Source organism: Sinohyriopsis cumingii, chromosome 5 (genome assembly GCF_028554795.1).
Source record: "Sinohyriopsis cumingii isolate HCF-2022 chromosome 5, ASM2855479v2, whole genome shotgun sequence".
Lineage (NCBI taxonomy): Eukaryota > Metazoa > Mollusca > Bivalvia > Unionida > Unionidae > Sinohyriopsis > Sinohyriopsis cumingii.
Genome location: NC_142965.1, coordinates 58,175,995 through 58,248,083, shown reverse-complemented (window position 1 = coordinate 58,248,083; position 72,089 = coordinate 58,175,995). Strand labels below are relative to the sequence as shown.

Below are 72,089 nucleotides of genomic sequence, written 5' to 3'. Positions count from 1 at the left end.
ACGATCGGTAACATGTTGAGCTAAGAAATGTATTGTCTCCGTAAGCATTGGCGTTAAAGTGTCAACACATCCCGTGTTACGGAGACAATATGTTCGCCACAAAAATACAGCACACGACTGCGGTAACATCATATAGGGATTGTTATCTCTAATTCAAATTATCACGATTGATCCGCATGCGTACGCAATTTGGATGATTCGTACCAGAGGTTGCGTCGTATTCGACCACCTCATTCTTTACATTGATCAAGACAGCTACCCTTACGAACACAGTCAGCATGTATCCAGCATTATTCATTTACACACTGACAATGCTGCCCGTCTTGATTTGCATGTCACCATGAAAAGACGCGCACATTGATTTTTCTCTCTCAATAATATGCAACATTAAAGAATAACCGATAAGAAGAAAAGTACAACACAATGGGTTGAATGGTTCACGAAATGTAATATTTACGGAAAGTTCTGTAATTGTTTTATGATATGATTAAATGTAAAATGTTGAAATTCTTTTTTATAAACCGAATATGCCATTTTAATTGAATGATCCGTCACCATGTACATTTTTATCTTGTGACTGTGCTATATCATAAATTGTCTTAAAGAAACCGTTATCATGCCTGCCAATGAAAATGTTTCTACCATGGGAACTTTGTAATGACAAGAACTATATTAATTTTGGGAAAATATGCTTAAATCTGTACTAGAATGTCGAATTGCCTCATCAGTGGTGTCATATTTCATCCTTACCTATTACGTCTGCTGTGATCAATATAAAATGAAAAATATAAAGGCTTTCGAAAATTGTTCTCCAGCAGTAATAGTTATATGAATTCTACACATTTTTCTAAGCCTTAGGCTGCGTCCATTCTTTTAAATTTATTAAACAATGAAGCAAAAGCGGAAAAATCCCCTCTTTCAATATGCTTTGTCTGCCTCTTATCGATAAATCGCATCATATGCTGGAGGCGCACTTTGAATATGATCAAGGTCAGAAAGATGTAGTTCTGACGATTCTGTCATTTCCATTTCGTTTTCAGAGTTTCTATAGACACAGAGCATATTATAAATATCCTGCAAGCATGTTCATTATTTCCTTACGGGGATGGGCCCTTCCACTGGCTATTAATTCGTTTTTGCCACTTCGTTAATAACAACTGAGGTGTATGTCTTGCTAGTTGTAGCCCAATTATGGCTGTGTATTGATCGACTTCATCTAGGATAAGCTTGAACTCTTATGGGGTTGTCGCTTAGCGCCTTAGATATGTGGTCTGCGATTGTGTTGAGCTTTGTTTCGCCCTGTCCAAGATTTCATCGATTTCCTTGGATTTCATAGATAGTTGCCAGAAAGAAAGAACAAAGCTCAGCACCGTGACCTCAAGGGTGATCGCTATGAGGACAGCAATATTTATTGACATTATTCCGATTCTAAGCTATGCTAAGACACAACCATCAATGTGGTGCTAACTCCACCACCACGATTATTACACGCTAGTATTTTTTGTACAGAGTGCCGCTGATCAGCCTCTGTCAGTAATAGGGTTTCAACAGTATGAGACAGTAAGCAATTTCAAATAGTACTCAACACCCTCACAAATCTTCGTGTCAGAGTACAGAAGACCAGAGTCATTAAAAGAATGGTACAGAGGTATTTTGGAACACGTGATATAGAACAAATGAAAATGATTATTTACCAAAGTCATGTTAAACTGTCTGTGTGGAAAACTGGCGCAAAAGCCAATATTACAGAAATACAAAACACTTTGCAGATCCAAGTTGTCACTCTCAACTGGTGAACGACAAGTGAAAACTCATGAAACACGTGGAGATCGTTTATAAAAATGTGATTCTGGTCAATTACGAGAAAGCATGAGTTAGCACATCCCGACGAATTTGAAGTCATCATTAAAATGTCATGTTAAACTGTGTGGAAAACGGGCGCAGAGACTACTATTACATTAATAGAACACTTCTCAAATCCATGTTGTTACTTTCAACTGGCGGACGACAAGGGAAAAGTTATGAAAAAGGTGGAGATCGTCGTCGAAAAAGTGATTTTGGTCAATTCCGATGAATCAACAGAGAATAACCTGACAAATTTGACATGTCTTCATCGCAACTTATAGGACAGCCAATGTACATTTACAATTATATGTTGGGTAAGAACTTTCAGGAGGTCGAGTCTTTTAGTATTACTTTGATAGCACGTCAGTTATTGCAAAGGAACATTTACAATTAGATTATCCAAGAATCGATGCAGAAACAAAAGCCTTTGTGAAACCTGGTGAAAGTTGTTCTTTTGGAGGCACCATTATTCGTTCCCATTTAAAATAGGTTCTTAATATCGAATCAATAACAAATAGAAAGGAAAAATCCCTCAAAGACTTGAGCAGACACATAAAAAGAGAAGAGAAACCACAAGTCCACAAGTTCACACAAGAAAAAGAAAATCCGAAAGAGACAGAAGAAATGGGGTGTTACCCCAACTAATGTCATGTCCGCAGGGAATCGACGTAATTTAGAAAAACCAAGAGGTTTTAAAGGGAATTCATGGAAAAAGGGGCATTATTAAGCTAACATGACAGGAGGAGGGAAAAGAACTAAAGCACCGGAATACAGGAGGGTACTGAGCCTATGTTTAAGCATGTAGTCTTAATCAAGACAACGTGGAATGAAATGGGAGCAGAGATGCGAGGCTCGCGAAAGCACCGGAATACAGGAGGGTACTGAGCCTATGTTCAAGCATGTAGTCTTAATCAAGACAACGTGGAATGAAATGGGAGCAGAGATGCGAGGCTCGCGATGCTAAGCCATGGAAGTGTAGTAACTTAGGGAGAAGTGTATCTGAAAAGGTCCATTTCATGACCATCTAGATCTCTAGAAAAGACAGATGCTAATCTCGTTTGCCAAATGAATTATATCTTTATGTATGGTTTGTGTATGCCTATGGAGTTAGCAGCTAACACTTCAGAATCCCATTCTTCCATATTCTCTTTAGATAGTATGTGGTCATATGCAACGGTAAAGTAGCTTCTCTATAAACACTACAACCTTGTTTTTACCACTCAAACACTTTTGACCTTATAAAACCTTTCAATAAACAAGTACCCTCCCCAGGTCAAATCTATGGTGCTATATAATTATTATATAGCCCAGAAGCACCATTCCCATTTTCGCCTATTGCGCGATATATTTATGATATGACCAACATCACACAAAGTTAACTACTACCATTCCACTTGTTAGACATATGGACCACTTTTGCATATCATTTACCGCCTGGCTCTCTATCACCCATACAACCTAATGCTAATTCCCGTATGGTTCTCAGTAACTCTTATAACTACCTGTAGATTACATGGGTTAAGTACTCATCAAACCATATCTGGGATTGTATTAGTTTCTTGGTAGTTGTTGCAAATGACGAGATACATGGGTTGACAGTGAAGATCTAGAAACCAACAAGCCAGAAGTAGCAACAAATGCAACGAAGTCAATTCACACTGCCGTAACCGCACCCGACTAATCAGCACTGGTACATCAACGCTATTGTATGTCAGAGTTGGCGTCCTCTGAGCAGAGAAAGAATGCATAGGTGGACCCCATTATCTTTGCGGACATTATGGCGATGAGCGGAGCAAAGGTAGCGAAGACCTATGCCACACAATATGCTAAACTGGATTCCGAGAAGATAACTTCTCTTTGGTCGTCTATGATCGAACTGTACAATACAGTGGCAAGTCACCGTCAGCCTATAGATAACCGGGAATGTATTGCGAGTGATTTGGAAAAACAATAATCTAATCATCCAGACATCTTTGTCGAACATCAGCAACCACCTTTGTCGAACGCCAGCAGCCACCTTTGTCGAACACCAGCAACCACCTTTACATCAGGTTCAGTGCGGTATTAACTCTCACTGCAGCTGTCAAGGCTACATATAAACCTGTCTATTGTAAAATTAAATAAATGCAACCACGGATACGTCAGTTTTAGTACCTCTAAATATACATGAATAATGGCGGTTGTAGTGCTGAATGGCTAAGATAGTCTAATCTGGCTTTCGACTATCACCCGACAGTTGTTCGTGCGGCTATAAGTCCAAACGGCTGAATACATCCATCACTGGCGACAGCTGCGTTTCTTTTTGTTCTGTTTGTTGTGATGCCGTAAAAGGTGGCCTATGTTCTTTTTCTACTCATTAATACCCTTTTTCTAAGCTTCGGTCAGGCAGTTTAGCAAGTAAACAGGAGGACGTCAATTGGATAATGCCATCTAAGGTGATACTTAAAAATACACAGCGGGGAAAGGCCTATTTTCCTGCCTAAGGTCATAACTGCATTAGTTTTGTTACAGCACAGGCCCATGGTAATGACACTAACCTTCACTGAACTAAGTTTTTAGATCAGCACGTTCACTAAGTTTCTTATTGCATACTGCTTGCATACTAAGAACCACACCATCTAAACGCATAGGTGTCTGGTTCAAGCCGGTGATGTTTGGAAGTACAAGTACATAGCGTTTTTATGGGTGGTAATTTGCAAAGACCTTTTTTAATCTTAACCTGGCTGCCCAATGCTTCTCATAAAGAATCTCGTCTATCAAATCGCCAAAATCATCTGTGGAAATCGTCCGTTTCAGCTATTTAGAAGTTGTAAGCGGTCGCGAAACTTGCACTGGCAGCCTATGAACCCAAAATGGCAGTGTTGCTTGGGCTGCTTGATGAGCTTGATTAACAAAGTCAATATGCATCATACTCGCGAATAGTGTGTTATGTATATCTGTGTTATGTGTGTAATGTTTGTCCGTAATTTAATTTAGGCAATACCTACCGGGTTTGTCCGGATCATAAGTAGCAAATAAGCTGTTTACTTGAATTTGTGTTCAAAGCCTGACATTGTTTATGAGTTCATGGAGATTTCCGTTGGATTTGGAGATATATAGGCTTCTTACATAAACTCATTTATTGTGGAATCATCTGTACTGTGTTCAGATGAATTTGATATGAATTATTTATCTAAGTTGAAATTACAAAATGCTGTCTGAGATTTGGACCATTAAAATGCTATCTGAGATTTGGACCAACTCATTACGTTGAGATTATTGTGGACATTTTCATGACTATTGCTACATTAAGACAATTAAGACTAATGATAATTAGTAGAGTAAATAAGACCATACAATACAGATGTACATGTGTTCATCTCTAGAGCAACCATAAATGTAGGCCACATCGTTACGAAACTCTTTATCGATACATATCGAACACAGACTTAACACTGGACAAGGAAGACTTTCAAAAACATATCTATATCAATGAGAATACAACACTTTGTATTTTGATAAAATGCTCATAAAGTTCTATAATTAACAGCAAATATTCACATGTTTGAATAGACCACAGTACAGCTTCTTGAGCCCCAATTACGTTTCAGACTCAACCGTTTTGTAATTACTAAGGGGTTCAAAGAAACGTAGTTGCTTTATTAGACTTTTATGCAAGAGAGATAACACTTGCTATAATATCAATGGCAATAAAACGTAAACACGGATACCTATTTTTCACTAAATAATTTCAGCTTAAAAAAACTCATAGTAAAGGAAACAATCGTAAACAATTAGAGAGAGAGAGAGAGAGAGAGTGGAGGGAAAAAACAGTCACACATTACATATTTTGAAAATGTATTTGCGTTTGCAGACTATGTTAGACAATTTGGTGAGAGAATTAGAATCCACACGTCATAGGAAACATAAGACTTTATTATAGTTACAAACGAATAAACATACAATGGAAAATAAGAAATGATTAAACTAGTAGATTCTCACAAACGTGAGATGTTATTTTTAATCTGCACAATTGTTGCTTCATTTATATTTGCAAACAAAGGTTAAATATAGGGACTTCTGTTACAAAAGCATTTGTAATATAGCCTAATAAAATCATATCCTATTTAGCTGAAAACCACGCGATTATTCTAATGTTAGATGCATATAATATTTTCCTTTATAACTTTATAATTTATGTTATCAAAAGCTTTAAGTAGGTAAATATTTCCAGCTAATTTCAGGTCATAAATATATTTTATCTCTGATCATGCCAGTTATTTCAAGGTTCGAAGGAATGATTTGGCCAGATGCAAAACTGACAGGCTTTAGTCAAATTATTTGCTGATAAATAGTAGAAAACAAAACATTAAAGCAGGTCTTTCTGTAAATTTGCTACTAACAGTTATACTAGATAAAGGTCTATAATTCTTGACACTCGATTGTTCTCTTGATTTAAAAAGGGAGGTAACACTAGTTTTTGGTCTATCGTCTACACCAATATTTCTTTTTCACCTAATATATTCAATCTCAATGGTTCAAGAGTCAAGTTCAATGAGACACTAAGATTGTCAGCAAACAACAAGCCATCAAAAGTAGTAGCATTTGGGTTGTACAGTTTTGTTAATAACTTGCTTACGTACAATAATCCTCAGTGATATCTGACGGGAAGTCTTATCCTCGGTGATATCTGACAGTACCTCTCATTCTCAGTGATATCTGACAGGAAGTCTTATCCTCGGTATTATCTGACAGTAACTCTCATTCTCAGTAATATCTGACGGGAAGTCTCATTCTCAGCGACATCTGACAGGAGTCTTATCCTCAGTGATATCTGACAATAACTCATTCTCAGTAATATATGACAGGAAGTCTTATCCTCAGTATTATCTGACAGTAACTCTCATTCTCAGTGATACCTGACAGGAAGTCTTATCCTCAGTGATATCTGACAGTAACTCTCATTCTCAGTGATATCTGACAGGAAGTCTTATCCTCCGTGATATCTGACAGTAACTCTCATTCTCAGTGATATCTGACAGGAAGTCTTATCCTCAGTGATATCTGACAATAACTCTCATTCTCAGTAATATCTGACACTAACTCTCATTCTCAGTATTATCTGACAATAACTCTCATTCTCAGTGATATCTGACAGGAAGTCTCATTCTCAGTAATACCTGACAGGAAGTCTTATCCTCAGTATTATCTGACAGTAACTTTCATTCTCAGTAATATCTGACAGGAAGTATCATCCTCAGTATTATCTGACAGGAAGTCTTATCCTCAGTATTATCTGACAGTAACTCTCATTCTTAGAAATATCTGACAATAAGTATCATTCTCAGTGATATCTGACAGGAAGTATCATCCTCAGTATTATCTGACAGTAACTCTCATTCTCAGTAATATCTGACAGGAAGTCTCATTCTCAGTGATATCTGACAATAACTCTCATTCTCAGTTATATCTGACAGGAAGTCTTATCCTCAGTGATATCTGACAATAACTCTCATTCTCAGTAATATCTGACACTAACTCTCATTCTCAGTATTATCTGACAATAACTCTCATTCTCAGTGATATCTGACAGGAAGTCTTATCCTCAGTAGTATCTGACAGTAACTTTCATTCTCAGTGATATCTGACAGGAAGTCTTATCCTCCGTGATATCTGACAGTAACTCTCATTCTCAGTGATATCTGACAGGAAGTCTTATCCTCAGTGATATCTGACAATAACTCTCATTCTCAGTAATATCTGACAGGAAGTATCATCCTCAGACAGTAACTCTCATTCTCAGTGATATCTGACAGTAACTCTCATTCTCAGTAATATCTGACAGGAAGTCTCATTCTCAGTGATATCTGACAGGAAGTCTTATCCTCAGTATTATCTGACAGTAACTCTCATTCTTAGAAATATCTGACAATAAGTATCATTCTCAGTGATATCTGACAGGAAGTATCATCCTCAGTATTATCTGACAGTAACTCTCATTCTCAGTAATATCTGACAGGAAGTCTCATTCTCAGTGATATCTGACAGTAACTCTCATTCTCAGTGATATCTGACAGGAAGTCTCATTCTCAGTGATATCTGACAATAACTCTCATTCTCAGTAATATCTGACAGGAAGTCTTATCCTCAGTGATATCTGACAGTAACTCTCATTCTCAGTGATATCTGACAGGAAGTATCATCCTCAGTATTATCTGACAGTAACTCTCATTATCAGTGATATCTGACAGTAACTCTCATTCTCAGTGATATCTGACAGGGAGTCTTAACCTCAGTATTATCTGACAGTAACTCTCATTCTCAGAAATATCTGACAGGAAGTATCATTCTCAGTAATATTTGACAAGAAGTCTCATTCTCAGTAATATCTGACAGGAAGTCTTATCCTCAGTATTATCTGACAGTAACTCTCATTCTCAGTGATGTCTGACAGGAAGTATCATTCTCAGTAATATCTGACAGGAAGTATCATTCTCAGTAATATCTGACAGGAAGTATCATTCTCAGTAATATCTGACAGGAAGTCGTATCCTCAATGACATCTGACAGGAAGTCTCATTTAACAAACGTTCACTTACTAGTATTTCCGGATCAAAATTTTTACTAATATGTCATGTAGGTGAAGGCAGTAAAGGTTTTAAAGTGCGTTCATTTTCTTTTTTATTTTGTGAAGACTGTCATTAGTTAAATTGGTATGGTGAATGCTTATCAGACTTGTTTATCTTACTGAATTTTTCTTTGAAAATATGAACGCGTTTTCCTGAACGATGCTGCACGACTTTAGGAGGGAGGAATATTATAGCTCAGAGATAAACGAGTTCGTGTTTTCCTATATAAATATAGTAACGTTTTCATTATAAACTCATTTTCTTTTCAACTTAAGGCTGAATAATACAACAAAGACACTACCAGATACATATTAAACTGAATTTCTGCTAGATTCCAAAATAACTTCAAACCGAAGTTATAGAAATACACAATAAAATTATTCATGGGCACACAACACCTTTTTGAACCTGGTAGCGTATAAAAACAAAGAAATGAACACAAATACGTCTACATCAAGAAAGAGGTAAATCAACCTATTAAATAGATGAAAACTACAAATAAATATGAAGAAAAATTACTAAGCATAACCATGATGTATTATTAGGTAACTGTACGGAAAAAAAAAGAAATATATATATATATATATATATATATATATATATATATATATATATATATATATATATATATATATATATATATATATATATATATATATATATATATATATATATATATATATATATATATATATAAAGTAAAAAAATATTGTTAAAGAAATATTGTCGGTAGCAAGTACTCATCGATGCATTTGCAGAATATCTCAAAGCTGAAACAAAGTGTTGATAGTTCCCCCATACCTTCGAAGTCACTTTTCTGATAGTAATAAACAAGAGAAAATTACTGTGGAGAATTGGACATTACGTCTTTAGAACTATATTTTGGTTCAAAGAAGAAACATGAGGAAGATCGTTTTAAATGTTTATATTAAAATAGGTTATTTAGTTAAGTTTATTTGTTGATATGGGCTTAACGCCATTGTCAGCAATGGTAGGCTATACATGGTGGCCAGTATATCTGGTGGAGGATAAACCCGAGCAGCAGAGGAGGCTAACATACCACTTGTTGGAAGGTCCATTTTTGAAAACTAAGGCTTCCTACGAAAAATAAATAAAAGGGTGTGTGTGTGTGTGTGAAGATATCACTGCCAGAAGGTCTATTTTTGAACTCTAAGCCTTCCTACGAAAACGATAACAGGTCAATAACGTCAAACTGTTCCTTTTTTTAATTTGGTTTACCCATCGGGACACTTATTTGAGGTCGCGCCTCCTCTGCTGCTATAATTATCAACCAAATGTTTTATCAAGACCTACACGATATCTTGTTCTGGGTTCGTGAAAGTTTATTTTTATAAATCCGTGTGTGGTAATTTGTGCTTTTGAAAAGAAATTTCTAAATCTGATTATTTCATATCTCCGCTGCACCAAGTCTGATAAATATTTCTCAGAGTGTGTGTATCACCTCCGTTAAATACAACTAAAATGTTACAGTTATCTCTGATCACTTTTGGTGACATAAATTATATCTGTATTTGTATGCCTGCCTCTGGAAAATATTCTAGCGGGATTTGATTGTTTATCCAGCATCACATCATCGTATACTACTAGATTATTAATAAATCCATCTAATTCATCTACGGACGGTGCTATATTAATATCAGTTATAAAATTAATAATGTCGTCACCATCTAAATTTAACAATTTTGCATTTTCATTAAAATCTTTAAGTACATCATAGCATCTCCGATCATAGACTGATGGTGCAATTAAATACAACTTGTCCCACTTTAACCATCTCATTATACGATTAGGCAGCAATTGAGTTTTACCAGACCCAGATGGACCTATTATAATCATTCTGATAGAAGTTGGTAATTCTGAAATATGTTTTACGGCTCTTGCTTTCGTGTCGCTGCGAAATCAGTTACATCCATATTATAAATATACATGAATATATATTGTTTACGTTGTAGAGTTAAAATTCCAACCTGGAGAAGTTTGCAGATGACTGATCCCTCAACTCCAGCACGGAGGCAGGCATGCAACAGAGCATGGACTTTTTTCCACAGCGTGCTCCAACTTCGGACTTACCATCTCTATCAGCAAGACCGAGGTTCTGCATCAGCCAGCTCCTGGAGAAGATTACCTGGAACCATCCATCACTGTCAATGGCCATAAGCTCAAAAATGTAGACAGGTTCACATACCTCGGCAGCACCCTCTCACAAGCAGTCCACATAGACGATGAGGTCAACACTAGGATTGCCAAAGCCAGCATAGCATTTGGCAGACTCCGCTCAAATGTCTGGGATAGGAGAGGCATCAAGCTTGCCACCAAAGTCAGAGTCTACGCAGTGGTTATTCTCCACACCCTCCTTTATGCTTCCGAGACATGGACTGTGTATAGCCGCCATGTTAAAAAGCAACCACTTCCATATGAGCTCCCTGAGGAAACAACTGAAAATCAAATGGCAGAACAAGGTACCAAACACAGAGGTGCTCACTAAGGCCGGCATGACAAGCGTCCACACCATGCCGTGCAAGGCACAACTCAGATGGGCTGGCCATATTGACCCCATGCCGGTAGAACGCCTACCTAAGAAGGTTTTCTATGGAGAACTACAACAAGGCAAAATATCTCACGGTGGTCAAAAAAGAAGTACAAGAACACCCTCAAGGCTTCGCTGAAAAACCTAGGCATTGATCCTGACAGCTGGGAGAATGTCACTGCTAACCGATATGCTTGGCGCAGTCAAGTCAACGCTGGTGCGGAAGCCTTTGAGCAGAACAGGCTGGTGCACGCGGATGAAAAACGTGATCTGAGTAAATCCAGGAACAGCAGTTCCGCAACTCCCGGTCAGCAACCTGCACATCCACGTCCCCACTGCAACATACTCTTCCGGGCCCGGATCGGACTGATCAGCCATCTCCGGACCCACCCCCAGTGAATTGATGACATTAAATGGTCCTCATTGACACCGATAGACAGACATCATCATCAAAACGCCAACCACTGATTTAGTCACGGTTACAACGAAACATAGAAAAATAGCATATGGTGAAAAATGTGCAATATGAAACAGAATTTGTTTTTTCGTTTTAACCCAGAATTCAACGTAAAGAGGGTGGTGATATTGCTTCGTTAATGTCACAATTTCCAGGAACTCTATCGGCTAAATACTCAGGAGCAAAACATCTCCCTAGATATAATTAATGTGGTCCTGGAACCCGACTTTATATCCGACTTGATAACCAAGATCAACGAAGACCTGGAGAGAATCCAATAAATGCTATTGATCAGGCATGCCACGTTCATGATGTAGCTTATAAAAGTAATGATTTACAACAGCGACATATTGCAGATGTGAAGTTGATTCATTCCTTAAATTCCATAAAAAATAAATATTTCAGTGAATCATTAGCTAATTGTTTGGTAAGATCTGCGATGAAAGGTAAGCTAGTATTAGGAGCCGGTAATTAATCAACCGATTATTAAAATAATGGAATAGATTTATTATAGCCGAAGATGATATTGGAGGGGTAGAGCAGCGATTAGTAAACTCGCTGACGCAGCAAATGTCATACGTTATGTTGCTGCAATTGGTTAGCACGACAGGCGATATGGCACATTTATCCTCCACCACCTAAAACAATTCTGCATCCACATTTTGATGACAGCACTTCTAATGGAGTTCATCAAGCAGATATGTTGTTTTTACGACATGATACTATCAAAATTGGAAGACGTCAATCACTACATACAAATACGCGTTGACTGTCGTTGATGTTGCAAGTAGATATAAAGAAGCAGAGCCACTACCAACTAAAACAGCTGCTGAAGTCGTATCTGCTATTGAGCGAATTTATCAACGAGGACCCTTACGATGGCCACTACTATTACCTGTTGAACCTGGCAAGGAATTTATTGGTGCAGTATTATCTCTGATGAAAAATCTAGGACATACTGCAAGACATCGTGATGAGGCAATTGTTGATCGATTTAATCGAACCCTTGCTGAGCGGTTATTTGGATACCTGTATGCTACAGAAATAATTCAAGATACGAGATCCCGCGAGTGGGTTGCAAAATTACTAAGTGTGATATCTGCATTAAAAAATGAACTTACTCGAACACCTGCCATGAAACATATTAATGCAATTACAAAGAGCATATACCAATAGAACGAAACCAGTGTTAGGTAGTGTTCTTGGCATCCGTCCGTCTACGGGAGACGATGGCGTAGCTCCAAAGTAAGCTTTTGTCTATCCTTCTTTCTAGCTCTCTTTTCAGCTTGTTTTATTCTTCCCTCCTCCTCTGCGTTTTGAACTCCCTGCCTGACAGCTAGGCGCCAGCTGGAACGGTTGTTTGCACAGCTCTCCCAGTCGTTGACATTGATGTTTGCCGTCTTCATATCCTTCTTGCAAACATCTTTGTAGCGCAGATGTGGTCGTCCAGTTGGTCGTGCACCTTCTGCTAACTCCCAATATAACAGGTCCTTGGGAATGCGCCCTGGGTCCATTCTTTTGACATGGCCAAGCCAGCGAAGGCGCCTCTCGCTGAGAATGGAGAACATGCTGTTCATGTTGGCGCGTTCTAGAACCTCTGTGTTGGGTACTTTGTCTTGCCACTGGATGTGCAGAATGCGCCGCAAACATCTCAGGTGGAAGCTGTTGAGTTTCCTCTCGTGTCTTGCATAGGTGGTCCATGTTTCGCTGCTGTAGAGAAGTGAGCTGAATACGCAGGCTTGGTAGACACACAGTTTGGTCTTCTCTGTGAGGTTGGGGTTGTTCCAGACTCTCTGGTTAAGTCTAGCCAATACTGCTGCTGCCTTGGCAATCCTGCCGTTCACCTCAGAATCAATGGAGAGTGAGCTGGAGATGTTAGACCCGAGGTATGTGTAGTTCTCGACAGCTTCCAAGTTGTACCCATCGATGGTAACAGAGGGAGGGGAGTCTGCGTCCTGCGCCATGACGTTCGTTTTCTTCAAACTGATGGTCAGTCCAAATTCCTTACAAGCATGGGAGAGGCGGCATACCAGCTACTGCAGTCCATCTTCCGTGTGTGATGTCAAGGCTGCATCGTCGGCGAAGAGCAATTCACGGATGAGTACCTCTGTGACTTTAGTCTTAGCACGGAGACGGGCGATGTTGAACAGCTTGCCTCCAGCCCTAGTATGGATGTACACTCCCTCGCTGCAGTCCTTGAATGCGTACTGGAGAAGCATGGAGAAGAAGATGGCAAAGAGCGTCGACGCAAGGACACAACCTTGTTTGACTCCGCTGATGACTGGGAATGCTTCAGATGTTGCGCCATTGAAGCACACTGTGCTGTGCATATTCTCGTTAACGACATGATGACAGCAAGGAGACGTGGGGGGCAGCCGATCTTCTGCAGGAGTCTGAAGAGTCCACTCCGACTAACCAGGTCAAACGCCTTCGTCAGGTCTATGAAGGCAATGTAGAGGGGCATCTGCTGCTCGCGACACTTCTCCTGCAGCTGACGTAGTGAGAAGATCATGTCTACAGTTGACCTGCCGGCTGTGAATCCACACTGGGACTCTGGGTAGACGCGGGAGACTAGGATTTGTAAGCGCGTCAAGGCAACACGGGCGAAAGCATTTCCAACGATGCTGAGAAGGGAGATGCCCCGAGAGTTGTTGCAGTCGCTACGGTCTCCATTGTTTTTGTACAAAGTGACGATGTTGGCATCACGCATGTCCTGTGGGATGTATCAATGTTCCCAGCAAAGGCAGAGGAGTGTGTGTAGGGGCTGGAGCAGTGCTGGTTTTCCGGTCTTGAGGACTTCAGGCGGAATGCCGTCGATTCCAGGAGCCTTCCCACATGCAAGGCAATCGATGGCTTTTCCGAGCTCTTCCAGGGTGGGCTGCGTGTCTGGTTCCTGCATGACAGGCAGGTCTGGAATGGCGTCCAGGGCAGTTCCAGTGACATTGTTTTGGGTTGCATATATCTCGAGATAGTGCTCAACCCATCGCTGCAGTTGTTTCCCCTGGTCTGTGATGACTTCGCCCGTCTTGGACTTGAGGGGGGCGGTCTTGTAGCTGTGGGGGCTTGTCGCCTTTTTGATACCCCCATACATTCCTCTTGTATGCCCGGTGTCAGGAGCTGTCTGTATACTGTTGCAAAGGTTCAGCCAGTAGGTGTTGGCACAGCGGCGGGCAGTCTTCCTGGCGTTGTTCCTTGCAATCCTGAGGGCTTGTAGTTTTCTGGGGCTAGGTGCAGCCTTGTATGCCAGGAGGGCTTTCCTCTTTGCCTCAGTCACGGGCTCCATCTCCTCTCAGTTTGCCTCATACCAGTCGACATTCTTTTGCTACCTCTTCACGTAAGCTGTGATGGCTGAATTGTACACAATCACGAATATGGGACCACTTGGAGTCAATGGTGTCATCACGTGTTACTTTGGTGAGGGCTTCCTTCAGTTTGCTGATGAACTGCTGTGTTTTCTCTGGGTTGCTTGCACAGCAAGTGTTGATGCGTGGGTGACCCTTCTTCTTGGCGTGGTGCAGCTTCTTGGGTAATATTCGCACCTTGCTGGCCACGAGGGAATGGTCCTTGTCACAATCGGCACTGTGGTAGCTGTGGGTGAGGAGGACACTTGCCAGTTCTGCACGCCTGGTGATGACGAGGTCTAGCTGGTGCCAGTGGCGTGAACGTGGGTGTCTCCACGACACCTGGTGGATCTCCTTGCATTTGAAGAAAGTGTTGGTCACACATAGGCTGTGGGAGCTGCACATCTCCAGCAGTCGCTGACCATTCTCGTTGACCTTGCCCCTTCCGTAAAAGCCGAGACAGGTGGACCAGGCCTCATGGTCAGCTCCCACTCTAGCATTGAAGTCTCCTAGTAAGTAAGGGTTTTCATTGTTGGGGATACTGGATATTACCTGATCCAGAGCCTCATAAAACTTGTCTTTCTCCTCGTAGGTGGAGCCGAGGGTTGGGGAGCACACGCTGAAGATGTTGACCGGGCCTAAAGATGTTGACAACCGGAGGGCAGGGATTCTCTCAGTACCTGATGATGGAGGTTCAATGAAGGCGATTAGCGTGTTCTTTACGGCAAAGCCTACACCGTGCTGCCTAGGTTCATCCGAGGGCTTCCCCTGCCAAAAGAAGGTATAATTGGCTTCCCTGATGGTGCCTCTGTCAGCCAGTCGGGTCTCCTGGAGACAGGCAATGTCGATGTTCAGTCGGGAGAGTTCTCTGTCAATGACGGCAGTCTTCCGTGCATGGTCGATCCGCGGTCAGCGGTCAATCCATGACACATGGTCCTGATGTTCCAGGTTGCAAAACGAAGAGTTGGAGTCTTCTTATTTCTTCTTTTAGTCTTTCCTGGTGCATAGTTTTGTGGCCCACTTGTCGAGATGGTTCTCTAAGCTCCACGCACCCATTGAAGCAGGCAGGCCATGGCGAGCAGCACCTTACTGACTGGGGGCTGCCCAGCTTGAGGCGGGCGGTAGCTGTCCAGTGAGACCTGGTGATCTCTCCCACCGTCAGAAGTAACCCCTGGCGCCAAGCTCTACGCCAATCGAGCTTTGACTTAGAACCGCTAAACTGCTACTTCTCGTGTTGTGCCGACACCGTAAGGCGACGCTGGAGTGTCCTCTCCAGTGGAGCTATGACGCCTGGGCAGGGTGGTATGGAGAATCAGCTGTTGTCCGCAGCAGATCCCCCCTCTCCACGCAGCTTGTGTGCCCAAGGGAACGACGAATGCCGATACAGCTTGGCACCAACGGCGTCGCAGGAGTTGCCGAAATGACATTGAAGTCAATGTCAGACGGCGTTAGGGACTCCATCTCCGGATTTTCTGTCGGGGTTTACTCCCTTAGCCTTTCCCATGGGTAGGTACAGCCACAAGGCAGCAGAGGTTTAGAATCGGAGTTTTCCTTCTCCTAGATGAGCTACCATCCAAGGTTTACGAGTCCCATCTACCCGATGAAACTGGTTTAAGGCGCAAGTGGGCCGCCTTCACCCCTTCTCCTGTTAGTAGAAAACATGGTCTGCCGAGCTTCAAATCTAAGCCACTCGCGAAGGCCAGGAGCTGGATTTTAGTTGACAGAGGCAGTCAGAGACGCAAGCCGTATGGGGCTTTTTTTTGGAGGATTGGGGCGCTTGTCTCCCACTCCCACCCCAGGCAATGTCAACCTTAGACCACAACCTTAGACCCTAAAACCTTAGGTAATGTTATTGTCAGGTATTTATATGAACCCGGTGAACTTGAAGGTGGCAAAAAAAAAGAGCGACTGATCCTATTTGGACTGTAACAATACATAAAATATCTAAGGTAAGATCTACTGGCAGACCTGCCATATACAGATTAGATTCAATTGCTCCTTAACGTGGATTTGTACGTGAACAATTATAAGTAATTCCTGAAGACACAATTACCACCTCATTCATTTTCGTAAACTAGCATCTCGACGTCGGTTACATTCAAGACAGGTCAGCATTACATTTTCGCGTGTATGACCAAAAAAACTATTAATTCTGTCTGCGGTAAATTTTTTGGAACATTACTCGAGTATCGCCACAACATTACTGTATTACAGCTCGCACAATGATTATTTTGATGTTGTTTCAGCATCATTATAAGTTCAGTATCAATGTCAAAGTTGCGTTTATTTACATTTTTGGTCACACTGTTTATAGCTAAATTTTTTCTTATTATATCTTTGTTAATGACATCGCCAGTGGCTTCGGTAACGTCTATGATAACCCTCCGCGGTTGAGATATTTTTCTGACTCGAGACACTGCGAGATAAACTAATTTTGACCGTTCGATACTATCTTCTATGATCCAAACTCGTGTATCACATATGGTTAACCCTTGAGATGAATGAATCGTCATCGCGTATCCTAGCGTCCACGGAGTTTTGTCAATAGATAATGCTCGCAAAACACCATTGACATCAACTAAAACAATATCATTTAATACAAGATTTTGTTTTTCTGATGATCCTGGTATATCAACGTCGATATTCTGCCGTCGAATATCAACCGGTCGATAATAAAATGGTACGGGTAGATTTGAAAACTTTTCTTTATGTAACATAAATAAGTGTTGTTGAAGTGCATCACGAACTTTCTTTCTACTTGCAACTATCAAATCATTTGGTCTCCATAAATTTAAAAAACTCTTAATAGGATTTTCTGTAATTATTTCACACATTACTTCACACTCAATTTTATTCGGTTGTAGTCTGATTAATTTCTTAAACTCTCTTAATTCTGGATTAAGTGCTCTATGATCATCAGTTTTTTCTTCATAATAGTCTACAAAATTATTTAACCATTTATGTGGAGACAATCCAACAAGAGATGGCGGTTGAGCATGATCGCCGCACATTATTACAGCAGTAATTTTGTCTCTCTTATTCGATCAGGAGTCCATTTATCTCCCATCCATCGAATGAATTTATGATAAGTGCAAGATTTAATATTTCTTTCTCTCATTTCTCTTGCGAGTCTGTGTGTAGGGTTTGAAATGATCATATCAAAATTCCGAAATAGTTCAATCACACGAGTTGTTTTACCAGAACTACCAGGCCCATTGAGATGAACTGTTTTATGTCTAGCTAAGGGATCATACACTGACGGTGCAGACGATTTGTAACAAATATCTTTGATTTCAACGTCGGCGGATTCAGAATAATCAAATATATTTTACTGTTTCATTCTCCATTCGCCCCATGATGCATAAGTGCCGATATTTAATTTTTCCAACAATCCTGAATATTTGCATTGATAAAAACGAATCTGTAGCGACTCTGACAACAAACTTAGAAACTCTATCATCGATCATAGATTTATAGAAATGTACGCGAGCATTGAATATCTTAAATGAGTAAATTGCGGTGACTCACCGTCCATCTACCTCAGAATTGTACCTATCTTGGTTCCGTCCGATAAGTTAGCATTGCTTCGACTTATAAATGTATTTTTTTCTCGTTGTATCAGCAATTATAAAATCTAACTCAGGATCATCTATAATCAATCATGTATAATGTCGTTTATAATCATATGATCCTCCTTGGGTGAATTTACCGATTATTTTTCTGCCTAGATCTTTTGCAATTTTATTTTCATGAGCGGTTATATCAGGATTTTCATAATCAGAACATTTCTTTTGTTGTGGTAACCAAACTTCTTTCTGCGGACGATATGATATAATTGCTTCACTTACTGTCAGAAATATCAGTATTTTTAAATCGAGCATATATCGTAACAATACTGATGGTAACCATATTTTTCTTAAAAAAGTTTGCCAAACCAAGAATAACAAATCGGATGAAGACCTTTAGCAAACTCGAATGACTCGATACAAGCGAATCCAGTCAGGTCAAAATCTGGTAATGGTCCGTTTAACGATACTCTGGTCATTTCGTGTGTGGGATGACCAAATCGCTCAAAATACTCAGAACACTCTCCCATACCAAGACAACTTCCGGGATAGCATGCAACCATATCTACCGAAATAACATATCTGTGGTTGTATTTATTATTCCATAATCCGTATTAGACACAACTCGATATTATATCATTGAGAAAATCAAACCGAGTTGATTTCCACGAATGTTTCTCTCTAGCAAAATGAGCCGCAACTAACGGAACAGTAAAAGAATTACTGAGCAATTGTTTAGTATCCTCGGTATATTTTAATGCAAGATTTTTTGTTTTTCTATAAAGAGAATCTTTTCGATAAATCTTACCATTAAGTGGAACAAACTGATCAAATTTACATTTTTCGTCGATGCAGATATTTCCATCTGGTCTAATCAATTCAGAACTCTGAAATAACCAAACTGATGCAGGATCGTTCCTACTGATTTCATTAATAAAATATGTCATCGTTATAAAATTTAACAGTTTGATTTTGTGGAAATATGTGTTACTACACTAGCACAAGCATGCGTATTATGATCAATAATTTTAATCGAAGCTAATTTTCATTTATATTTTGATTCGTTCAAAATCTCTCCAGTTTAAGTTTTTACTTTTGTTGGAAATTTTGGTTTCTTTTCTAGCTCAGCGACTTCTTTGATAAACGATACCGTATCTTTAACTATTTCTCCCTACTCGTCTTTTATCTGTTAGACCGTTTCCACGAGTCGAAACCGTAAAATTGTCCGTTACTCGTTTGGCTACACAATTTATTTTTGAAAATTTCATCGGTTTTATATTAATAACGCTGGGTTTTTTATTTATCGGATAAATTCCATAAATAACTGCTGTTACATGATGCGCTCTTTCATAATACAGTTTGTCAATACCAGTCTACATTCCTGGTTTGGAAGTTGGAAATTATGGGTTTCTTGTAAGATTATTATATTGTATTTTTATTTTCGTAACGTTTCTTTTTTTTCTTTCTATTCCATTTATATTCAAAGATATAACCCGGTGGTTTCGTCCCTCCATGGTGTCCTTGATATTAGTTATGATCTAAATTGTTGTAGTTTAGTGTTTAATTGTTTGCTATGTTGTTTAATAAGATCTTTTGTTTTTCTTACTTTATTCTTTATCTCCATTCTTATCGTAATTTAGCTGCTTTTGATTTTTCTTTATTTGTTTGACTTGCACTCTTCCACATTTGGTTTTACCAGGAGTGAGCAATCTGGAAACGACGATTATATCACTCTTTGGGGGTGGGGGTGGAGTTTCCTTATCTCGGGATATATTACGTCTCTAGACGGCATCTCACTTGGCAAAGTGGTAGTTCCTTTACTTCCCTCTTTTTCACCGATATTTGGGTCCAGGTCATGTGGTTTCCACTTGCATGGCATCCTGTCCCATGGACAAGTTCCCGGATTTATTCTCTGTGTTCCCCATTAAGGAGTCCAATGTTCCCAATCCGGATTATAGCTCCATGGTTTGTTTCCTCATTTGCCTCTGCATTGGTTGTTTCGTCCTGAGCATGAGAAGTCTCTCCAAAAGTGAGTTCTGTTAGACCAGTATATGCTACCATTTTATTTTCAAATAATTTTACGAGATGCTTTTTAGCTTTCTTGGAACGTTTTGGTTTTTAGTTTTGGTTTTCTTCTGGCTTTTTGTACTTTAGCAGCTGTTGTATTAAAGTCATCCAACTCTAGGTCTGCATGCTTGTCCGTATTTGAGGAATTATTATTTGGCCATATACAAGCCCCTGTAATATAGACACACCAACTGATGACAAATAGCAGACAAGTCTAGACAATCTTGGTGAATCATTCTAGCACTTAAATAGCATAGAACGTGTAGGAAATATAGATGTAACATCCCAGTTCCCATGCAGATTGTATTAGACGTGATTTTGATCGAAAAAAGATTTCCAGCGCGTTTTCGTCTTATGAAGAATTATTTATAACTATGTCAACATATTTTAATGATTAAGTCGTCTTAATTAAATCGATAAGTAGTAAGTGGTAGGCAAAAATCTAGCACCATAGATACCTATGTTTGACGAAATGTTCACCTAACTAAACTTCATCTAAATAAACTCATAGTGAGGGAGACAATCATGATTAAATAGGGACGAGAGAGCAGGGGTGGGGGAAGAAACAGTCATACATTTCCTGTATTGAAAATTTATTAACATTTGCAGAGTATACTGGACTATTTGGTTTGAAAGTTACAATACCACACTATATGTACATAAAAAATAGCTACTGTTACAAATAAAAAAAGACAATCGAAAATAAGAAATGTTGATATTACTCTAATCGCATAAAAACGAAATGATAGTTTTAATCTACTCAACTTTTGTTCATGTATATTTAACAAACAAAAGTTAGAAAAACGGAATTCGGTTACAAAAGAATTTCTAAGATATATACTTCAATTTCTTAATCATTTTGGGTATAGCAATGTGTCATTTATATGCATGAAGTGACTACCTCTTTTGAAATACGAAGATAAAAACCGAACCATTTCCCAGTGGAGTAATTGTCAAGAAATTCTAGATAAATTCACCATGATCTTAATATCCATATGAAACAAATCCTTTTAAAACTTATCTTTAAAAGTCTCCTTTTAGGAACAGACACAATCGTGTCATCAAAAGCTACAAACCAATAATATCACTCTATCTACAGATGAAATGTTTTGAGAGTTTACAAAAGTAAAGATACACTGAGTTTAAATCACAAGAGAAAAAATGGCGCTTTGGCAAAGTATTAATAACCAAAATTGTTCAAACACATAAAATGTCAGCAGGTGCTTTAAATAACAAGAGTACCATGAACGGAACATTGCACGCCCTACCCGTGTTTAATAGGTCTCTGTGCAGGCATTTGCTTTGCATGGCTGACTCTGAAGATTACTAACAAACGAGTTTCGGAGATATTACCTTTATTCAAGGCAAGTAGTCTTGTACTGAGCAAAACCTGATGTGCAGAAGCCGTTCTTTTATTAATGTTTGTTTTACAACGAATTACACCTTTGACATTTGCAACCCAAATTCTATATGTTTCGTTCTCAGACGAGTTGCAAGAAATCGAAAACGTCTGTGATGCGTCGTCTTCATACATAGACACCGAACAACGTTTCAAACTCTTTACAAGACAACTGTGAATGTATAAAAAGTAAAAGGTGTTCTAAAATTGGGATACTCTAATGGTTATGGCATTTAAATCCCAGATAGTTCCTCTCTAACTGGCATTTTGCAATCTGCTTCTGAGATGGGATGAACGCCACAACAGAAGGGGCTTTGTAATATTATATGTAGATAATGTTTCCTTTAAAATTTATAATTTACCGTATCAAAAGCTTCACGTAGGTAAAAAGAAATAAAACACCAGTTACTTTCCCTTCATCACTCTATTTTTATTCAGCGATCAGTCTGATTGGAAGCGCGATTGACAGGCGGTTGTCAAATTAATGTCTTCTGAATAGTCATACAAATGAATTAAAACATGTCTTCTGTAATGTTGCTAATAATAGGTAGACCCGATACAGGTCTATAATTCTTCATACTCGATTCGTCTCTTTTTTTAAAAGGGAGTAACACAGGAATTTATTTCTGCAATGTTCGATACTAACATTTGTTTTTACTTAACATATTCAATATGTATGTCAATGATTCAACATTGCAATCTAATGAGACAATACGATTTTCAATAGCAAGCCATCAAAATCAGTACCATTTGGGTAGCATATTTTTACAATGTGATTTTATAAAATGTGCATTCTAATGAGACAGTAAGATTTCAATACAAGCCATCAAAACGAGTTGCATCTGGGTTGCACAATTTTATAATTTGCTTTCAGAAACAGTTCAATCCAATCAGAGAGAAAGATTTTCAACAACCCATCAAAACCAGTATCATTTGTGATGTACAATTGTATAGTTGCTATCATAACAAAATCCTTAGTAATATCTGAGAGAACGTCCAATTTGACATACGTTCAATTACAAGTAATAACCAATCAACGTTGTTACTAATATGCCATGACGGTGTAGGTAGAAAGAAGTTTTTCAATTTCGATTCACATTTCTTGAGGCGTTATTACGACAGCTGAACAGCTTCAAGGAAATAACATACTGATGCTTGTCTAAAATCTTGGTGTGCATGACAATATATCATCATTAGTCAGCTTATCAGAACGTGAACGGATTGTACATTATTGGTATGAACAATGCTGACAATACTTACATACAGGTTACTGCATTTGTGTGGGAAATATGAAAGTTTTTCTGGGTTATGCTGCAAACGTATAGCGGCGCAGTATAGTTAAGGAAACAAAAACCGAGTTTATATTTCTCATACAAATGTATTAATTCTTTTATTATATACTCATTTCCTAAGGCTGAATAATAAAAATCACACGCTAGAAGAAGCTAAGAAATTCAATTTCTGCTTGATTCCAAAGTAAATACACAGACTTAATTACACAAAAACGCAATGATATTATTCAAGCGCACATAGCACCGTCAGGCTAGCTTTTTAAACTTGGTGGCGTAGAAAAAGGAAGAAATGTATACAAATCCATCAGGATTAACCTAACGACAAATATATCTACTAAACAGATTAAATCTACGAATATATCTAAAGAAAAATACTAAATATAAATATGATGTATTAGAATGTAAATGTATATTTGAAACGCAGTAATATAAAAATAGCAGAAGATCTGTTAATGCGACTGACTTTACTACCAAACCATATAGTCTCTTATCGGTGTCTATAACTCTGAAGAGATAAAGAATTTCATACATTTTTTAGGTACAATTATGTGCAAGGTAACTGAATATTGCCCACGTTTGCTTGCTGTTTTTGAAATGATAGAATTCATTTATACAAAAACTAGTCCATATATTACGATGCTCAAATATATTTTAACAAATTATGACCTCATTGAAACATAAAGCAAAGGAAAACTGCTTCATCCATGACATATTTGTACATATTTGATTCAACGCTTCTCCAAATAAGTTTAAATAATAGGATGTTATGCAAGAATGAATATATATATATATATATATATATATATATATATATATATATATATATATATATATATATATATATATGCAGGTATTAGACATTGCATATTTAGAAATATGTTTTCTGTTCAAATAAGAAGCTTCAGAAGGATATAAATTGCTCCAAACAGAGGAAAAGTGCCCGCCATCATGGTCGCTTTCACCCCGCTGCAGCCATACTCAAAGTTCCCCTGAATGTAGTACCACTGGATAAAGAAATTCAACGCTTTCTGATCGTTACAGCTGCCTCCTATGTATGTGGTTATACAGTTGGTACCCTTCTTTTGTAACCTGGTATACAGAATTGCGGAAATCATATATATATATATATATATATATATATATATATATATATATATATATATATATATATATATATATATACACACACACCAAAATTAGTATCAGATTATATTGTTTCAATAATGTTAAATAGTGAGGTCATACTCATAGTCTGTAATGAGAGAATATATATATATATATATATATATATATATATATATATATATATATATATATATATATATATATACGGATTCAGTTATTCAAAGGTTTATGGACATCGACAAAAACCAGAATAGTACAGTAGATGTGTATATATTTTACAGAACCGAGACCAAGCTTGATCCCCTAGTTTAGGCAGTGTTGAAAGCGTGAACGAATGAGGAAAGACATGAAAATACTTCTGTTTTGTCTTTCGACTTTAATGAAGGCAAGTCTCAGAACAGAAAGCAAGAGAGACAGAGACAGAGAGAATTTATTGACCGATATATCCGTACACATTATGGCAGACACTGTAATACAGAGTTTCATGAATGAAAGTTCTATCAAGTATTGACAAAATATAATGTTCACAATGTTGTACGAAAACAACATGGGACCTTCAATCTTATTATAATAATAAAGTGCAGAGATACATTATCCATCAAACAAAACCGAAGAACAAATCAATATAAATAATACTATAAACGTCAGATAAAATTGTATTTCTTACTGTACGGAGATTCGAAGCCAGATCCGCGGGTAAACGGCACCCATCGACTTGCCTGCACGCACTAGTCCATAAACCATCACGACTAAGCACACATCACCAACACCAATGATGCCACAAAGCCGGTAGTTTATGCACACGTGCGTAGCAGACACACTCTCATGTCGACCTAACAGTTAATTCTCATATAAATATATAGATTCAGACTCCTATGACAGAAATCAATGTATACAGAATAAATTATAGAGAGTTACAATTGTACAACAGACATAACGGAAAATGGTCTTCCTGGAATCTACAGTAAATGCCACATAATCATATATATATATATATATATATATATATATATATATATATATATATATATATATATATATATATATATATATATATAAGGAAATGCTACATGCGGACGTACGGAACCCATTTCTACTACTCGTGATGTGTTTAACTAAACAATCGAGAAACAAATTAAATCGGCGAAAATATATTTATCCATATATCCATATTACATGATACGCTGATATGTTACTATGTTGCACTTATACGTACATGCTTAGCATGTCGATAAATGATGAATGGTTAGATGGATAATCTACAAGCTTAATAATTAATTAACTACTTAATTAAATATTATGAAAATAGAGTGAAGATTCTATCGACACTCACCCGCAAGATATTAAGTTGTTCACACCGAACGGATTGGCGGCCAATGCCTGACTTATGCACGTGGCATAGTTCGATCCGTATATAGCCTTCGAGAAGCAATCATATTTAGACTTGAACGCTGAAGAAGAAAGAACTCATATTCATTTATTATTACCTGTAATTCATAATTTATTGACTTACACTAATTTTGAGAGCAAATTAAATAAATCATTTAAAAAACGACGGCCTGAGTATAGGCTATTTGTATCCGCATAACCGTCACCGTGTATGGATATTTAGAAGTGATCAGTGAAAAAGAAAGTAGCTCATATTCATTCATTTTTAGTTACTAAATTATAACAAGAAGTTAAATAAATCATTCCGAAAATATAAATGTTGCAAGTCAATCTTCTATTAAATGATGAGTCTGTATTCCGTACAGATCAGTTCAATTGCATGTTGAAACTTACACGTGTGTTACAGTGAACTTACATATTGAACAGACAACATTACGTGCGTATCCTGTAGTCGTAAGGATATAAAAATTACGGATACGCTTGACGTAAATTTTTATAGTGTCATTTGGTAAAACATTATCTGCAGTTAGTATTGACCTTATTATGTCCAATGCAATAATTATTATCTGAACTTTGCTCAGTAAAGAATCACCTATCTGAATGACAAACCTAATTTGAATTTCTAACATAGCTTTAACAATGTTTCAGTCATATTGTTACGATGTCTGTAGTGAGGCAGTTTATAGTGACGTCTAGCACTGGCTCATCATGCCGCAGACATGTAGATATGACGTCCCACCTAGTCACATTATCCTGACACCAGGCCGACCAGTCCTAACACTAACCTCTTAATGCTGAACGTCTAGCGAGGCAGCTGTTAATACCATTTTTATAAGTCACTGGTATGACTCGGCCTGGTTCGAACCCGCTACCTCCCGCATCCGAGGCGGACGCTCTATCCATTTAGGTCACTGGAGCGGTAAAACGTTAAAGGTCCATATTTCCAAATAACGCCAACAAGCTTACTTACAGAATGCACTAGGGACATTAAAATACAACTTTTAAATCAAAATAATACATTATTGTCTGTATATGAGATTTTTCTTCAAAGTTCAATATAACCTCGTATCCTTACAGTAAAGTCAGTTTATCACAATCGTCGCAATAACAATAACAGGTAAATTAAGGAAAATATTATTTTAAGCTTAATCTATTTAAACTCCATATTACACACGGTTTCTATATATCACCTTTAGCTTCAGGAGTCTGGCACCCTGACGTCAAGAGTACGCTAATTAGAGAGACATTCCATTGTTGTTGAGTAAATTCCGTTTGGAATATTAAGTTTGAGTTTGGACAAGTTCGCAGACCATCCAAGAAACACGTGACGGTATCCATTCCATTCCTTGAAGTAAAAGAAATAATTGTTAACAGGCAAGCTAGTAGGAACTTATTTCTAAGCTTACCTAAACATTCAGTATACTTGTTATTAATATAGGAAAATGGAGGTTCTGGACAGAACCAATTTTATCACTGGGTGGCAAAAGTGCTCGAGAAGTACCCCATTGCTCTGTACTACCGTGTTGTGGGGGTTCTAAACCACTTTGGAGAAAAGGGGGGTTTTAGACCAATTTTTTTAAAGCTCACTTTTGTTGGAACTACTGATGGTTTCGACCACTAGGGGCTGTATTAGAGATGTGATTGTAGTATGGCGAAGATGTCTCTTCCATGTTATCCATTGAGTGTTGGTCGATTGGGAATCTAGTGATGAAGTTCGCAGTAGCATTCCATTAGTGGAATTAAGTGAAGAAGAGTCGAAGGAGTTGCTGAAGCGTGCAAAGGAGCTTGAAGCGTATACGAATAAGGATTTTACTTATGTTTCTGAGAGGATATATTGTAAGGAGACTGAAGATGACTATGAGAATGAAGAGTTGGTGAGGCGTAGCTATAGTCATCAGCGTCCTGTTCAGCAGTATAAACAGCAATACTACATAAAAAATAAGCAAGATTGTTTTAATTTGTCAGCGCCACAGCGAGATCAGTTTTATTATTGGCTGAATAGGAACACACGAATTCAACTGGTAGATCGTGTGAAATTTATAAAATCTGAGTATGTGTTCAAACGTATATTTGAGGGGATGGGCATTTACGAGCATGCGGCGACATGTAAGACGGTCTCTGGGAAGAGCATAGGCAAGGCGTATGATAAGATTATTTCGGAGGCGTTGGCGTCTGATGAGACAATGTCGTCAGCGATGCTGTTGGCATCCACGAGTTTAATATTTCAGGATAACCAAACCACTTGACGAGAGATTGTTTACTTTGGGCAGAGATCACTTATTCGATCCTGAAGACATCCTGTCTGTTGTTTTTGTCATTCCTGCTCGTACAAAGAACATTGGATGGACTCCCCTGAGGAATCTTTGATTGTGTAGGTGACTGGAATAGTTTTTTGACGACGAAGTCTTCTTCGGTCAGTTAGGGGTCTATCCCTTTTCGAATGTAGATTTTTTCTGACTTGCTGACCTATTTGGATCTAAAAAGTAAGGCGTCTGTGACCTGATTTTTTTTTTGTTAGCCGTAGATGCGTACATGGGTATAATTTTAATACTGCGGTGCCATGTGTGATTGTATTGGTCAACGATTTCTGGCAAAAGAAATATAAGTATCAGTTAGTGTTATCGGTGGTGAATCTCTTTCACAAGCGATTTTTGTGAGTTCTGTTAAAACTGCTCTACGACAGCCGCTTTGATTTGATTATGTGTGCTGTACAAGATAATATTTTTTTGAAGCCAATCTGAAAAATGTGTTATAAAATTCACTACCATCATCTGCACATAATTTTTTCGACTTTCGTGCACCTACAATGCTATCAAACGCTTCAAAGATAGAATTTCCTTTTTAGTTTTTGAGAGGAACCAATTATGCATATTTGCTGAACACCGTCATGAGATATTTGAAATGATCGTTGTACGCACTGTAATCTCTAATGTCGACAAGATCTGCCGAACATATATCGTATGCCGCGACCGCGACGCCTCTGCATCGCGGTAAATGCTTGCACGCAGGTTTCTGCAGTTCTGCGAGCGTCGAAAGATCTTCTACCATAGCTGACGTTTTCATTTTACCTGGAATCCCGATGCCCAGCTTATGTTTGGTGCCAATGATGCCACGCACAAGAGCTAGGTCTACACGTTCTCTGAAATTTGTTGACTTCAGTGTTTTTAAGTTCCTCAGCATGACTCGATCGCATCCCGCTTTGTCGTCGTGATGATCTCTGTAACAGATATCATGTTTAATCGGGATGGCATCGACGCCGTTGTAGGGCTGTTTACCGGTCAGCGGCTGATCGTTTTCATCCAGGTGCTGTTCTAAGGGATTCAACGGTCCGATATATTTATATCCTAGCAACCTTCATCCGCAACGAGGTCTTGGAAGTTTTCCAATCAACGCATGGACGTCCACGGGGCCACTGAGAATGTGTCTGTCTTCTCAGCATTTACAGTCTGTATATTTGTTATACAGAGCCATGACACTAAGTCGCACACAACTCTGTTGTCAGCAGCATAGTTGCACATAGTCTATATTTTAGTGCTCTACAATGGTGACAGCCATACTGTCGGCGTCGCTTTACCTGTACGATCTGTGACGTTTGAACCTTATATAGCACACCTGGATTTGATCATCAGGTGATTATTCGTTGTCTGTGTTATGTTATAGTGTACATCATTTTTGCGACAAAATGACTTAGAGAGGTGATTTTCCTTTGTACCTGCGTTGAATGTAATCGATGCAGTACCATCAACACGTGTTATCGTTGACGTCTTTAAGCCATATCGAGTTGTACACTGCTCCTTTATGCGGTTGTTGGATGTAGCGCACGACTTCATCGGAAGGAGATAGAAGACTACTTTCAGCCGCACGATAAAATAGTCAGAGACCATTGTCATGTCGACGGACGTTATCGAGAAGCTGCTCACTATAACTGCAATCTGCGCTTCAAAGATCCAGACATTATACCTATCATCGTTCGTTATCTACGAGGGTATGATGGACATTTTATCATCTCAGCACTCAACCATCCGCGCGAGAACAGTTGCGCGAGGAATGAGAAGAGGGATACCACGACGTATGGGGCTGTTTTGTCGAAGTTGATCTTGAAAATCCATCCAATCTTCACCACGCTCATAACGATTTTCCCTTCTGCGCTGAACAAATTCTTGTCACTCACTCGATGCTGTCTCCACAACAACTACAAGAAAAGAGCAGATTTCGACTCGGAAAGGCCAGGTAAAAAAACTGGTACCCAATCTCAACAATAAAACGAAATACAAATTACACCATTGACTGCTCGAACAAGTTCTGCAACAAGGACTCTTGTTCGATAAGGTTCATGGTGCCCTCAAGTTTCGTCAGTCACCGTGGATGAAACCCTGAATCGACTTCAACAGGATGCAACGAGCCAGCGTCACCACGGCGTTCGATAAGAATGTCTTTAATTCACGAATAATGGCCTGTGCGGAAAAACCATGGAAAGCATTCGACACCAAAAGAAAATTGAAATCGTCAATAACCTGAAACGCCTAGTTAAGGTCTTGGCCAACGATGCCTTTCTCCACATGAAAATCTTTGACGAAAAACACGTCGCCATCGAATCCAGAAAAAAAAAACTAAACCTGCATAAACCCATCTACGTCGGAGCGGCTGTTCTTGAACTCTCCAAGATGCTCATGCTCGAGTTTCACTGCGTCTTCATCAAACGCAAGTACGGAGAAAAGGCCACGCTACTCATGACCGATACCGACTCGTTTATGTACGAGATACACACCGACGACGTCAACTCTGTATCAACACTGAACACTCTTCGATCTCAGCGATTATCCACAAGACAATCCCTTCCATTGCAACGACAATAAAAAAGGCTAGAAAAATTCAAAGATGAAACTCACGGAATTCATCGGACCTCGAGCTAAAATGTACTGCATCACCCTAGACGATGGCACCGTCACGAAAAAAGCCAAAGAGTTAAACATCCCGTTACCTCCAAAATAGCCACCTACCAGCATTACACACAAGCACTACGCGGAGAAATGCATTACTACTCCATGAGAACTTTCCGATCACAGCAGCATAAAATATCTACCATGCTCATTCACAAAAATGGACTGTGTTCCTCTGATAATAAACGTTACTCCATCGATGGAATTCACATACTAGCACATGGACACAAAGACTCAGGAGACTAATCATGAGCCAAAGAAAGGGATCCAGAATCCACAAGGTCTATAAAGTGGTCCACAACACAGAGCCATGGAGGTTTTTATCACGCCCATGGTCCCGAACCCCCATCACACAGTAGTATAGAACCATGGGGGCTTTGTCTAGACCACTCTTTTATCACGCAATGATAAAAGTGGTCCATAACCTCCTTTTTTTTCTCTACTAATCTTGTTCCTCGTTTGACGAGATGAAAAAGCTGAAGACTTGATTTCTTCTTTGGAGCGTAGGGCAATTTAATGAGCTCTAATACCATTTCGATCATGTTATATATTTTGAATGACACTCTACCAGCAGCAGAGGGGGCGAACAGACCGAAACTAAAATAGTACTGAATAGACAAAAACAGTTTCGGTTTACTTATTTCGACGATAAACCTTTCCATGACGACCACAGAATAAAAAAAAAATATCCCTGAACGTCGAATAATTTCTCTCGGAGAGACTCTTCGACGACCGGGGAAATGCAATAACATCCGCGCGCTGACGTTCCGGGTTTACTTCAATAAATCTGAAACTATTCCCGTGCGGGGTCGTCATTGACACGGTCGGTCGGTCCAGCCCCCCCCCCCTCTGCTGCTCTGAGAAAACATTTTTATGTTAACCATACAATGTATCAAGTCCGATACGGTATCGTGTCCGCGGGTCGTGTAAATTTATTGTCACAAATCCGTGCTGGTTTCTTTGAGCGCGACTAAAGAAATTCTTAAACTTATTAATATCCATATCGCCGCTACACCAGGTTTGATGAATATTTCTCAGCGTATGTGTATCAACTCCATTAAACACCGCAAGAAGATTACAGTTATCCCTGATTACTTTTGGTATTTGTGTGTAACGTTGAGTAACATAAATCACATCAGTGTTTTTATGACGACCCCGGGAAAATATTCTTGCAGGATTTTTTTGCTTGTCCAGCATCACATCATCATACACTACTAGGTTATTTATTTCCCCGTCGAGGTCTTCAACGCTGGGAGCTTCTTCGATATCAGTGATAAATTCAACTACTTCGTCGCCGTCTTCACTCAGCGCTTTTGCACTTTCATTAAAATCTTTTATAACATCATAGCCTCGCTGATCATCTACAGATGGTGCTACCAAATACAGCTTATCCCACTTCATCCACTTCATTATCATGTTCAACAGCAGTTGCGTTTTACCTGATCCAGATGGTCCAATGATAATCATCCGGATAGAATTTGGTAGCACTGAATTATGCTTAACTGGCTCCTTTCTTCGCGTCGCAGAAAAATCTGTAATTTCCATTTGTATATAAGGAATAATAATTATGGATCTATATTGTGTGAAGTGTAAGGCACGAACCCCTACGAATGATCTAACAACGGTTACAACAAAAAATAACAGACAAGCACTTTCTGGTAAGTGTGCGCGATGTGGCACAAAAAAATTTAGATTTCAAAAAAAAAGCCTGACAAAGTCAGCGGAGGTGACATCGCAGCAACCCTCGGACGACTTCCAGGTACCCCTTGGGCTAAATATCCCGGAGAAAAACATCTCCCAGGATACAATTACTGCGGTCCAGGGACCCGACTAGATATCAGACTTGATGAACAGTCTAAACCAAAACCGGGAGAGTATCCGATAAACGCTATCGACGCAGCGTGTCACATACATGATGTTGCTTATCGAAGTAAAAATCTACAAGACAGGCATATCGCGGATGTGAAATTAATTCATGCACTAAGCGCCATAAAAAATAAATCATTTAAGGAGTCACTCGCTAATTGGTTAGTAAGATCAGCGATGAAATCTAAATTAGCATTAGGCGCTGGATAATTAATAACAATGGAAGCGATTTATTATTCCCCAATCGGATACTGGAGAGGTAATGCAGCAATTAATAAACTCGCCAGCGCAGCGAAGGTAACACGCAAGGTTGCCAAAAAATGGCTGTCAAAACAAGCAATATGGCAAATCTACTTACCACCACCTCGACAAATCAATTTTGCACATTTTGATGTTAGTACCCCCAATGAAGTTCATCAGGCTGACATACTATTTCTGCCTCATGATACTGTCCGTAGAAAAACATACAAATACGCGCTAACAGTAGTTGATGTTGCTAGTAGATACAAAGAAGCAGAACCGTTAGCGACTAAAACAGCCGCTGAAGTTGCCTCTGCGTTTAAACGAATTTATCAGCGAGGACCTCTAAACTGGCCACGATTATTACAAGTTGATCCTGGCAAGGAATTTCAGGGCGCGGTGTCATCACTGACAAAGCAGCATAACGTTACCATACGACGAGGACATACTGAAATTCATCGGGATCAGGCAATTGTTGAGCGATTTAATAGAACACTCGCTGAGAGATTATTCGGATACCAGTACGCGAGGGAATTCATTTACGATACGAGATCTCGTGAATGGGTTGCAAGACTGCCAAACGTGATAGCCGCGCTGAATAATGAAATTACCAGAACAACAAACATGAGACCTGTAAATGCAATCACAAAAAAAAATATACCCCGCGTCAGTGAACGTGTTTCAACGCAGCCAGGAGCGTCCCCGTTGCTGGGTAATGTCACCGTTAGGTATTTATACGAACCGGGCGAACTCGAAGGAGGAAAAAAAAGGGCAACTGATCCTATATGGAGCGTTACAACACATAAGATATCTAGCATAACCAGATCAACTGGGAGAAACGCAATCTACAGATTAGATTCAACTGCTCCTCAGCGTGGGTTCACACGCGAGCAACTTCAGGTGATTCCCACGGATACACAATTACCACCTCGATCACTTAAATAACTGCAGCAGCACCTCTGCGTCGGTTACACTCAAGACAGGTCAACATCACATTTTCACGTGTATGACCGCGACTGCTATCTATTCTATCTACGGTAAATTGTCTTGGATTATTTTTCGAATACTGCCACAGCAATAAACAATTACAACTCGCACAGTGATTATTCTGCTGTTGTTGTAATTGTATAATAAATGTTTCGTCGAGATCAAACTCGTTACCATTTTTTTTGTCGCCCTGTTTGTAACCGGCTAATTTCTTTCTTATTGTATCATCAGCGATTGAGCTGTCGTTGACAACATCATCTAATACAATTCTTCGTAACTGACCTATCCTTCTTACTCTTGACACGGCTAAATAAACTAAATTTGACCACTCGATGCGATCATCAACAATCCAAACTGTTGTATCTGAAATAGTTAGTCCCTGCGAACTGTGGATGGTCATAGCGTATCCTAGCGTCCACGGGGATTTATTCATCGCTAGTGCCTGTTCAACAGCATCAATATCAACTGTGACAATATCATTTAATACTAAATTCTGTTTCTCCACCGACGACGCGCGCGTTGGAATATCAACATCAATATTCTGCAATCGCGTATCAGCTGGTCTATAACACAATGGCACTACCAGCATTGGAAATTTCTTCTGATGTAACTGAAATAACCGCTGCTGAAGTGTGTCCCTGACTATCTTTCTACTTGCCACTATGAGATCACTTGGTTTCCACGTTTCCCAAAAGTCGCTCAGCTCCGTCTGTGGAATTATTTCACGCATTATCTCACACTGGACTTTATTGGTTTGTAGCCTGATCAACGCCTTAAACTCTTTCAGCGTTTCATCGAGTGCTCTAACATCGTTAGTTATTTCCTCATAATAATCTACAAAAGTTTTCAGCCACGTGTGTGGAGATTCACCTGTAAATGGGGGTGGTTGACCATGATCGCCGCACATCACCACTGCGGTATTTTTCTTTAGCAGCCAATCCAGAAACTGTTTTAATGTATCCAACGGCACAGTGTCTATCTCATCCCAGATTATTTTCTCGGGGATATATTTCGTTCCCATTCGTTCAGGTGTCCACGTGCCGCCGCTGTATTTGAAAAAACTGTGATACGTACACGCGTTAACATCCCGTTGTCGCATCTCCCTGGCAAGTCTATGTGTGGGTGTTAGCACAATCATGTCAGAGTTTCTAAATAATTCTATCGCGCGAGTTGTCTTACCGGAACCACCAGCCCCGTTGAGATAAACTGTTCTATGTCTCACAACAGGATCGTGCACCGGCGGCAGCGAAGTTGTCGTAGAAATTGAAAATTTCCCAGATATTTCTGCGCCGCGATATTCATCCTCGATTTCAACATCAGCTGATTCACAATATCCATGCAACATTTCATTTTTTATTCTCCATGAACCCCACGATGGATCATTCGGTATAACCTTATTCAACGCCGCTAAGTGTTTTTTATCGATATAGAATGAATCCGTTGCAACTCTCACTGCGTCAACGGGAAACCTATTAATCATCGACAATAGGTTTATTGATACATAAGCTAGCATCGAAGATCTCAAATGTGTGTACTGAGATGATTCTCCGTCGATATAACTAAAAACAGTTCCTAATTTTTCCCCGTTTGACAGAAACACATCTTCGCGGGTACAAAACGTATTATTCGTGGCGGCATCAGCGACAATAAGATCCAATTCGGCCTCGTCCATGATTAATCGACTATGATGTAGTTTATGATCATACGCTCCACCTTGAGTAAATTTTCCTATTATTCTTCGTCCTAGATCTTTTGCGGTGCTTTCATCAGTTTGGGAAATTTTATTTCCAGGAGCTCTTTCGATGATAGTGTCGATAAACGATTCTGGATATTCTCGGAAATTTTCAATTTCTACGGTGACTTGCGGAGTTGGCAACCAAACTTCGGTTTGACGACAGTAGCATATAATCGCGGTACTGACCGTCAGCGACAGCAGTATTCGACTGTCAAGCATGTATCGCAATAACACTATTGGTGCCCATCGCTTCTCAACGAAATGTTTACCAAACCAAGCATAACACACAGGATGTAACCCCGTAGCGAGTTTAAACGACGACACACAAGCAACCCCGGTCAGGTCAAAATCAGGCAATGGTCCGTTTATGGCAACTCTTGTCATCGAGCTTGTAATATGACCAAACCGTTTAAAATACTCACTACATTCCCCCCGCCCAAGAAAACTTCCTGGATAACACGCCGTCATATCCACGGATATCATATCGCGGTGATCATACTGGGTATTCCACAAACCACCGTGTCCGTATTCGATACAGCTCTGTTGAATATCCTCGAGAAAACTCTTCGGGGTTGGTCTCCATGAATTTCGTTCTCGGGCTATATGCGTGACAACACCCGGGACAGTAAAACACTGCGTCAGTAACGTATCAGTGTTCGTCGCATGATATTTTTCTGCGAGTTTTTTCATTTCGTGATGTAATGCCGCCGTTCTGTATACCTCCCCGTTGGGTTTCACAAACTGATCAAACTCTCCCTCGAGGTCACTTCGGAATAACCACACCGACACTGGATCGGTTTTACTTATCTGATAAATAAAATCAAACATGGAAACTCTTCGAGTTTCAATGCTGGCATTTCCGCTCGTGGAACCACTAGCATTTTCCAATTCCGGATAATACTTTACAACACGGTCTCGAGGAAATATCCTAACCGAGTCAGTCCAGGCGTGACTGTTATGATCGATAATAGTTATTGGCGCTCCACGGGAATCATATTTACTCTTGTACAATACCTCACCGGTCAACGATGAAACCGTTATAGGAAATTTTAGTAATCGTTCGAGCTCGGCAACATCATTTATTGACGCTCCTTCATCCACTACTTTTGCCGCCCACGCTGCTATTTTAGTCTGTCTTAGCGGTGTTAGGCCGTTTCCTCGCATTGCATTTTTAAAATGTTCCATTACTCGCTCGGCTACACAATTCAACCCTGTGGATTTTATCAATGACTCTGACATCTTCATCGGTTTGAGTTTATCAACGCGTGGTTTCTTCATCGGATAAATTCCATAAATGACTGCGGTCACAGGATACGCTCTGGCATAATACGGTGTATCAATCCCAACAAGTACTCCCGGGTTTGAGTCTTTGGTTACGACGATGGTTTTTCCCCGTCGGGCATCAAGAATAGGGTCTAGTTTGTCTCTGATAATCCACGTTGTTTCACCTGTTTCCGTGTCGTCGACGCCAACGATAAATTTTATCTGAATAAAATATTTTTTATCATCGAGATACCCAATTATGTTCGACGCGATTGTATCATTGATGGTACCATCAATGATGGCATTTTCAGAAATGATTTTATACGAAGACCACACATGTGCAGCACCATCACGACGAAACTCTTCTTTGGCGTTCTTGATAACACCAATTACGAGTGTGAGTTCTCGTCGTCGTCGATCAAAAGTTAACCGGTCAAGATCGAATCGACCTCGGGGAAATTGGAGATTTCCAGGTTTTATTCTGGATAGTCTTTCAAAACTCATTATTATAATTAAGACAAGTATTTAAATAGACAAAAATATTATATATAATGAACGGAAACTCAAAGAGTTTCTCCGGCGTGAAAATGCAAAGCATTTCCCATGCTAGCATCGCTCATGCAAAGCATTTCTCTGGTGCGCCCGAGCACTCATGCAAGTGGATTAAACTAAATTCATCAGAGCCGTGTAGCAGACGTTGCAGAGGCGAATACTGTGGACAACATGCTCAACAGGTCCGCGGTGGGAGTCTAGGACCGATACCGTGTATCAGATGCGGCATTGGAGTACGAGGAAAAACGCAATTATGTTCAGCGTGTGGGGGGAAACGCTATCGAGAACTAAAACGGTATTATGATAAAAAAAATCCAGACTCGAACACGTTCTCGGAGCGTGATTACATAAATAAGTTTTCAGACAAATTATGAATTAGACAAATGATTTGCTTATATTATAATGAATCGAGAATTCGCCCCCGAACAAGAATTTGTTCCACATCCAACTATTCCAAATTATGAGGCAAACCACGATGGGGTAGTACGAAACTGTAGGCTGAAGAAGCCAATCGGTGTTGCAAATAATGCTGGTTATTTGATGTTTACTAGCCCCACAAGGAGGTATTTATGTCACCGTTTCGTCTATGAATGTTTTCATGGAGTGATCCCTAAGGGTTTTGTCATTGATCACATTAACGGTAACATACTTGATAACTCCATAAACAATCTTCGCATGGTCACTCAGAGCAAGAACTGCCTACTGGGTAACACAGGGTGTTGTAAAACAGTTGGGAAACGAGCTGTTAGGTCTCGAAATATACAGACTCGTGAAGAAATTGTATTCCAGTCAATGGCCGCAGCCGGTAGGTATTTCGGTATTTGTCCACCTGTTGTACAGCGTGTCGCAACCGGGATCTACAAAACAGCATTTTCCAAGAAGCTCAAACAGAAGATTTCATTTTGTTATATCGTCGACGACGATAACTCGAAAACGAAAAATGTTTCAACTTTGTAAGTCTAAGACTTCTCTGGAAGTCAATGACTTCTCAGTTAGATAAAAAAAAATAGTTATAATATATGAATTACGAAAATATTAATATCGTAATTGATGAAATTCAAAAATTGAAGCAGCGGGGTTTTAATATTTTAACAGACGCTGAAACAATTATGTCAGATTTTGAATCCTTGAATGAGCTATCAACGAAGAAGAATACTCTTCCCGCGAGATATAGGTTCATTAAAATGCTGCAAAATTGCATTTATAGATCACTTGCCACAGTTACCCACGAACAGGTATCTGAATTTATTCCGTTGACGCGTGCAGTTGAAAGTATTCGTCTTACACTATCACACGAGTATGAGACTCGAAAATTAATTAACTCGAGAGTGAGATTGTTAAAAAGTCAAATAAAGAATTCCGACGCAGAAGTCAAAGAGACTTCTCAGGAAATGCAAAGCATTCCTCAAGTCTCTGACTTCTCATCCACGCTCGCGTTGGAAGTCCAAGAGACTTAGAAACGCTCGCGTGAGCGATGCTAGCATCGCCAAAAACTCTTTGATCCCCCCATTGTGAGTTTCCAAGGGTAAAAAAAAAGTATTATTTTTTTTTGTCTTTGAAATTCTACTGTGGAAATGCAAGCATTTCTCACGCTAGCGTTTCTGGAAATGTGAAACATTTCTGAGCAATCGTGGAAATCTCTGATTTCTCAGAACTCTTTGAGTTCCAGGATTTGCTTGAGTGTTTCAGCATCAATACACGAATGAGAATAGTTCATGATGTGTTCTTGGTCACAAAAAACTGTGATCGTGTGATACTTCTGTAACTGTTCTTGTTGTGGCCGTGTCAACAAGAAGTCTTCGTTGCCGTACTCGTCAACGACTATTCCGACGGGGAAATTCAAAGCATTTCCAAATGCGGTCCTGATTGCCGCGTTGAGAATTTGTTTGTCATGTACGCGAACTCGGACATGGATATACTCGTGCATTATACACAACTGTAATTTTTTAAATGTGAAACGCTCTGCGTTTTCAGAAATGCTATGCGTGAGCGATGCTAGCATCGCCAAAAACTCTTCGAGTTTCAGGACTTCACCAGTAAGTTCACGGAGACAGTCTCGCCACGCAGGTCCAACAAATTCCCCCGTTGGTCGGTGAGTTTGAAATTTATCGTTGACAACCACGGATTATTACACCGCAGATAGACCACATTGATTGGTTCTTGCACAATCAGAAAACCAGGGGGGTCTTTTGGTGTGAACGTATACAGAATAAACCCCTGTTGGGCCGTCGTTGTGTCAGCGCTAGCGCTGCCAGCGCTGTAGCTACCGTCGATGACGTCACATACAAGATTGACCGCAATAACATCTGTGATATTTACGATCCCGGGTGAGATGTGTCTGCCATCGGATGCTGTACTGTTGTCGTGTCTTAAAATAACAGGTTGTGGTTTTGTTCGCGTGTACGTGGCAGAAATATCTTCGAAAGATTCCGCGATGAGATCCTGGACTGATTTTCTCAGTGTGTGCACGTTATATCCAGGAAGTTTAAAATCTGAAATATCCTTCACGGGAATACCAAATCGGGCTGCAAACTCCGATCTTTTTTCGTTTCCGTAATCACCCTTGAGATCCAGTAGATACTGAATTACTTTTTGATTTATAATTTCCATCGCGGATGCAAGTTTGTTTAGTTTTTCTATGGTGGTGATAATGTTCGTGCGAGAACTGCTTGCAGTTCCAGGTTTTGTTATATCAGAGATATAATCTTGAAAATATACTCGCAACAGGTCTAGCTGTTGTTTATGTGCTTGTTTGATCGGATTAAAAAACTGAGCTTCTATATCTTCTATAAGGTAATGACGGTCCCACCCGCCTTCGAAAGCTGCTACCCCTATATCAAAGGGGTGATTTGGTTTTTTAAACCAGGATTCTCCTGATTGTAATCGATCTGAAAATAATAAATAATTGCCGTACACGAGGTCGTGTAGTTCTTCTTTGTTGGTCTCGAAATCCGATTTTTCAGGTTTTGGTGGACCCGGTTCAACCTCGGGTTGTTCTTGTGGCCATCCTAATACGGATCTGATTGAGCTGCTATAAATATCCACGGCGTATCCCGGTGTTGAGATTTCAATGACCGCAGACAGCGTTGGTTCGTGCGCGGTCACAGATATTTTGGCTTCCTTGCCGGTGATTCGTTTTATTTGGCGTTGTATCTCATTGTTGATTTCTTCGATCTGATAACTCCCAGTGGGTAGCGTAATTGTATCCCATTCAAGTTCACGTTGTTGTGGGTCCGCGCTGGGTCTCCCGAACACAAACGAATTATTCGGCTGCTGACCGCCAAATGATGCCGACCTGATATTGGGCCAGCTGTGATACGCACTGAGCTTTGCCAACGCGATTTCGCTCACACGAATTGGAGTTCGAAAATTAATGCTGAATTCTGGTGTCGTCGAGGACACTGAGATCATTGTGGTCCTTACCGGTGTTGTGTTTGTGACTATTTGCTGAAGCAGTTCCTGTGGCGTTGCCATCAGTGACATTATTTATTTGTTTAGTTTTCAAATAGTCATTGTACACATCTGACATTAGTTTGAATTCAGAATCTGATATCAACGCAGCATCGCTACTTTGCACGTCTAACGATGATGATATCAGCGATGATAATTTCTGATATGCGGTCGTGGCTGTATTTAATTTTGTCGTGTAATCGTGTAATTTTGTGTTAGCACACGAGGATATTTTTTTTGCTATGATGCCGAAAACTCCTGCCGTGGTTGTGGTCGCACAAACAGAGATCGTGGCGGCGACTGCAATTACCGGAGTGACCGCTGATAGTATTACTCCCGCGGAGGCAACAACGGCAGATACTGAATAAACCATAATATCCAGCACTGTTATGCGGCGCTTGTATTTTTTTACTTTTTGACTGGTTACTTCGATGACAGTTTTTAACTCAGATTGCCACTCACGGACTTGATTGTATCGATATTGTTGAGCATCTGGAAATGTTTCGGATTTCAACGTTGACATTTATTTAAAAATCGCTGCCGATTTTCAATTACGCGGTAACCAATTGAGGTGTTGAAGCGACGAATTCCAAACACCACCAGTAAGATGTTGCTGTTAAACTATCGTCGGCGGCTTCAAGCATAAATGTTTCCTCGGCGTTGCTGTTTAGTATTACGGTTACAACCCCGGAATACTTATCGGTGGAATGTCTCCAAGGATATGTTGTGAAGATTTCAAATTTAGCGGCTGAAAACACAGACAACCTGTAAACACCGGTGGTTGTTGCTGTATATTTGATAGTGCTATTTTGTCGTGACCATGTTGCGAATCCCGATGATACCGTGAATACGATGTTGGTGATATGCCCGGAAGTAACTCCAGTGGGGACTTTAATCAGATTGGTTTTGTTAACGATCTCAGGAATTCCCCCTACGATATTCTGCTGTGTTTGTTTGATCGTGTTAATGTCGGTCTTTACATCAGCGAGTTTTACATCGACGACTGGAGGAGTCCCAAAGAACTTATTCACGACATCATCAGTTTTTACGAAGTTTCTTCGAACTCTTGTAAACGCGCCCACGTGAACATCATACTCAGCACGCAGCGTATTTAGTTTATCATCAACGGTGTCTACGTATTGTTTATTTGCGGCATCTTCGAGACCTTCCGGATTTTTTAGAACGGTTATTTTGTTTCCATTCATGCTAAGTTCGCCTGTCATCGTGTCACCGTCTTTTTTCACGCACTTGTCAACACCTTTATCAATACTGTCTTTGATGCTTGCGATTGATATATTCGAGTCCTTGATCCGGCCGCCATCACTAAATGCAGCGAAGTTATCCTTGGTAGCTCCAAGAACTCTGCGAATTATATCATTCCACTTAATGTTGCTCGTTCTTAGTTTTCCCTGCTTGTCCTGAAAAATAGCAACTTCATCTGGGTCAACTCCAGCTATATTCAAAAGATTATCGATTTCATCTCGGGTCGCATATTTTGAGAGATCAGCATCTGTGCCAGGTTTGACTTTTCTTGTGAAAGGTCTTCCGTAAATATCCACCATTATTCTTATTGCTGTTTTTCAAATGCGTGAGAAGTCCTTTGGACTTCCAGAAATGCTAAGCATTGGAAACGCTAGCGTTTCTCGATGCGGTATATTCATACACTACTCGATGCGGAGACGTTGCTGAATTTCTTGAGATTGCATCAAGAACATTTAAAACCTCGTTTCCACAAATGGGCGGATCAATTAATGTTTGTGTTGGTAGCGTCGACTGCCACACTGGAACATTAGAAAATCTGGAAACATACCTGAGAAACTCAGTTGGCGGTGCTAAACCGTACGAATCAAAATAGATAATTCCACGTGGATCGATCGCGTAAGCAACCCAGTGAGTTCCCGGACCATCTTTGTTGTCGAGATTGATAATGCCAGTTTCTGGATTATTCGGCCGCGTCGGTAATTGATCTCGCATAAATACTCCTCTGAAATGTTTTATACGCAATTTTTTAACAGCATCGAGTAAATCAAAATTGGACGCTGGAAGCGTCAAAGCTGGAAGCTTCAATGGAAACTCTCTGAGTTTCTGCGTTAGAATTTTTTTGGATACCATGATGGTGGAGTTCCTGGTAGTCTTAGCCCGCGTCCCTTTTTTTTGTACCCGTGTCCGGTTGCCTTCTTTAGTGCCATTCCAGCTACCGGTCCAAGTGCACCGAGTGCTATCGCCTGTGCTGCCGCTGGTGATGGAGTTCCCGATAATCTTAGACCGACGCGCCCCCCCTTATATCCGTTTCCGGTTGCCTTCTTTAGTGCCATTCCAGCTGCGGTTCCAACTGCACCTAACGCTGCTGCCTTTGCCGCTGCGCCGAGTAATCCTGGAATTTCAGCAGCTAGTATTGGGATGAGCGGAAATATTCCACCGGTTTTGGTCATATCTTTGATAGCTGCAACAGAAAAATCAAGTCGGACACCGGTTTTTGCTGTTAACGCCTTATTAAAATGTTTAAGCTGAGTATTAGTCAATGACAATTTGTTTGGACCACCACCAAGTTGATCTCGTTTTAACGTTATTGATGTCCCGCACACGCTTGCGTTCTTTGATTGCAATTTCTTCGTTTGACCGGAAGTCAAGGTGACATTAACGTGACTGTATGACATTATATCCTAAGTTTGATTTTAATTGCGTTACATATTCTCGATTGGAGCGTCGATGACCCTCATTCGTCCGCCAACACCTTCAAGCAGCATTGCTTTATCGGAGAGTATGACAGCGATCGCTCTAAAACCAGCAGGCGGGCCGAGGGGAAACTCACCTACACGAGCTTTGAAGTGTATATCAACGACAGATTGTTTTGTTAGATCCAAATGTTCCAGCGAAAAGTAATAAATCGGATACAGCGTTGTAAAATCCAGTTGTGATATCTGCAACCCGGTATCAACATTCTGATCACGTCCCATAAATGTCATCAAACGATGATACGCCCGTGCAACTTCATTTCGCTCATAATTTATTAATATATCCTCGGACGGTTCCTGATGCCCGTTTATCCGCAGCGAAACCTCAGAGACACCAAGTTTGTCAAATATCATATTACTCTGTAGTTGGGAAGACAACCTCGCATTTTGCTGGAGTGCAACAAAAATATGTCGCGGCGCTGATATTCCCTGTTGTGATGCTATGTGCCACGTAAACTGCCCGAGACCGGCACCTTGAATGGAATCTGTTGATGTTGTTAACCACGATATCAGTGATTTACCGCCTGTGTCCATGAAAGAGAGTAATCGTTGCTCTTCAGTGATCGATGGAGACATCACTGGCATCCACAAAGCAAGCTTGAATAATATTACTTTACCGCCAGCAACACCAGCAGTATCCTCTCGCCAGATGGCGTCAACGTCATCACTTTTTCGGTTAAGTACAACTGTATGATTGACTCCAAAAATAACCTTTCTGACATGTCTGCAAAATCCAAAGATGTGAGACAGTGGAATTGCGCATGAAAATCTCCTACGTTCACCTGATAACATTAATTTACGCGTAGCAAAACCAAGATTGTAATTAGGGTTGGGAAATGGTAAATTCTCTATTGTATCAACAGCAACAGGAGGAGCAGCACGACTTACTGCTTGTCTAAAAATGCTAGATCTATGATCCGGATGATCAGAATTATCCTTAGCGAACATCATAGTCGGACCAGCTGATCTAGTGTAATCATCTGAGTATCTCGCTAATCCCAGGATTGTTGTAGCAACGTCGACATTATCCTGAATTATTTCAATTTCTCTTCCGTCAATGCTGTATGAAGCACTTTTGAACAGCGCCATGATACCGTTGTTAACAAAACCAACTCGAACATTAGCTCCGTATTCTGTATTAGCGACAACATCTGTTACAAGTTCACCCGTGACTTCAAGAAATGCTTCAGCGGGCAGGAAATATCTACTTGTATCCTGGACTCGTAATTCAATTCGTCCGCGTTGATTAGGTACTGTTGCCTCATAAGAATAATACTGATAATCACGCACGGACTCATCTTTGAGTATTGGTGCATCCATGTCGAACGCTGGATCAGATATAGATTTAAACATTTTATATAAAATTATTGTCTTCTAAAACGAAATCCGCTTCCTGATATCAGGCTTGTATTTATTTGTTCGGGTGTTTGGGTTACAAGCTCTGCAAGTTTTTGATTGGCAGCCTGATTTATTACTTTACTGACGTCCGCGGGCATAAGTTCAGTACTGGCCAGTTTCACCGGTGGCGGTTTTTTTGATCTACGAGTTAACCGTAACAGTCTATCCTTGATTGACGCGAATGCCTTCCCGGCGAGATCACCAACAGATCCAAGGGCTTTATCCTTGACGACATCAATAGCTTTCATCGACAATTGTTTTGCAATCGGTAACACCTTAGGGGCTATTCTTGAAAACAAACCAGTAATTGTATCACCGAGACCATCTCCGTAGGTTGCTCTGTAGACTGGTAATCGCGAGTTCACTACGCGGACTGGTAACACGCTAGTGTGTCTAGGTTGAGAATTGTGCACGATCATTTTATTTAATTATTGTTTCTTTAACTAAATTTACTAGTCGCTGTAGTAACCATCCGCGAGTTCACCAATAAGTCCCCGGTAAACGCCGATATCCATAATGCCACGCTGAAATAGTCTCTGACAGATATCTGCGGCTTCATTTATGATTTCGTGAGAGTTGTTTCCGGCACGTCTTCCTCCGATGAGAACTTCCAACCGTGATACGTCATTGACGATATTATCAGGACAAATAATGTGACCACCAAGACCACTACCTGTAGCGACTGATGCGTCGTGAAATCCTTTTCCCTTCCGTCGAGGAGGGTCTCTTTCCTCCTGCCGCGGTTGTGAAGGTTGTTGCTGTTGTTTTTTCTGCTGCTGCGGTTGTTGCGGTTGTTTTTTCTGTTTCTTAGTTTGTTGCTGTTGTTCCTGTTGCTGCGGTTGTGGAGGCTGTATTTGTTGTTGTTGCTGCTGCGGTTGTGGAGGCTGTATTTGTTGTTGTTGCTGCTGCGGTTGTGGAGGCTGTATTTGTTGTTGTTGCTGCTGCGGTTGTGGAGGCTGTATTTGTTGTTGCTGTTGTTGCTGTTGCAGTCGCAGTTGATTAAAAATTGTGTCTATTGCACTATTATATATTTCATATCTAGTATCACCGGTTCTAGCTTGGTCAACATCATAGCGTATACGAAATATCCACTTGTACCATTTTTCACGATCTATAAGATCATTGCCATACTCGGGTTTTAAAGCTTCTTTTCGATGATAATAACTCTCTACGGCAAAAGCAGCTAATGCATTTATATCCTCTATTTTATTCTTTACGAAATTAAGATATTCTTCATTAAACTTATTTTTTATGTGAACCCTTCCCCGTGCTTCTTCTGTTTTTGGTACAGGATCTTTCATCTCACCTATTTCAGCACGAATTTTACCAATACCCTCAAGTATTTCTTCAGTAGCAGGTGGAGGTTGAGCTGCAGTGATATCAGCTGGAAGTGTTCGTAAAATCTTCTTTGTCTGTTTACTTCTTCGTGCTATTTTTTCAGTCTGCGCTGCAGTTTGTTTTGATACAGGAAGAAGATCTTCTTTGATGGCAGTCGTAACCTGCTTAGTAGCTGCAGTGACGGGTTTAAATAATTCCTCCGCGGATTCTGCAAAGACTTCCCGCGCTTGCTGTCTTAGTTGTAATTTTTGTCTGACACTATCACGGACAGGAAGAAATTTCTGAATTGCTTCGAGACGTTCTCGAGCTAATCTAGTAGTAAGTGCTTCTCCGATATTTGCCATTATTTATTTGTCAATGATTTAATTCCGCTAGCATAAAAATGTTTTTCCTTGGCGTTGAAGCATTTCTCGCACGCTAGCGTTTTTCGAGTTTTCGGGGGACATTTTTTTTTGTCCTGTATTCTGAATAGAAGGGTTTATTTCGTCGAAATAAGCCCTCTATCGAATAGTTTCCGTGGGGAGGGCTTATTGTGCAAAAAGCTTTTGGTCTGTTCGCCGGCTGGACCGACCGACCGTGTCAATGACGACCCCGCACGGGAATAGTTTCAGATTTATTGAAGTAAACCCGGAACGTCAGCGCGCGGATGTTATTGCATTTCCCCGGTCGTCGAAGAGTCTCTCCGAGAGAAATTATTCGACGTTCAGGGATATTTTTTTTTTATTCTGTGGTCGTCATGGAAAGGTTTATCGTCGAAATAAGTAAACCGAAACTGTTTTTGTCTATTCAGTACTATTTTAGTTTCGGTCTGTTCGCCCCCTCTGCTGCTCTACCCATTGACCTTTTTTATCAACTTGCTCTGGTAAACAAAACATTTAAACTCAGAATACAAATTATATACAAACTAATTACATATGTCTGAAACATATCTGCTTCACTGCACTGCATATGTTGGTTATATAATCAAAATGCATCAATAACTTGCGTCGAAACCTGAACACTTTCATTACAAAGTTTACTATTTATGATAAGACACACATCATAATTATCCATTTAATCATGGGACCGATTTTTTTTTCTTTGAATCATTTGGTATTCCTGTCGATAACATTGGTAGATAATGTAAGTGCTACCTATTTGTGTCCTCTTCCCACTTTTCAATGGCAAATCTCATCTAACAGTTACTTTCATATTTGCAAATTCATGACCTTTCGTCAGCAGAAACTCTTGTCTCTACAGAGCTCTTTAAATTGTTGTCGGCATAATTAGTAAATGTAGTAGAAATGTATAGGTATAAACACGTTTTATGTCTTTGTCATAAATATTAAGAAAAAACCATATATATATATATATATATATATATATATATATATATATATATATATATATATATATATATATATATATATGTGTGTGTGTGTGTGTGTGTGTGTGTGTGTATATATATATATATATATATATGAACAGAAAAAATAAATAAACAAATAAGTAATATATATATATATATATATATATATATATATATATATATATATATATATATATATATATATATATATATATATATATATATATATATAGTGCCTTGGATTTAAAAATTGCATATAATAAGTCCATATAGTGTGGAAGTTGATAAAGTGTAAGCACTATCTATGAAATGTTAGATTTGAAACCCATATGTACCCGCATATATAGTTCAAAGCTTCGAATGTCAGGGCATTCAGGTCCTGCACAGAAGAAATATTGCTTTGCAGTTTTGATCCGCAGTTGTTGTAAACAGTGCTGTTTTGACAGCCTTGACCCTCGATACCTGAAATTACAGATATTTGATATAGCAAATGGAATGTTATGTGATGTGATTTGGATTTTTAACGTAGCTTTAACAATTTTTCAGTCATATCGCTACGATGTCTGCAATGTGGCAGTTTATAGTGATGTCTAGCACTGGGGCATCATGCCGCAGACATGTAGCATGATGTCCCACCCAGTCACATTATCCTGACACCGGGCCGACCAGTCCTAACACTAACCTCTTAATAGCAAATGGAAACATACGTAACTGATCTCAAACTAGGAATATAAAATCCGAAAATAATGTATTGGAAAATCAAGGGATTCTAGTCATATAGATCGCTTTATTCTACACCAATCATATAAAATGGCACAACATATCCTTCTCTTTCTTGCGTATCATTTTACCAGCTTTTACGCCATATATGTGTTTATATATATATATATATATATATATATATATATATATATATATATATATATATATATATGAGGTGCTTTGTATTACCAGCAATTATTTGGTTTGCCGCTACTTCGGTAGTTTCCGTCAGCAAGGAATATACGGAAATTCCCGTGCGATCCTGTTACAAACTGAGAGATATTAACAGTAAGGTTTACGGTTTTCATATAATTCTAAAAGTTATTATAATCATTTTTATTCTTTACCAAAGAGTTGTGAAGAACATTAGGCCAAATCCAATTTTCGGCAAAACAATTGGATTAATGAAGTATCATTTTTTGGTTATTTTCTAGCATAAGTTAATGCGTTAAGTATGTGTATTCTTTTGTAATAATTCGAATCATTCTGAGATTTTCAAGAGAACAGATGTTTTCTCTTTGAATATGTCGGGTTCACTAAATGTTTTCTATTTTTTAGGCAAGTGTGCTTTATGTTTTCCTGAGCCTTTCTGATAAATATCTTACTCAGGTGTTGGCATTCCACTCAAGGTGTCCATGTCTAGTTTAGATACTTAATTGTAGGCTCGGTGTCGACTCTTCACAATTTTACCAACAAGCTCTCCAGTGTCAGCGCAGTGTCCTTCCTAGGATGTCAGTTATAGTGTAAACAAAACTGTCCCACTTTAATTACAGTTGTCATATTACAACGTTAACAGCAATTAGCATACACACGGTAACGGCACGTACCATTTTATTTTAATTGTGGGGAGAGGGTGCTGTAATTTTGATTTGAGCTGTGTTATTTATTTTCTTTTATTTCAAGATAATTATTTCTTTCTCAATTTTTATTGGATATAATATGTTGCTGCTTTGCTATAAACAGATAAATTGACATCTGATCACTTTTGTAAAAAGTGTTAGGCCCCTGCTCCAGAACATTAAATTGTTGGTACCTAATTTAATTGTGGCATACCGTGGTACTTATGCCCATGACCTTTGGTGTGACTCCAGCATCATCACGACGATTGCATCGGGCTCATAAATGGAAGAAAACCACCGGTCGTTCGCGACTCACATGTGCATTGTTGTCCGACCTTGCCTCCAGTTGCGTTTGCAACATTTTATGTCCGGCGTATCTAGCGTCACCACGTGCAAAAGCTTTTGTAAATGTCGGCGTGGCAGTGGCTACTAATACCGGAATGATACCACCGTGCTTGTCCATCTCAGCGAATTCGACCTCGGACAAATTTAGTATGAACGATGGCTCGTCTATCCGCCTTTCCTTGGTTCACTGACAACGCCATTCAACGGCAGCTTATTTGGCCCACTACTAGACATTACCTGGAGAGACAGTTTCAAATACACGCCCGTGTGTTTTCACATAGCGGGTCTCATTTTTCCAAGCTGATTTTGCGATAGTGAGAACCACGCGTTTGTCTGATATATTTTATTTATATATTCGCTCGGGCGACAGCTTTGCAATCTGCCTCTAACAGGTTTTAGACGGGGGCATAAACGACTTTCATTCGTCCATAGATCCCTCGAGGAGCTCGGTTCGGACCGACATTATCACGGCAATAAATCTGTACTTGAGAAAGAAAAAGAACTGTCGGTAGTGTTCACATGCTAGCTCGGAAATGTAAATCGATCACGGAATGTCTTAACAGATACAGAAGTTCGAGGGAGCAGTAAATAAGTCAGTTAATTCGATGTTAAATCTGAGAAACCTGAGAAACCTTCAGTCACGAGTCGACACTCTGGTCCCTCCCCATGAAAGGCACAAGTTATTATTATGATCGTGCGACATCGCTCTGTTCAAAATCGTTTGGCACAGTTGCGTCATAAAAATTATATTGATAATCGTGGACGGATTCGTCTTTGAGCAGTGACGCGTCCATATCAGAAACAGGACCAGGCATACTTTTGACCATTTGATTATACACGTTCATGCTTGTCTAGCAATGAACATTAATGTCCAAGAGAGACCTCTGTCCGCAATTAGATTTTCGGTTATGTTATCGTACATAGATTTGGCTGATGAGCCAATAGCTACCGGTAAACTGGACACCATCAAATCGCCAACCAGACGCGCTGTAACACGCTCGTTCAGTTGCTAATATGCTGCATTGTTTTTTGGACCCTGCGAACATAACAGTGATACTCGTTAATACAACTCGGCTAATTCCACGATAATCGTTGTTCCCACCCCTCACGGTCTGCGGCATACTAACATGCTCAACGGCGTTCGTATTACCGCAAATGCTTTTCTGAAATTGTTATATGTGTGGTCATATTAATGATCATATGAGTGATCGTGTTAATGGTCATATGAGTAGTGATATTATTGGTTACATGAATGGTCATATTAATGGTTGTATGTGTGGTCATATTAATGCTTGTATGAGTGATAATGTTAATGACTATATGACTGGTAATATAATGATCATATGAGTGGTCATATCAATGGTCATATGTTTGGTCATATTAATGGTTAAATGAGTAGTTCAATTAATGATCATATCAGTGGTCATCTTCATGGTCATATGTGTGGTCCTATGAAAGGTCATATGTGTGGCCATATTAATGGTTATATGTGTGGTCATATTAATGATCATATGTTTAGTGATATTAATGGTTACATGAATGGTCATATTAATGGTTGGATGAGTGGTCATATTCGTTGTCATATGAGTGGTCATATTAATGGTCAGCTTGGTGGTCCTATTAATTGTCATAAAAGTGGTCATATTAATATTCCTATGATTTGCCCTATTAATGGTTATAAGTGTGATCATATTAATGGTTATATGACTAGTCATATTCATGGTTTATATGAGCATTGATATTTATGGTCATAAATGTGGTCATATTAATCGTTTTATAAGTAGTCTTATTATTGGTCATATCATTGGTCATTTTAATGGTCAAATGATTAGTCACATTAATGGTTATATGAGTAATTCTATTAATGGCCATATGAGTGGTCACAATAATGGCCATGTGAGTGGTCATATTAATAGCCATAAGAGTGGTCATATTAATAGCCATAAGAGTGGTCATATTAATGGTCAAATGTGTGGTCATATTAATGGTCATATGTGTGGTCATATTAATGGTCATGTGTGTGGTCATATTAATGGTCATATGTGTGGGCATATTAATGGTCATTTGTGTGGACATATTAAGGGTCATATGTGTATTTTTTATCAACTTGCTCTGGTAAACAGAATGTTTATACTCAGAATACAAATTATATACAAACTAATTACATGTCTGAAACATATCTGCTTTTGTGTACTGCAGATGTTGGTTATATAATCAAAATGCATCAATAACTTGCGTCGAAACCTGAACACTTTCATTACAAAGTTTACTATTTATGATTAGATACACATCATAATTATCCATTTGATCATGGGACCATTTTTTTTTTTTTTGCATCATTTGGTATTGCTTTCGATAACATTGGTAGATAAAGTAAGTACTACCTATTCGTGTCCTCTTCCCACTTTTCAATGGCAAATCTCATCTAACAGTTACTTTCATATTTACAAATTCATGACCTTTCTTCAGCGGAAACTCTTGTCTCTACCGAGTTCTTTAAATTGTTGTCAGTATAATTAGTAAATGTAGTAGAAATGTATAGGTATAAATACGTTTTATGTCTTTGTCATAAATATGAAGAAAAAAACCATATATATATAATTATATAAACAAATTTAATGCAATTGAACCCTTCCGAGTTTCATCTAGAATGTATATTTGCAGTCTGGTATCGATGTGTGGCCACATTGAGAATAACCAGTAACTATAATTGTAAAACTTACCACCTGCAAACGTTAAAAATACCAGAATGAAGATAAATTGACAATCATTTTATATCTAACTGAAACTTTAATTTTGTTTCTTAGACAGAATTAGGAACATAATAATACTACACAATTCTTTTTTATTATTGAAAACGTTTTTTGATTGGTTGCATGTTGGGCATCAGGTATTCTCGATTGGCAAAGAGAAAGCAATTGTAAACAGATATATCACACAACATTACAACGGTACGCTTAGGTAACTAAATAGTTTCGTATTTTAACTGTGTCTCTTCCTTGATTAGGTAAATTGAGTTAACTTTACAATTAATGGGTGGCTCTTTAGTAATCATATTTGATTAGTTTAACCAGACAGTGAGGTCTTTGTTTTAGTATGTTGAAGAAAAATAAGATCTAGCTATTAGTAACAGCCTTACTGCAGTCGATTCATTTTCAATATCTTCGTTGTTGTTGGGTCGTTTGTAAGAACCTTATTGTGGTATTTGAAAGAGCACACTCAGAACTTATTTTTGGCAATATTGTGCCGATGATATAGGATCTAAGAGCCTACGTGCCTATATGTATGGCTGAACAAATCGGTTATTGGATATTTCGTAAATTATTAATTTACATATCGAGTAGCCAATCGATGGGACGTACAGCGAGCCATGGATACATCTTATACAGTTGCTCCCAAGATGTGTCTCCAGATGATCATATCACCGTCGTGCCAGCGAACTCATTTGCAGTGTAACAACAACACTTTGGGGAGGCTGAGATTATCGCTGAGAGTCAGGTTGGACAGCTGCTTGATTTGCGCTTCGAGACGCTAACCGTGAATTTATACGTGCGTGACCGGCCGTATAAGTGGTCACGACCTAAGTCACCTCAACTAATCATCGGCGACAAAAAAATAAACAATGACGAGCGTGAATCAATGCGTGACAATACCCGTGTGGGTAAAAAATTCGCGCATACCTATATACCACGCCGTTTACGGCAATGTCCTCAGTGATGATGTCGCGGGTCGATTCAGAAAAATGGCTACAAAAGCGATTCCGATCGCACAACAACGCAACATGCGCGACATTGACGTCATCAAATATAAAGCTATTGCCACGATTGATCGTGGCGTTCGTGACCATTATAATCATTAATATAACCATTAATATGACCACGCAAATGACCATTAATATAACCACTCGTATGACCATTAATAAAACTAATAATATAGCCATTAATATGATCACATATATGACAATTAATATGATCATATATATGACCATTCATATGACCACACATATGTCCATTCATTGGACCACGCCTAGGACCATTAACATAACCACTGATATAACCATTAATTGAACTACTCATATAACCATTAATATGACCAAACATATGACCATGGATTTCACTCATATCCTGACCAAATAATTTTTGATTCACTTATAAAGACAAGGAATGTGTAGTATTTTGTTACCATATTGCCTTATTACAATCGTTTAAAAAGCAAGCGTGAAATTATATTTATATCACCTTAAAAGCATGTAATACTGAATTGTCTGTGGTATCAGCTAACAGTCTTTCATTTAATGAACATTTCGGTTAGACAGTTGATGGAATAAGTGATTGTATCATAGGTGCCAACAAGTTGCCCATTGTACTGGTAGAAATGTAGGTACACTTTATAAGGACTATTCACCTGACTGAAAATAGGTCATTGTCAGCAACAATCGGACAAAACAAAACAGAAAACGTCCTCTAAAGACAAGGTTTCCAAAATCTTGGAAGTATCGCCAATATGGAAATTGTTATCCCACTGTCGCAAGAAGGTACATTTATTTCTTAGGTTGGCTTCCAAAGATATTAAATAAATTCTGACAGGATGGAAGAATAATCTTATCCGTATGCACGCCGTGTATGATTTATTCACTGACAGTATCTTGTTCTTTGTTGCTAAACTATGTCATCTATTACAAATACAGAGAAAAATGGAACGATAATTTGTAGGTCTGTCATGATCGTGAAAATTATTTCTTCTGTCCATAAAATTAAAATAAAGACTGATACGAAGAATGTTTATGGTCATTGCAGATATGAAACTAAGTGGACAGGAAACAACTGCTACAAAATATTATAATTATACCTTGTTTGTCCAAAGAGTCTTCACCTACATTATCGCTTGTTTCATCTTGGCTACCCACTTTAGCTGGCCAATTATTTAGCTTTGTGTGGGGAAATGTGACGTTTTGTGAACTAGTACAGATCATATTAAGCTTTGTAAAGTGAAGGTCAACAATATAGGTTTTAATGGTTCATACATGGTAAGATTAACAATAAGGTATATTATTATTTTATTAATGCATTAATGCAAAATGTTGAAATTTAATTCTTTCTGAAATGCGAACATGCCATTTCAATTTCAGGACCCATGAGGATGCACACTTTGACCTCGTGACAGTGCAATACCATGAATTGTCGTAAAGCACATGACACCATGTCAGCCAATTAAAGTGTGTCTTTCATGAGAATCATGTAATGATAAATATTATATTAATTTTCGACAATATGCTTGAATCTGAACTGGAATGACAAAATGAGGCATGATATTTCATCCTTACGTATTACGTTTTATGTAATCAATAGAAAATGAGAAATGCAAAAACTTGTCATTGGTTTGCTCTGACACTACCATTTCTATCAATTCTGCACCTTGTATGAGTCAATTTAAATAGAAGGTCGCAAAGGCTAACTTGATGTAATAGATCAGAAAATAATAAGGACAACTTTTCCTCTTCTCACATTCCAACTGTCACTATATTGATCCAAGGTAAAACATTACTTAATATTTTTTTATTTTGATTTTTATCCCGGCGTTTTGAAGCACCGGGATATTGTAACGAAGTATATCCGTCCGTCGCTACGATTTACGTAAGTGTGTAAGATCAACTAAAGCCGTTAGAACTAGACATGTGAAACTTGAGTCGATGCTGTCATATATATATATATATATATATATATATATATATATATATATATATATATATATATATATATATATATATATATATTGTGAAAAAACATTTGGAATTTGGTGGCAGAGCTGATGGGATGATTTTTTAATGCCTTAAAATGCCTCTGGAGCGTTATGTTTGACTTATCTGATTATATACATTCATCAATAACCAATGTGTGAAAACATGTAGGAAAGGAACTCATTGCTCTGTTTCGGGACCTTGTCCTATCCCGGTAAAATATCCGCTGTGATGTAACAAGGAAACTATTGAGATCCCAACCTTATAACTACGTATACACTACTGCGCAAGACACTAAATCTGTACATGTATCTGACATTGACTCCGGTCCATCCTACCTATGGGGCCTTAATACATATGTCACAGATTGGATAATATTGTGATTTCCACCATATAATCATTGTCACTTACTTGTCATGACAAGACAAATTTTTACATGTAACTGACATTGGTCCCAGGGTCCATCCTTAACCTAAGAGGACTTGTAATCAGCATAGCTAAAATGTTTGATGTGCCCACACTACAACCATGTACACTCTTACTTGACACGAAAAGGATTACATGTACGTAACATTCGCCTCTACAAAAATATTGACTCTCCATGACCTACATAAGAGATTTAACCTTTGAGGTATTGGCCCCAAAGGAGAAGCACATGGATACGTGTTATACGAAATATTTCAAGATGATTAATTTGTATTCTTCATAAAATGAATTATTCCACATTTCCAGAATTTTCCCCAACGATAGTCCCTCCTACGATGACCCTCCAAAGGTCCAAAAGTCTCAGTCGAGAGTAATGTCTTCTCTTTTCCACTTCTTGCAAAACACCTTTAAAAGACAAATAGCTCCGGACGTTGCCTTTTTGAACAATCTACAAACACATCTTGCATTTGCACATTAGTTTTCACTTAATATTTTGTTTAAATTGTACGGCACAATGAAGTTGGCCCCCATAGGCTTACAATATTACATTTGTTTGAGTAAAACTGGGTTTGCTACTAGTGGCAACTTAATACAGGTATGATTAGGTGCCCGTTTCGGGGAACTACGGTCTACTAATGTATGATTTACAAAATATATTTCAGAATATAAGGCATCAATAACAGATGCAGTTGATGAATGTTCTGTCTGATATTAGACATTAATTGTAGGAAACACAAGCAGATCCATACCGATATATCCATTCCATGTTTATATTTCTTCCAATTTTCATTTCTTTTACAGATGAAGCAAACATAGCTCTCTTGTATTGAAACCGGGATTTATCCTACATTACATGTTACCCACAGGTTCCAGGCTACGAGAATGCTAAAAACTTGAGTTCGTAGCATTGTGACGGAATAGTCATCACCATTTGTGTATTCAACCTAAGATGTTGAATTTATATATCGACATAAACATGACTTGAAAACAAAATACTTAAAAAATCTTTTCATGCTTCGTTATTATGTATATGTTTCCACACAGTTAATTGCTTTAATGGAGCTGGCTGAAAAACTCTTTCTTGTTGTATACTGCTTTCATTGTCTTTACCACTATTATCATTCATGGTTACAAATAGGCCCAAGGAATATGGACCAAATTTCGTTATTAAGGAAATCAAAATTGTTCATTCATTTAATGAATCGAAAACTAAATTTCTCTAAGAGAATGTAGGGTTAATTGCACACAAGCTTAAATCACCATTATAAAAATTTAAGGATTGAAACATATGAAAATCGCTTTTTATAGTTAAATCCAGACAATGCAATAATGCTTATACTAGTCAGAACAAAATAATGCAACCAAAACAAATAAAAACAAACACACACACACAACTGATGAATGTAAAGTACCATTCTCAAAACAAAGTTCAATAAAATGTTTCAGGTGTAATCCCAGATCATTTAACATCTACCTGATCCAGATTATTAACGTTCAAGGTAACTGATGAATATTATTTAACGGTGGATATAATAACATTTGATTAGATTTCACTTACCTGCCAAAACTCCTGCAAAAATCAAAAGTAAAAGCATATTTTACTAATGACGGTCAGTGTATTTTCCAAAAGGAGTAGTGTGGCTTAACCAGTTTTCTAAGCTTTACTTCACAAGGTAGTCGAAACCAGAATAGCAAACAGTTATTCCACTTTCTCAGTATTTATACATGCGCAGTGTACATCCTTTACATTAGCTTGTTGCGCACAAACGTGACAGAGAATCCTGATTTATCATTGGTATTGATCTAGAGTAGGCGGGGTGTTTCTTCAATCACTGGTTGAAATCAGGATGACTAATAAGTGCGCAGATATCTGTACCTTTATTACACATGAAATGGTCGCCCAACTCCTTTATGCATTTAAAACGAAATTTAAACCGTGTTATCTTTAGATAGAAAATGTATTTGTCTCTGTATGTTTAGTTGTCACGTATATTCGTAACTTTGCATGTGCACCTGGATTTTTTGTAAAGAAAATGCAGCAGTTATTTTTTTCAGTTAATTACAGTGTAGCGTTAATGAATCGAATGAATGCCCATTATCAGAATTAATTTCCATCCTTTTTTGGGTGGAAGCGCTTTGTCGAAAATATAGTGGAGTTCGCAAATGTTGCCACTTCCTTATGATGCAGGTACAGCATTTTCTTCTCTGTTTGGTGTGCATTGGAAATATACAAATTGAACTTTTATGCACTTTTTTGTTAATGGAATCCGAAATGACTGTCTTTAAAGGAGACATAAATATGCTATGTATATCTATATGTGTGTTTAAGTTTGTTTCTTGATTGTAGATTTTATTAATCATTTTTTAAAGAACATATTATATAGCTAACTTTTGTCCGCAAGTGTTGACTAAACATTAAGGGTAATATTTGTAAACATGTTTACTTAGATTTGAGTTCAGAACATTAGTGTTCCGCTTCGAAACTCATGATCTAGCTGATTTCGGACAAGCTGGCTGCTAAATCGTAAGCAAACACAATTGACCATTTTTACGAATCTGTTGGAATTGGTGCTTGCAGGTAAGGCGATGGATGAATAATTTAGAATAAGTTTCAATCTCACTCTAAGTACCCAATGACAAAAGAAGACACTGACTGTAAACGCTATATTTTTATCATGCATGTGAGACAGCGAAATGACGTTTGCAGTTCAATAATAATCAGAGATCCTCACATCTATATTTGCAAAGTACTGATAATAACAGTAGTATATAATGCAGTACGAATGTCTCAAAAGACGACATTGAAGTTTATCTTGGGAAATGGAATAAAATTTAGTTCTCTAGCGCACCAAATGTTCGCATTTAAAATATAAATCATATATATTTCTACCAGACAATTTATGTTTAACCGCAACGTTTTTCATTACTGTATCACATTAAGATGAAACGTCAAAATATGGTGGCATGTGGAATGCCATAACGCGTACCATATACCAGAATTTTATTATCCATTTTAGTCGATGTGGACCAGTTTGCAGAGATAATCGGAAAAATAAGCCAAAGCAGGATTGCTCACAACCATTTATGACGCTATTGTTGTGATAGTAGTTCAATTGATATACATTCTGACCCAATATTGATTGATGCAGTATGTGGAATATCCATCGGTATTACATTAAAATGCAGAGGAGTTAAAAATACCAGAAATGACGGGTATATTCTAAATTAATTATATGCTAATAAACGCCTCTGTGAAAACGACAACTCCTTCTGTCCAACCTTGCGAAAGAACTTGCATAGCAAATTTGCCAAAACCTTAGAACCTAGTAGCACAAGATGCGGCCAGTAATTTGTGAGCGTTGTTATAAAAAGAGCCTTGTCATAAATAGAACATACATTCCGATTTTACTGCATAAATGTGACAAGAGTAATATTTTCCTTAGAATAATACCGTTAGCTTACAGCTGCCCACAATTGTCATTCTTTTAAATGGACTTTTATTGAACAGCTTCAGTTTTAATATTGAAAATAATGCTAAGAACGTTTTGTTCTCCCTGTTGTATCAAAACAGATCATTCAATACGTTCTTTCCCAGAGATATCGAGAGCTACAACGTATTCGGCTTATACCTCTTGGGATTTTTCTACTACTGAGAGTATGTCTATCTCTTGGCTTTTTCCATTGAATTTGTCGCAAAACGAGATATAATGATCTTGTTAATTTCATCTTTTGGTAATAACAATACATTCCTGCTAACTGCATAGAGGTTACTTCTTGACACTACTTGAATACATATTTTGGACACTCTTACGATTTTGGATTGAAGTTTTGGTTGGTAGGTTGGTATTATTTGTTATTCTGCTGTCCGTTTATTTGGTTACTAGTTTGCTTGCTCGCTCAAATGACGAGTTCACTTTTTAAAAAATAATCAGTATTGTATAAGCTAATACTTCTGTCTTAATACTAAAGGAAGTGGTGTGGTATCTGTTGTATTCGCAATAGAAACTCTGAGAAACTTTTATAAAAAAAGAGATAATGACGCACTGATAATACCTTGGATGACAAAGGTAGGGAAATGTAATGATTTATTATCTAGGCTCGTTTCTTCTACGCAACGCTAGAACGTGTTTTAATGAAGGTAAACAAGTAAATAATTCAAGCAACAGAGCGGGTGAACAGACCACTTGCTGGAAGGTACATTTTTGAATAACAAAGCTTGCTATAAAACTCGAAAAAAAAAATAGGTCAATAACATCAAACCAAAAACCAAGAGTCTCTCTATGGGATTAGTTTATTTTGTTACTTTATCTTTGTCGTTTATATTTTTCAAAATGTGTTTGTGTATTTGGTTACCCACCGTGAGACTTATTTGTGGTCGCATCCTTCTGCTGCTGTGTAAGTGTGAGTAATTAAATCATTATTATATCAGTTTCTGAACCACATATTTTATCAAGACATATACGAGATCACGATCGAGGATCATGTACGTTTATTAGTATAAATCCGTGTGGAGTAGATTGTGCTTTTGAAAAGACCTTTTTGAACATAATCATGTCAATGTCTTCTGAATACCAAGTCTGATGAATGTTTTCCAGAGTATGTATATCAGCTATATTAAACATTACTAAACTATTGCAGTTATCTCTGATCACTTTAGGCATTTGTGTATATCGCTGAGTAACATATATAACATCGGTGTTTTTATGCCTACCTCTAGAAACTATTCTAGCTGGATTTGATTGTTTGTTCAGCATCACATCGTTGTATACTACGAGATTATTAATAAATCCATCGAGGTCATCTGCAGATGGGGCTTCATCAACATCACTGATAAAATTAATAATATCTTTGCTGTCCTCGTCCAACAATGTTGCATTTTCATTAAAATATTTAAGCAAATCGTAACATCTCCGATCATCAACTGAAGGAGCAACTAAATACAACTTCTCCCATTTGAACCATGTCATTAGCAGATTAAGTAATAAATGCGTCTTACCAGACCCAGATGGACCAATGATAATTGCTCTGATAGTATTTGGTAGAGCTGGATGATGTTTAACTTGCTCTTGCTTTCTTGTCGCTGAGAAATCAACGTCATCCATGTTATACCGATATAATAAATTATATGGATTTATATTGTGTTCGATTTAGAGCATCCAACCCCACCAGTGGATTAACAACAATAATAACCAAAAGTAGATAGCTTGCACTTCGAGGCAAGTGTTTGAAATGTGGTAAAATTTAAACAAATTTATTTCGTCTCGTATGAAGACAGGTGGTGATATCGCTGCTTCACTGGGAACATTACCAGGAGCTCCACGGGGCTAAATACCCAGGACAAAAACACCTTCCAGGATATATCTATTGCGGTTCTGGAACCAGACTTGATATCCGACTTAACAAAAAAGACCAACCAAGACCTAGAGACTATCCAGTAAATGATATTGATCATGGATGTCACGTTCTCGATGTAACTTATGAAAGTAAAGATTTACAACAACGACATATTGCAGATGTGAAGTTGATTCACTCGTTAAATTCCGTTACAAAAATTTAGATAATCGCTTTCTAATTGGGAAATAAGATCTGCGATGAAAGGTTAACTATTTTTAGGAGCCTGTAATTAATCAACCGATTATTAGAATAATGGAATCGATTTATTATAGCCCAAGATGATATTGGAGGGGTAGAGCAGCGATTAGTAAACTTGCTGATGCAGCAAATGTAACATGTTATGTTGCTGCAACTTGATTAGCACGACAGACAATATGGCAAATTTATCTACCACCACCTAAGCAATTTAAGTACGCACAAGCTTATGTCAACACTCCTAATGAAGTTCATCAAGCAGATATTTTATTTTTACCAAACGATACTATATAAATTGGTATACGTCAATAACGCAGATACAAATATGCGTTAAATGTCGTTGACGTTGTAAGTAGATATAAAGAAGCAGAAACACTATCAAGTGAAAATGCAGCTGAAGTTGTATCTGCTCTTGAACATATTTATCAACAATGACCCTTGTGATGGCCACAATTATTACAGGTTGATCCTGGCAAGGAAGTTCTTGGTCCAGTATCATCTCTGATGGAAAAACATTATGTCAAAATTAGACGAGGACATACAGCAATGCATCGTGATCGGGCAATTGTTGAAAGATTTAATCAAACGCTGAGAGATTGTTTGGATATCAATATGCGACGGAAATAAATAAGAAATTATGAGATCTCGCTAATGGAGCAGCAGGGGGGGCGAATCCGACATTTTGTCCAATCGTCATTTGGCTTAATTAGTACTTTCTGCACTCAGCGGATCCGGTGTCGTCAGCGCCTGGTAAAAAAAAAACGACGTCGTCGTCGAGGGGATCGTCCGGACGTCATTTGGTTTAATTAATGCCTTCTGCGCGTCGATCCCCAGCGTCGTCAGCGTCCGGTAAGCACATCGACGACCGCGTCGATGTCATCGCCCCCCCTGCTGCTTACAATGAAAATTATTTACAACTAACCGAATATTTGGTCAAGTCCGATACGATATCGTGTCCGAGGATCATGTTAATTTATCGTTACGAATCCATGTGGGGTTGACTGAGCATGACTAAAAAAGTTTCGAAAAACATTAAAGTCCATGTCACCGCCGCACCATGTCTGCCAAATATTTCGTAGCGTGTGTGTATCAACGCCGTTGAACACAGCAAGAATATTACAGTTGTCTCTAATTACTTTTGGAATCTGAGTGTATCGTTGAGTGACATATATCACGTCAGTGTTTTTATGCCTGCCTCTGGAAAATATCCTAGCTGGGTTTTTTTGATTGTCTAACATAACATCATCGTACACGACTAGATTGTTAACGTCGCCATCAATATCATCGATACCTGGTGCATCATTGATATCTGTAATAAATTCGATGACATTTTTTTTAGCGATCGCTGATGCATTCTCGTTGAAATCTTTCAACACCTCGTAGCATCGTTGATCATCTACGCTAGGAGCAACCAAATACAACTTATCCCACTTCATCCACCTCATTATTAAATTAAGTAATAATTGCGTCTTGCCGGATCCAGATGGTCCGATGATAATCATCCGGATCGAGTTTGGTAACGCTGCAACATGCTTAACTGGTTCTTTCGTTTTAGTCGCCGAAAAATCAATTATATTCATATCACTATACATAAATTATGGATCTATATTGTGTGAAGTGTAGAGTGCGTACTGGCACAAATGATATGACAACCGTTACAACAAGAAATAATAGATCGGCGCTTACTGGTAGGTGTGTACAATGCGGTACAAAGAAATTTAGATTTACTTCTATTAAACCCGGGGATGTTTTAAAAAAAAGCGAGGAGGTGATATTGCAGCCAAGTTATCAAAACTCCCCGAAACCCCGTGGGCAAAGTATCCAGGAGAAAAACACCTCCCAGGACATAGCTACTGTGGCCCCGGAACGCGATTAGATATTAGACTCGATGATCAAAATCAGCCCAAACCCGGTGAGTACCCAATAAACGCTATCGATAAGGCGTGTCATGCTCATGATGTTGCTTACAAAAGTAGCGATCTGCAACAGCGTCATATCGCGGACGTAAAATTAATTCACGCGTTAAATGCTATTCCTGATAAATCCTTCAAGGAAAAATTGGCCTCATGGTTGGTAAAATCGGCTATGAAAGGTAAATTAATGATTGGCGCTGGTAATTAATAACAACATGGAATCCATCTATTATTCTCCGAGAGGATACTGGAAGGGGAAGGCCGCAATTGGTAAGCTTGCAAGCGCTGCAAAAGTAACGAGGGCCACTGCGGCTAATTGGTTATCCAAACAGTCTATATGGCAAATTTATCTACCACCGCCTAAACAAATCAACTTCTCGCGCTTTGATGTCAGCGTACCTAATGAAGTTCATCAGGCTGATATACTATTTCTGCCGCATGACAACGGTTACAAATACGCGCTAACCGTAGTTGATGTTGCGAGTCGATACAAACAAGCGGAGCCGTTAAAAACAAAGTCAGCAACTGAAGTAGCCGCTGCGTTTGAGCGGATTTATCGAAGAGGTCCTCTGCGCTGGCCAAATCTATTACAAGTTGATCCCGGTAGTGAATTTCGCGGCGCTGTTTTATCAACGCTGAAACATCATAGCGTCGCGATACGACGAGGTCATACTGTGCTACATCGTGATCAGGCAATTGTTGAACGATTCAATCGGACTCTTGCTGAACGGTTATTTGGATATCAATACGCGAAGGAATTCATCCAAGAAAAACGATCTCGTGAATGGGTCAAAAGGTTGCCAGGCGTAATTGCCGCGTTAAATAACGAGATTACCCGAGCAATCAACATGAAGCCCAGCGACGCGATTAAATACGAGTATATACCCGGAAAATCAAAAATAAATAGCGTTTCCAAGCCGATTCTCGGCAATGTCGCCGTGAGATATCTATATGAACCAGGAGAGCTTGAAGGCGGTAAAAAAAGAGCTACTGATCCTATCTGGAGTGTTACCACACATAACATATCAACGATAACACGATCAACTGGTAGACCACCGATCTACAGACTGGATTCAACTGCTCCTCAGCGCGGATTTACTCGCGAGCAACTACAAGTGATACCTGACGATACTCAATTACCCCCGCGTGGTCTTAACTAGCGCCGTTGCGTCTATTACACTCAAGACATGTCAACCTCACATTGTTTTTGACATGACCGAGACCGTTATCGATCCTGTCCACGGTAAATTGGCGAGCGTCTTTATCCGAATAGCGCCAACTCATTATACAATTGCAACTCGCACAGTGATTATTCTGTTGTTGTCGTAACGCAATTATTAATTCGGCATCAATATCAAAACGCCGCTGTTTTTTTTTATCCTGTTGGCGGTAACCCAAGAGTTTTCTATCAATGACGCTTGCATCGATGACTCCGTCAGTGACCCCGTCACCGGCTTCGTCACTGACTCCGTCAATAACAATTCTTCGAAGCTGATTTATCCTTCGTACTCTGGACACTGCAAGATAGACTAGATTCGACCATTCGATGCGATTATCAACCATCCAAACAATTGTATCCGTGATAGTCAGTCCCTGCGAGGAATGTATTGTCGTTGCGTATCCTAGCGTCCACGGGGATTTATCAGCACGTAGCGCGTCCTCGACGACGCTGATATCAACGAGCACAATATCATTCAGCACGAGAATTTGTTTTTCTGTCCGGCCCGGGATTTCAACTTCAATGTTCTGCCGCCGTGTGTCCGCGGGTCTATAACATAACGGCACTGGACGCGTTGGAAACTTTTCCTTATGCAACGCAAACAACTTCCGCTGAAGTGTGTCCCTGACTATCTTTCTACTCGCTACAATCAAATCGTTTGGTCTCCATGTTTCCCAGAATTCATTTAACGGCGTTTCCGGAATCACCTCGCGGATTATTTCACATTGAATTCTATCCGGCTGTAATCTGATTAATTTTTTAACCCCGCGCAGTTGTTCATCAAGTGCCCGGTAATCAGTATCGGTTTCTTCATAATAGTCCACAAAACCCTTTAACCAATCATGTGGACCCTCGCCGACAAATGGTGGTGGTTGGCCATGGTCGCCACACATGATCACCGCTGTATTCGCGCGCAGCAACCAATCAAGAAACATTTGTAAAACGTCTAACGAAACAGTACATATCTCATCCCAGATGATAACTTCAGGAATAAATTTTTCACCCATTCGATCAGGAGTCCACTCGCCACCGCTGTATCGAAAAAAGCTGTGATAAGTAACGGCGTCAACATTTCGTTGTTTTATCTCTCGCGCTAGTCTATGGGTCGGTGTAAGCACGATTATACTTGCCCGCGTTCGAAATAATTCAATTGCCCGAGTCGTCTTTCCCGACCCGCCACAGCCGCTTAAATAAACTGTTTTGTGTCTACAAATTGGATCAGAACACGGTGGTGCATTAGACCATTCTGATAATTTATCACCGCGTAAGTAATTGTTTTCAACGGTGACATCTGCTCACGGGGAATAATCGCGTCGTATTTCATTTTTAATTCTCCATGTACCCCAACTCTCGTCCGGACTAGTAAGCCCGGATACGTTTTCCTTATACGCTACGTCAACATAAAACGAATCAACGGCTACTCTAACCGCGGTGTCGGGGAATCTATTTATCATCGAGAATAAATTGATAGCGGCGTAACCCAGCATAGACGCCCTCAAATGCGGGTATGCCGGGCTGTCTCCGTCGCTGTAGGTAACAACTGTACCCAACTTTGTTCCATTGGACAAGAAAGCTGTTTCGCAGTTCACGTATCTATTTTTCGCCACTGCGTCCTTGATTACGAAATCATATTCTGCGTCATCTATAATCAGCCGTGAGCAATATCGTTTGTAGTCGTGGTTTTTTCCACCTTGTGTGAACTTACCAATTATTCTTCTACCGAGATCTTTTGCCTCGCGGTTTCGTTGGTTAAATATCCTCCTGGACCATTCGATGATATATTCCTCGTCGGCATCAATGTGTTTTCTGGATTCGTCAATTATGCTATCTAGACGCTCCGGTTCTGGTAACCAGACTTCAGTCTGCGCCCGGTATGATATAATCGCGTCACTGACAATCAACGATACAAGCATGCTACAATCAATCATATACCGTAGCAGCGCTATTGGCAGCCACTTCTTTTCAGCCATGTGTCTACCGATCCAAATATAACAACAGCGATGAAGTCCTGCCGCGAATTCAAATGATACTATGCGAGCGAATCCGGTTAAATCAAAATCAGGCAGTGGTCCATTAATAGCAACACGTGTCATTTCATGTCTGGGGTGTCCAAATCGTTTGAAGTACTCAGCGGCGGATCCATACCCGAGAAAACTCGCTGGATAACAGGCAACCATATCAACGGAAATCATAGCGTCGCGGTTGTATTCAGTGTTCCATAATCCACCGTGATAATACTCCAAACAACTGGATTGTACATCTGGTAGAAATTCCTTGCGCGTTGGTCTCCACGCATTTTTCCTTGCTGCAACATGAGCTACAACCGATGGAATCGTGAAACAATTTGTTAGCAGTTGTTCATCATGCTCCTCAAATTCCATGGCGGTTTTTTTCATCTTGTTGTGAAACGCTTCAGTGCGGTATAATTCACCGTTTGGTCTTACAAACTGATCAAAGGTATCAGCGCTGCGAAGTAACCACACTGATACAGGGTCGTTTTTACACAAGTAGGCAATAGCATCAAATAGTTTCCTCTCCGCGAGAAAACAGTCCTTGGAGAATTCTTCGGGTATATACTTTACTGTTCTATCTCGTGGAAATATTGTGATCGCGGGCGTCCACGCGTGTTCGTTATGATCAATAATTTTGATTGGGGATCCATTTGATTTGTACTTTGATTCGTATAATACTTCACCGGTTATCGTTGTAACGGTTATTGGAAATCTCAACGACGTTTCTAATCTCGCTATGTCGCTGATGGTTGCTCCACGCTCTTTTACGGTTAGTTCCCACTGGTTGATTTTGCTACGTCGTAAATCAGTTAATTTGTTTCCTCGACACGCATTTGTAAAATGCTCTATTACTCGTTCTGCTACACAATTTATCCCCGTTGACTGTTTCATTGGTTTCAGTTTTCCGATATCAGGTTTCTTATTTAACGGGTATATTCCATAAACAACTGCTGTTTCAGGATACGCTCGTTCATAGTATGGTCTATCAATTCCGGTTAACAACCCCGGCTTGGAGTCGCGGCTGACAATGACTGTTTTCTTGTCGCTGAGAACTGGTTCAAATTTATCACGTATGATCCAATCACCTGATTCCACCCGGACAATGAATTTTACTCTGAAGAAATACCTTTTACCGTCAAGTTGTGATATTATCGTTGCTGCGCGGTTGTCGTTCATGGTAGCATCAACAACGCCATCAATTCGAAATGTTGACCAACTATGAGATGCGCCATCACATTTGAATTCATTGATACAATCGCGTATTTTACTCAACAGGGTTCTATCGTTTATTAACGCTTTTGGTGTGTCCTTGAGGACTCTATCGAGATTGAACTTAATATTTTTCCGGGGCTTAATTGCTGCCAATCTCTCGAACTCATCCATATAATTAAAACAAGTATTTAAATGAAAGAATATAGTATAATGAATCACTGCAAATGGTTGATGATTGGGTCGACAACCCCGTGCAATAAATCATGTAGAGGTGAATTCTGCGGGTACCATTTACAAAGCGTTCGTAATGGTTCTCTTGGTCCCCTCCCGTGCTTGGTTTGCCACGTCGGTGTAAGAGGAAAATCGCAGTTGTGTATTAATTGTGGCGGAAAGCGATACAGGGAACTAAAACGCTATTATGACAAACGAATTAAAAACGCCGTCATTGACCCCACCGCTGACTCCGTCATCAAAACCCCCCAAGACTATGTTGAAAGATTTATAATTAAACCAAATAATAAATTAGACAAATAGTATTATTATACAAATGGACCAAGAATTTCGGCCGCATCCTGTGCTCGTCAATTACGAGGCATCTCGCGACGGCAATGTTAGAAACCGCAAACTGAAGAAGCCGGTTGGTACCGTAAGTAATCAGGGGTATCTGGTGTTTGGTGCCGGAAAGAAGAAGTACCATGTTCATAGGGCGGTATTTGAGGTATTCAACGGATTAATCGAAAATGGACTTGTGATTGATCATATTAATAATAATAAGACTGATAATTCTCTTATAAACTTGCAAGCTGTCTCGCAGAGTCAAAATACCAAAAAAGGCCAAACCGGTAAATACCCAAAGAAAGCAAAACCCGTAAAGTCATTTGATACAACAACTCACGAGGAAAAAATATTTCAGTCGATGAATGAAGCCAGTAGATACTTTGACATTTGTATCGCCTCAATACGAAAAGTAGCAGAACGAGTATATCAAACAGCAATCTCAAAAAGACCGGGCATAGAATTCGATTTTCATATGTAGATACGAAGTCACCGGCGCCTATGGCGCTGACGAAGTCGCCATGACAATAAATTGTCCATTCCGGAAGAAAACGAATTATTAAACACCTTCGGAATTGATACGCGGGGGTTTCATTTTTTTTTATTTAAAAACAAGATGTTTTATAGGAATAATGAATATCGAAGACATCAATAATATATTAGCCGAGATTTCAAAATTAAAAAATCAAGGAATTGAATTATCTGATGGTCTCGACAGTGAAAAAATATTATCCGATTATGAAATTATTAACGAGCAATCAAAACGGGGGCGTTTTACCCTGGCCCGCGAGTACTTTTTTGTAAAACGATTACAACATACGATTAATGAAAACTTGTACCACAATGACGCAAATGCATTCATTGGACTATTTACTGCCGTTGAAATAATACGAAAAAAACTCGGACGTGTTTATGAACGACGCCGGGAGATTTCTAGCAAGATCAAAAACATTAGAAGGATTATAGACGAAAACTCCGGCGAGAAATTAGAAATTGCTTCGCAATTGCAATAATGGTAGGCGAATCACTTACTACTCGGCTAGCCAGAGAGCGGCTAGCGGCGCTTAAAAAGTTCATACCGTTACGAGACAGGGTCCGAGAGCAACTTCAAACGCGACAGCAACTACAAACCGATTTTACTGTTGGAAGCGAACAACTCTTTGCCCCGGTAACTAAAGCGACCAAAAATGTTACGGCGGCAACTGTACCCGTCCTCGATGCGCTTGAAAAGATAGCGGCTCAGACCGAACAAACAAAAAGGTCTTTAGAAACACTAGCGGCTGCCACAACACGGAGGCCACCACCACTCGCTATAACCGAACCACAAGAACCCTATGTTACAATGGCCGACGAAGAAGAACTAGGTGCTACCGCAAGAGAACCAGAAGAAGAAATACCGGAAGAAACATCGGAAGAAACATCGGAAGAAAAAAAGAGAGAGAGGAATATACCCCGTAATGTGCTTAGAAAGCCCACAATAGATCAAATCAGGCCCTTCAGCGATGAAGAATTAATTGATTTTGCCGCCAACAATTTTGCTAAGAAAACACGAGATAGGCATATCAATAGCGGCTACAAGAAAAATATAAAGTCGTTAAGGGATTGGACAAGAATAGTGTATTTAGCGAGTAAACATAAAGATGTATTACTACGTGGTGATGGTCCCGATTACGACGCATTCCACAATGAAGTTGAAAAAAGGGTAAAACTAAAAAAAGGAAAAGGATACTCTGTTGGTAAAGAATCCTACGGCGTTACCTGTCCTAACAGTGTTCTCAGTGATATATCACGGCTAGAGGTACTAATCGGAGGAAAACGAGCCGGAAATAACTCTCCGGAAATAATCAATGAGGCCGCTGATATTTGCAAGCGGTTATTTACGGGCGGTATCATGGACGTTAGTGCGTATCGAACGCTCATAGACGAACTCGTGGATGATTAAAAAAATTATCGTTTTTGTTAATTCTGGCCGTTTTTGGTCGTTTTTGGTCGTTTTTTGAATGTTTTTGGTCGTTTTTTGACCGTTTTTGGTCGTTTTTTGCCATTTTTTGACCGTTTTTTGAGGGCAAAAACCCCAGGAAATCATTTAGAGAAAATCGATGTTTTTGCTGAAAAATCGAAAAAAAACGACTATAGGCAACAAAAAACGACCAAAAATGACTAGAAATCAGGAAAAAACCGGAAAAAAACCGGATTTTTATCGAGGGCAAAAACCCCAGGAAATTTTGATAAAATTTATTCCGGTTTTCCACACGGCGGTGGGGAGGGTGATGATCACAATCACTAATTGAAAAACCGGTGTTTTTATAATAAAGATGATCATACACTACAACCACGATAAACCAGTACTCGTCTACGTGGTAAACTCGCGATTGCCTGTTTACCGCGCGTACTATGGAGATGGTCTCGGTAGCACCATTGCGGGGTTATTTACAAGAATGGCTCCAAAAGTAGCGCCGTTAGCCAAACAATTAGGAATGAAGGCTATTGATGTTATTCGTGATAGGGGTATTAGTGCTATTGGAGATGTTGCCGGAAAGGCGCTTTCTGCTGCAAAGGACAAACTAATGTCGTTGGTGAAATCCAAGAGATTTTCAAGAAAAAAACAGAAACCACCGGTGATGCCATCAACGACGGTGATGCCTGCAAATGTCAGTAAAGTAATAAATAACGCCGTGGAAGAAAAACTAGAGTCGTTGGCGGCTCAGTCATCCACCAACGCGCCCATGAACGCAATAGCGGGGGAGTGGTCTTAAACAGAATTCAAAGAAAATCGCAATTGAAAACATCAACATGATAAATAATAAAATGTTTGCGCGAACCGCTGATCCCGCGTTTGATATGGATGCCCCAGTGCGCAGGGATGATTCTGTCCGCGATTATCAATATTATTCTTATTATGCAGCGCAACCCGACCTACGATCGCGAATTGAACTTCAAGTCCAAGATACCAGTAGATACTTTCTGCCATGTGAAGCGTTTATCGAAATTGAGGGAGAACTCGTGACAAATGCCGCCGATAATGCACCATACGCAGATGACGATCGTATTCGAGTTGGCTTCGTTAACAACGGTATCATGGCGTTATTTGAGAGCGCCAGATATCTTATTGACGGGCGAGAAATTGAATCAATAGAACGCGAGGTTGATGTTGCAACAACGATAATTGGGTTAGCGAGATACTCGGATGATTATACAAGATCGGCGGGCCCATCTATGATGTTTGCAAAGGACACCACCGATAACGCTGACCATATTCAGTACGTTAACGTGCTGGCGAAAAAAGAGACCGCAGGTGATCAGGCTGAAGCAGCCAATCCAGACCGCAGAGCAAAACCGGACGCTGATTTCAATATTATAAAAAGTCTTAACGGTAATTACAATATGGGATTCGCAGCACGAGTAGGAATGTTGCAAGGACCACGCCGAAAGTTTTCATGCGCGATTCCACTCCATCACATATTTGGATTCTGCAGAAATGTCAGAAAAGTTATCTATGGGGCCAAGCATACAATCGCGCTGACGCGAAGGGGCGATGATAACAATGCAATATGGCGTGCTGCTGGCGTCGCTGCCGGTAAGGTTGTTTTAACTAAAATGGCATTGTGGATGCCGGTGCTGACTCCATCAGTTACCACGGAAGCACGATTGTTATCATTTATGGAACAGGGAGGAAAATCGTTGTTGAGTTGGCTAGCGGTAACAACTGATGCTAAAGAGGATAACGTCGCTGATACGTTTACATGGCACCTGGCATCAAAACAGGGTGTTTCAGCCCCGCGTCATATATTCATAGCGCTACAGAATAGGGAACGATTGGGCGGTCAAGAACACAGCCATATGATATTTGATCAATTAGGAGTCAGGGATGTTTCGCTGAGAATAAACGGACAACAGGAACCATCCGAGGATATACAGCTTAATTACGGCGACAACCATGTCGCACGTGTGTACCATCGATTGCTGTCATACATGGGTCGTGATCAAAACG

General features: G+C 39.3%; 1 protein-coding gene across 1 annotated transcript; it reads right to left on the bottom strand.

Moving 5' to 3' along the window:
- Positions 1-21,008: 21,008 nt before the first annotated feature.
- Positions 21,009-57,314, bottom strand: LOC149799236 (uncharacterized). The gene is made up of 5 exons (XM_089958514.1): positions 57,157-57,314; positions 47,825-47,951; positions 26,828-26,982; positions 25,582-25,699; positions 21,009-24,212 (listed from the first exon to the last, which is right to left on the bottom strand). Exons 1-5 carry the CDS (start codon positions 57,191-57,193, stop codon positions 24,011-24,013), a joined length of 639 nt encoding a protein of 212 aa, XP_089814640.1. The 5' UTR covers positions 57,194-57,314; the 3' UTR covers positions 21,009-24,010.
- Between the last annotated feature and the right edge of the window lie 14,775 nt (positions 57,315-72,089).

Excerpts from the sequence above, each read along its gene's own strand:
- LOC149799236 (XM_089958514.1), bottom strand. The coding sequence starts at position 57,193 with ATGCTTTTACTTTTGATTTTTGCAGGAGTTTTGGCAG. Across the intron at positions 47,952-57,156 it reads TTTTGCAGGAGTTTTGGCAG|GTATCGAGGGTCAAGGCTGT; the intron begins GTAAGTGAAATC and ends CTGTAATTTCAG. Across the intron at positions 24,213-25,581 it reads AACAACTTAATATCTTGCGG|GTTACAAAAGAAGGGTACCA; the intron begins GTGAGTGTCGAT and ends TCTGTATACCAG.